The 72,089-nt window shown below is 36.1% G+C and overlaps 1 protein-coding gene across 2 annotated transcripts; it reads right to left on the bottom strand.

Annotated features, from left to right (window-relative positions):
- Nucleotides 1-16,306: 16,306 nt before the first annotated feature.
- Nucleotides 16,307-53,050, bottom strand: CHIC1 (cysteine rich hydrophobic domain 1). 2 transcript variants are annotated; one of them, XM_079911690.1, is made up of 6 exons: nt 52,658-53,050; nt 41,848-41,902; nt 35,941-36,096; nt 19,320-19,376; nt 19,005-19,064; nt 16,307-17,680 (listed from the first exon to the last, which is right to left on the bottom strand). In XM_079911690.1, exons 1-6 carry the CDS (start codon nt 52,942-52,944, stop codon nt 17,630-17,632), a joined length of 666 nt encoding a protein of 221 aa, XP_079767816.1. In that variant the 5' UTR covers nt 52,945-53,050; the 3' UTR covers nt 16,307-17,629. The 2 variants fall into 2 exon arrangements, with proteins under 2 accessions (XP_079767816.1, XP_079767815.1); XM_079911689.1 differs by lacking the exon at nt 16,307-17,680 and having other exon boundaries at nt 18,616-19,064.
- Between the last annotated feature and the right edge of the window lie 19,039 nt (nt 53,051-72,089).

Here is a 72,089-nt window from a genome sequence, read left to right as displayed (position 1 = left end):
TTTGCCACCAGGGAAGCCCCTTGTGTTTGATTTTTGACAGTTTTATCGCCAAGTGTCTTGGAGAAGATCTTCTTGAGTTGTGTTTGTTTGGGGACCTATTAGCTTCTCAAACTTGGGTGTCCAAATTTCTCCCCAAATTTGGGATGTTTTCAGCCATTATTTCTTTAAATAAGCTGTCTGTTCCTTTTCCTTCTGGGACTCCAATAATTTGCTCATTGCTTATTTTCATTATAGTGCATGGTTTACATAGGCTTTCTTTACTTTTTTTTTTCATTTCTTTTTTTTTCTTCTCTGGCTGGGTTATTTGAACAGTCTGTCTGCTACTTCACAGATTTTTTTTCTTCTTGATCCGTTCTGATGTTGATGCTCTCTATTGCATTTTTCATTTTATTCACCATATTTGTCAGCTCCAGAATTTCTGTTTGGTTCTTTCTTTTTTAAATGATTTCTATCTCTTTGTTATATTTCTTATTTTGTTTGTGTGTTATTTTCCTGATTTTGTTGAATTGTCTGTGCTTTCTTGTAGCTCATTGAGTTTCCTTAAAACAGCTATTTTGAATTCTTTATGAGGTAAATTGACTAACTCTATGTCTTTGGGGTTGATTACTGGAAAACTATTGTGATCCTTTAGTGGTGTCATGTTTCCTTGATTTTATGTGTTCCTTGAAGTCTTGCATTGCTATCTTTGCATTTAAAGTAGAAGCCACCTCCTCCAGTCTTTACTAACTGACTTCAGGAGAGAAATACCTTCTGTCGTCTTATTAGAGATTCTAAGGCTTTCTCAGACCTTCTATGAATACAGCTGCTTTGTGCCTCTTGCTCCCTCTTGTGGAAGAATTCTTAAGCTTGTATGCTTTCTCTCAATCCTGCAATGTACCAGTCCAAGTTCTGGCAGCCTCCCTTTTGCTTTCCCAAGGGTGGTACTAAATGCCCAGATTGTGGTCTCTCCCTGGTCTGCAGATTTGGACAGGATTTCTGTACATGCTCACTAGCCAGCTGCGAAAATTCACTCTTGCTGCCACTGGGAGCACTCAGAGGGGGTCAGTCATGAGGCGGAGGGTGATGTGGGTGAAGTATATAAAACACTGGGATAACCTTCAGCTACCTGGGGAGATCTACACAGAAGAAGTCTCAGGGGCTCATTTGAGGGCCTCCCAGTGTAGTCCATGATGTCATTATTAGGATTCTGTTCCTTTGATACTTTCCAAACACTGGCTGCTGTTCTCCCAGCTGCTCACTGCCCCTTAGTTGTCCAGCTCACAACTCAGGACTCTAGATGGAATGAGAGAGAAATGGGTCTCTTTGGCAGTGTTCTGCACAACTGGAGAAGTCACGCACTCACACACTCTCACTTTTCCCTGCAGGAGAAATCATGAGCCAAGGACTCTCTTGGCATTGAACACTGGTAAAGTCAATGTGTTCCTCACCGTCTCCAATGCATATAATCTCTGATTTTTTTCTCCAAAAGTGTGCTGGGACTTCTCCACTGGACTTCCACAAAGGCTCTCTCATTTGTGGGTGATTATCTAAGTGTGTTTGTTCTCCAGGGGCTCTCAGACAATGGCCTAGAGGGGCTGGAGTTGGTTCATGGTGCATTTCAGGGTCCACAGCTGGGACCAAGTACTGTATGTCTATTATCGGACATATGGGTGGGCAATATTCCTCCTGGGCCCTTAGGCATCGGGTGCTGGATCCCACAGCTCCCACAAAGGTACTTTTGTCCATAGATGGATGCCAAATTGCTGTTGCTGAGGGAGGTATACAAGTGAAGGACATGTTTTTTCCTTCCAGTTTTATTGAGATATAATTGACATAAAGCATTGTATAAGGAGTACAGCATAATGATTTGACTTATATATATCATGAAATGATTAACACAATAACTTTAGTAAATATCTATCATCTGATATAGTTGCAAAGTTAAATAAATTTAAAAATTTTTTCTTGTGATGAGAACTCTTAGGATTTACTCTCTTAACAACTTTCATATATAACACACAGCAGTGTTAATTGTATTTATCATGTTGTGTATTACATCTGTAGTACTTATTTATCTTATAACTGGAAGTTTGTACCTTTTGAATGCCTTTATCCAATTCCCCCTCCCTCCACCCCCTCCTTTGGTAACCACAAAGCTGATCTCTTTTTCTATGAGTTAGTTTGTTTTTGAAGTACAATTGACCTACAACACTGTGTTAGTTCCTGTTACACAACATAGTGATTTGGTATTTCTATACATTTCAAAGTGATCACTATGATAAGTCTAGTTATGATATGTCACCATACAAAGATATTACATAGTTATTGACTATATTCCCCACACTGTACATTTCATAGCTGTGAATCATTTATTTTGCAACTGGAAATTTGTACCTCTTAATTTCCCTTACCTATTTCTTTCTTCTCCCCACGCTCCTCCCCTCTGTCTACTACCTGTTTGTTCTCTGTATCTATGGCTCTGTTCCTGTTTTGTTATGTTTTCTTTTGTTTTGTTTAAAGTCCACAAGTGAGATCATACAGTATTTGTCTTCCTCTGTCTGACTTATTTCACTTAGCATAATACCCTCTAGGTCCATCCATGTCATTGCAAATAGCAAGGTTTCATTCTTTTTTATGACAAGTAATAATCCATTGCATATATATATACCACATCTTATTCAGCCATCTCCCTGTCATCACTGCCACTTCTTTCCCTTTAAATTACTTTGATGGACTTTCTCTGGTCCTAGGTTTTTTCTTCATGTCTCTCTTCAAAGTATGACAGTTCCAACTGCTTGGGTTCTTACTAGGCCAAGGAGTTCTTGGTTGTTTTAACATTACCAGCCACAGTGTAAATAAGGAGTAATGAAAGCATTAGTTTATGCCATATCTACACTAGACATCAAGGCAATTGAACTGACCCACTATGGGAATCAAACATTTAGTGCCCATTAGGATCTATGATATCGTCTAATTTAATTTTCACATTTGACTTACAGGAAATAGAAGGGAAAAAGGGGTTCTCTCCCAGACCACTCTGGACTACTAATAGAACTCAGGTCTTCTGTCTCCCAACCCAGTGCTCTTTTAATTATATATTGCTTATAAATATATTTCTTAAATTTATCAAATATATGCATGGCAAGAATCTGACTGCCATTTTGAAAAAGGAAAATCTAGTCTTTGGCATTGCTGTACCCAGGGGCTCTCATTGGGAGATTATCCTATATTCTGGGCTTCCCCCCCATAATTTATTAATATATCTTTACCCTGAGCTCAGTTCTTCAGAGCTCTGTCTGCTGCTTTCCCAGGTGACAGCAGGTGTGTTAATAGCTCACCCTCTATTCCTTGCTATATAATTGACCTTCTGGCAAGACTGCTCTAACCTAGAAGAATGATTAATAGTGTAAACTTTAGACATTGTGGCAGGTAAGCTAGAGGGATGTTTAGGGATGAGGCACCCTGCAATCGTTCTCAAATCATACTATGTGTAGTGATGTCAAGGTTTTTCACATTCAGGGTCGGAACTTATAATATTAGGGGTAAAGCAAAAGGATCTTTGCAGTTGATAGAGACATGTCATTCGCCAACCTTATCAGCCTTTCTCTTTATGGCTGGAGGCATATGAGGAATGAAAAATGATAGACTATTTAGCAGATTTTGGGACACCTCATAGAGGTGTGGAGAAAAGGGAAACTTGGTACACTATTGTGGGAATATAAATTGGTGTAGCCAGTATGGAGCTTCCTTAAAAAACTAAAAATAGAACTATCATATGACCCAGCAATCCCACTCCAGGCCATATACCCAGAGAAAACCATAATTCAAAAAGACACATGCACCCCAGTGTTTATTGCAGCACTATTTACAGTAGTCAGGACACAGAAGCAACCTAAATGTCCATCAACAGAAGGATGGATAAAGAAGATGTGGTATATATATACAATGGAATATTACTCAGCCATAAAAAGGAACGGAATTGGGTCATTTGTAGAGATGTGGATGGACCTAGAGACTGTCATGCAGAGTGAAGTAAGTCAGAAAGAGAAAACCAAATATCGTATATTAATGCATATATGTGGAATTTAGAAAAATGGTACAGATGACCTTATTTGCAAAGCAGAAATAGAGACAAAGATGTAGAGAACAAATGTATGGATACCAAGGGGGAAAGGGGGGTGGGAGGAATTGGGGGATTGGGATTGACATATATACACTATTGATAGTATGTATAAAATAGATAACTAAGGGAGGTACCAGGAGAATTCCCATTCTCCTTTGCTAGCACAGATTTATTTGTTGACTGTTTCTAGTACTTTGAGCAAAAAAAATGTTGAGACAGAGATGAATAAAAGTCAAAGTTGAGACAGAGATAAAAGCAAACAGGAAGATAAATAAAATTAAAGATTTTATAATACAATGTTATAATTTATTACTCATTAAGCTCTTTTACTGATATTAAAAATACCATGGAAATTGGGGCTCAGACTGTAGGTAGGTTTCCCTTCAAATATGGATGTTAAGAGAATCTAGTTGAAAGGTTCATATATTTGAATTTTCCCCTTCAGCCAGAAGAAAATGGGTCACTGAAAATTTCTCCAACACCCAAGATTAACAGCCCTTGTTTGTAATTCATCACTCTTGCTGTCTGGCCCCCATTGTGTACATCCTATCTTAGTTCATTGAAAATTCACTAATCATTGAAAGCATTTCAAGGTTTCCTTTGATCTCCCTCTGCCTATCATTCTGATCATCATCTATGCCACTCTGAACATCTGCATTCCTGCCCACTTTTCATCTGTGAAACCCCTCGCCAAACCATAAGCATTTCCCAGACAAGAGAAATAAAGACTGGATTCCCAGCTATCTCAGAGTTCTGCTTGTTGATTGGCTTCACTCCTGCCCTCTGCCTCCTACCAAGTGACTCAGTTCTAATCCAAACTGCTTAAAACATTAAAAAAAATCACAACAAAAGGAGAATGCAAAGTTGATCTCAGGAATAATGTTTTTGCTATTTAATCTACTTTATTGTGCATATATATAAAATATAGAAATGTGTACATGTGTATACTCATAAGCAGTACATGATGTCAGAATAGCATGGTGATTAAGAACATAGGCTTAAACAAAACAGTGTAGGAAGAATGCTTAATGCTGAACCTGGCACATATTAAATGCTTACTAAATACCGACTGAATAAATGAAAGAATGAAATAACGAAGTGTGCCACCTTAGAAGTTAGCTCCCAGAAGGTAGAGATCACATGCTGTGTAGACATGGCAGGGGCCATGCACATGACAGGTGTACAAAGAATGGCAAAAGAACCTGAGGAGAACCCCTAAGTAAAAAGAACTAAGACCCACTACCTTGGTGGAGTTTTGAATGGTCAACATGTTTAATATAAGCAGTGTAGACAATCCTGATGAAAGAATTGGATTAACATACCGATCAGAAGGCATAGATTGTGAAATTACTCTTCACTAGAAACAAAAATATTGTGATTTGGTATCTTCCCAGCTCTTTCGCATAATTGTTAGTCTTAACAATTATCTTAGGTGTAATTATTCCTGTCACACCAAGGCTAAAAGAGTTAAACTACTTTCCCAAGATTGTCTACATGGAAATGGCAGGCAGGAAGCATAAGGTCAGGTCTACAATAAATATAATATAAATCCAATGCTTCTTTCTCTGAATCATGACAGCCTTCCTACAACTGGTAAAGTGTTAAGAGACAGCAATTTCAAGGGAGTGAGAACGCTATAGGAACACAGAATATGGCAAATAATTTGTGACTAAAGTCTCTTTCATAAAGTCAAATTTAAAAAGCTGTCAAGGGAAGCAGTAGGCAAACATGGCGGTCGAAGCCTGTGGTCGATGTTTGAGAGGGAATTAGGCAGCTTGCTTTCCCATCTGACTGCTGAAAGAAGGGAGTGGAGATAATTCTAGACTGTCACAAATTGTATTTGCTGATGCTTTTCATTGAGCTATCAGAGGTCTGTAAATCATAGAATTTGAGAGCTGGTGACTTCCTTCAAGGGATAAGGCCACTAGCACCTACTTTTATGGACAGCTCTGCAGGGCTGATGGTGTTCCACGTGCCCTCGATTGGAGGAGAAAGGATCCTCTGTTCTATTTGTAGCTGCTGGGGATGCCAGTTTGATCCTTCCAATTTTCGCCAGTACCCCATCTCAATTAGCACCTCTAAGTGTGTGTGTGTATTAATAAGTAGTGTGTCTATATTAATTCCTGCTCTTAATTCTCCCCATCTATCCAGAGGAAGACAGAAATACTCAGATTTCTGTGTGTCATATCTCTCATGCCTCTCCTAAAGCAATTTTGAAATATATACCAAGAGCTATAAAGACTTCAACCCTTTCACCCAATTATCAATTTGTAAAAATATATCCAAAGGAAATGATCAGATTCTGGTAAGGATTTATGTATAAAGATGCTGATGAAGTCATTATTTATAATAGCAAAACACTGAAAACAGACTAAATACCAAAGCAAAATGACTAAATTATGGCATATTCAAACATTGTTCTGTTGTTAGTTTCAAAGATTATGTACTGACATGGGAAAATATGAAAGTGTAAAAGCAGCATACAATATAATTAAAACTGTAAAAATTGCACTATACACACATGTAAAAATGTTATGCAATTTAAAGATATTAAAATGGAAGCATATGGTAAAATTATGGGAGATTTTAATTTTATTCTTCATACTTCTATTTCATATATTTTCTAGTGGAAGCAAGTATTTTTATAATAAAGAAAAAGTTATCTTAATGGCCATACTTTCTATCCATCAGACCCTAATACAGATCCTTATTAAATCATAAACTGACAGTTCTGGTTGCATTATCTAAACATATTGAGCCTAAATTATGTTTGAAATGTCTTTTTCAAAAAAAATTAATATCATTTTGGTTCAACATAGTGTGAGAAAAAAACAATCAGGAGTCCTATCTAAATAACAATACATAGGACAGGTTTTATAGATTCCTACCTAGAGTTCTTAACATGGTGTTATCACCTTGGGCAATATTACTCTTGTGAGATAACAAGGCAGGTGCTGCTTTGGATGGATGACCAAATTTTGTTGAAAGTTATGAAGTAAAGGTCAGTTCTAAAATAACATGTTGGTCCTCCCTGCTTGTGGCTGTTTCACTAGATGGGGTCTTTGATGCCACTATTGTACTTGGAAGTGTGACCAGTTTTATTAACACCAGCAGCTCATCATCATATACAGACCTTAAAAGGCAAATAATTTGAAATATACCAATGTTACAAAATCACCTCATGGACACTCAGAATGTCAGAATTAAATGAGGCTTTACAGATTGTCTAGTTTATGGAATCATTAAATCAAGTGTCCATTATCACCAGGTAACATCAATGAATGCAGTAGGTGTCAATGGAAAAAAAATGCACAACCTAAAAGTTGAGAATTATGTTTTATTTGGTGGACAAAACTGAGGTCTTAAACCCAGAAGACAGCCTCTTAGAGAGCTCTGAGGGACTGATCTGAAGAGGTAAGGGAGGAGCCAGGATATATAGGAGTTTTGCAATAAAAACCAGGTAGTCAGAACATCAAAAGATTACAGTTAATTAAAGAAAGCTGGACATCTCAAGTTAATGAATTTAGCTTTTTTTCTATATGGGTAGACGCAAGAGTCTGGGCTCATTGAAATCATTCTTTTGATAAGCAGTATCCTGCTTTTCTCCATCTTGAATCCCCTCAGGGTGCACAGTTGGGGGTGGCTGCAGTGGTTGCTGGTTTGATGACTGCAACATCCTCTGTTTACTGTTATGGCAGGCAACAGTTTTCAACCGCATAGGTCATTTGTAAGAAAACACTTCCTTTCCACAAAAAAGGCACTCTCTCCATCCCCCATCCCACCAAATATTAAAAAATAATACACGTAGCTATCATAGTCTGTATTTTTCCCATAATTTTGAAAGAGGTATGGGTTCAGGAAATATATTGCTTCCTTTCTAACTATACCATAAGACAAACAAAATAACCTGAGTTTCAGGGAGACAAGAGGGAATAGTAATGATATTGGAAAAACAGAAAATAAATGCTCCAACCTCACACAAGTCAGAATGGCCATCATCAAAAAGAATAGATGCTGGGCTTCCCTGGTGGTGCAGTTGTTGAGAGTCTGCCTGCTGATGCAGGGGACACGGGTTTGTGCCCCGGTCCGGGAAGATCCCACTTGCCGCAGAGCGGCTGGGCCCGTTAGCCATGGCTGCTGAGCCTGCGCGTCCGGAGCCTGTGCTCCGCAATGGGAGAGGCCACAACAGTGAGAGGCCCACATACCGCCAAAAAAAAAAAAAAAAAAAGAACAGATGCTGGAGAGGGTGTGAAAAGGGAACCCTCCTACACTGTTGGCAGGAATGTAAATTGGTGCAGCCACTATGGAAAACAGTATGGAGGTTCCCTAAAAAACTAAAAATAGACTTACCATATGATCCATCAATCCCACTTCTGGGGATATATCCAGAGAAAACTCTAATTCGAAAAGAAACATGCACTCCAGTGTTCATTGCAGCACTATTTACAATAGACAAGACATGGAAGAAATTTAAGTGTCCATCAACAGATGAATGGATAAAGATGTGGTATATATATATATATATATATATATATATATATAGGAATATTAGCCATAAAAAGAATGAAATAATGCCATTTGCAGCAACATGGATGGACCTAGAGATTATCACACTAAGTGAAGTCAAATATATCACTTATATGTGGAATCTAAAAAAAAACGATATAAATGAACTTACTTATAAAACAGAAAGACTCACAGACATAGAAAACAAACTTATGGTTACCGAAGGGGAAAGCGGGAAAGGGATAAATTAGGAGCTTGGGATTAACAGATACACACACAATATATATAAAATAGAAAAACACCAAGGTCCTACTGTATAGCACAGGGAACTATATTCAATATCTTGTAATAACCTATAATGGAAAAGAATCAGAAAAAGAATATATATATAATAAAATAAAAAGAATATATATATATATATATTTATATAAAACGGACTCACTTTGCTTACACCAGAAACTAATACCACATTGTAAATCAACTATACTTTAATTTAAAAAAAAGAAAAAAATAAACCAAAACACAAATTGATAGCATTGCATTGTGTGAATGTACAGAAATTTACTTACCTGGTACCTCTTAATGGCTATATTTTCCAAATGTTCTGTTATTATAATGAGTAATGCTGATGTCAATATTCTTATTACACATGTATTTGCACAAATGTTCTCCACACTCATTTGTTGGCATTGTCTTTGTTGGTGGCATGTGTAAAGATCAATTTTGCTTCAACTCTACGTGGTCAAGTTTATCAATCATTTCCCCCGGCACCCCCCGCTACAAAAAAAGTAAGAAAATGAATGCTCCATCAAAAAGGGGCAGGTTGCTATTCAGCTCTTGCTGATTGTTCACATGTGGAATTTCTCAAGGGAAGCCAGAAATCTGGATTTCTTTTTTTTTTTTTTTTGTGGTACACAGGCCTCTTACTGTTGTGGCCTCTCCCGTTGCGGAGCACAGGCTCCAGACGCGCAGGCTCAGCGGCCATGGCTCACGGGCCTAGCCGCTCTGCGGCATGTGGGATCTTCCTGGACCGGGGCACGAACCCCTGTCCCCTGCATCGGCAGGCGGACTCTCAACCACTGCGCCACCAGGGAAGCCCAGAAATCTTGATTTCTATGTGAAGCCTCTTAAATGCTGGCAACTAATTCAAAATGTGTGAAAAAAAATTCTGCAGGTCAAAAAGACACGTGTGTCTGAGGACTGGTTATAGCTTAGTTTGCAACCTTGATCTAACCCAACCTCTTACCTTGGAGATGATGGATAAAATCAGGCTCACTGAGTGTCCTGATTTTTGCTAGAGGTCACTCAGGTGATAGAACAGTGATTACAACTCAGATTTATGGTAATTACAACTGAAGAATTCTCTATCTCCCAGAGAATTTCCTACATTTAGGTAAGTGAAGCATCCCATAAAGTGGTAAATGTTATTTAATGACAGATTTAAAGGCATGTGGCTTCTGCCCTCAATACTATTAAATGCAATGTAAAAGTATTTCCTACATAGCATATCCTACTCCACATCCAAGAAGTTATCAACGAAAAGTATAGATTTTTATCCATCCACATAGTAAAGTTTCAAAAAAGAATTTTTTTTTTTTTTTTTTTTTTTTTGCGGTACATGGGCCTCTCACTGTTGTGGCCTCTCCTGTTGCGGAGCACGGGCTCCGGACGCGCAGGCTCAGTGGCCATGGCTCACGGGCCCAGCCGTTCCGCGGCATGTGGGATCTTCCCGGACCGGGGCACGAACCCGTGTCCCCTGCATCAGCAGGCGGACTCTCAACCACTGCGCCACCAGGGAAGCCCCAAAAAAGAATTTTAAAACAAAACATGAAACCTCTCTGTAGGTTTAAGTGTGTCATCTCTGCTTTAACATTTTAAAATTTATAGTCTTTTTGAAATATTCAGTACAATTACCAAAGATACTGGGAAACTTCATACAGTTTTTCTTATTATGTTACATTTGCTGTTTTGCTAAATTTGCAAAAGTTTGGGATAAGTTTTTAAAAAATCTAATATTATTGCATGTTAATCACCTTGAGTAATAATAACTCAAGTAGAATGTTAACACTTGAGTGTCTTATATAGTCTGCTAACAAGAGTCAAAACTTTTGCCCCAAGTAGCTTCACATTTCAACATTTCTTGCACTAAAACATTATGCTTGGTAAGGTGGAACTCCACTTGTACTTTTATTATTTTTTTTTTTGGCGGTACGCGGGCCTGTCAGTGTTGCGGCCTCTCCCGTTGCGGAGCACAGGCTACGGACGCGCAGGCTCAGCGGCCATGGCCCACGGGCCTAGCCGCTCCGTGGCATGTGGGATCTTCCCGGACCGGGTCACGAACCCGTGTGCCCTGCATCGGCAGGCGGACTCTCAACCACTGTGCCACCAGGGAAGCCCCGTACTTTTATTTTTATAGTTCACAAGTAGGCATGCAGGGTGAACGCAAAGTTGTTTAGAAACAAATTCCTACTTAGCCAAATGCCAAACGCCGGGCACAACAAAGGCCCCCAAAGCCAACAGATAGCATGAATTACTTACAGGGTTAGACATAACACTAGCAAATGTGGGAAGGGGCAATATGCAAAACAAACATTTTAAAAGGAATCCTTAATTACTTTATAATGATGAAAGCAGGAAATGGAAGGAAGAAAGGAAGATGCACCAAAGAACACACAATTCATTAATACAGATTTGCACTTTATTGTAATTTTGCATCCTGAGATAATAAAATTTAATATCTGACAAGTGAACAACGACAGAAGCAGCAGTGAAAGTTTCAGAGAGGCAGGTATCCTTCATTTTGGCACAGCTGTATATAGGTTGAGTTCTTCCAGGGGAGTCACTCCCGAACTCAAGGGAGAAAAATGATTCATTCCACAGGCTATATAACAATACAAGATGCATGAAAGTTCTCGGCTTAAATGGACATATTCATTTTTATCCTTTTCTGGTAAAACTGTCCCAACAGGAATCCTCTGCCAAAAAGTAGAAATCCTAGGCTTTTCAAACAAATATTTCTATCAATGCCCACCTTCTAGCTACCAGGATTTCCTGTTTTTGTAGCTGAGACTCATATTTGTACGTGGCTAGTTCAAGGATGGCAAACTAGCTTGTAGGTTATATAATTTCAAACATTTGTAACTTGTTTCAAAGTCCAGGTATTAAATCAATTTTACACTATTTGCTTACTATAAAAATTAAAAACTTAAGCAAAGACCAAAGCAAACAAAATAAGCAGGAATAAAAGGAACATTTGAGAAATTATTGCCTTGACTCATCATGTTGACTTTATAAACAGAACTACTTTGAGACTCAGATATTGATATTTACTCCAATGCTAGAACATGACATTATAACACTTTCCACATCTGCGATCCTATATGTGTGTGTATGTATGATTTACACATACACACCCAGATAAATTAGCTCAGTTATATCATCCTGAAACAGAAAAAAAATGAAGACAAATTCTAACCTGAAGTTATATAGCCCAAACTAGCCAAAACACACACATACACTCTAGCATTTCATTATTTAGGGACTAGGTAAGCAACCTGTAGAGGTCAAATAATCTTGGTTCCTTTATAAAAGTGGCTCCCAACATTTTTACCATAAGGATTCCTTTATTATTCCTTCCCCATATTTTCAAGTATTTTATTTATTAAATTGCATGTAACAATAGGCTTTCTCATTTAAAAAATTAATCAAAAGCATAACCACCATTCACAGTTTCTGATCAGTGTATGATAACCAGTGTTAGAATCAAAGAAATATAAGCAAATGTGTGTAATTCAATGTCTTAGTTGGCTTGTGCAGTAGGAATATTTTGGGTAAATGTATGGTTTCTAGTATAACTTTTTGAAATACTGAAAAAGGTTCAAGAACGACCCCACTGCTATTTTCATCTGCCCCAAGTTGAGAACCATTGGTTTATATCCACATGCTTTTCCTCCCTAAATCAAGTATTAATATAACACAGTTACCCATGTTAACATATAAGGGATTAATAACAAAAATTACAAAAAGAATAGATTAACTGCAATACTCATTCTGTAAGGTGTGACTGAGAAAGAAAACATAACAACATAGACTTAAAGGACTCTATTTAGAAATTACCAAATTATGATGTACAATATATCCTTCAGTCAATTTCAAAAGCACATTAATATATGAAAAAATCCTCAATTCCCCTGTGAGGTAGGTCCAGATTATTGTCCCCACTTCCACAATGAGGACATGAGGTACAGAGGAATTAAGCAGCAGAGCTACGAATTAAACCAGAAGTGACTTGGGTTTGACTTCTATACCACTTTCCTTTCCATCTAATATTACCAATTTGTTCCAACAGATGTTTTTGAGGATATGGAACTAAATAAGACACTGAAGCAGATATTGGATAGGATATGAAACTCTTTTTCACATTAATGTCAAAGTGGGTCCTATCATATCTCCATTGTTGTCACAGCCATAATTCTTGCCCAGATACCAACTGCATATAGTCAGATTCCATGTAGGTAAAGCCCATAGATCTCATTCCTCAGTTCCTAGGGAAACTGCAATCATTCATATCACTATGGAGGGGCTGAGGTCTAGCAGGCATCAGGTTGAGTCTGTGTGATATGAACACACATCAGCTAGGAGCCAGTTGGCAAATCAAACATTTACTGTGCGCAGGGCACTGAGAGTTTCCACCAAGGGTAGTAGATTTGTGAAAAATCATTCTGAGATCCTGTAAACATTCCCTAAGGATTCCTAGAATCACAGAATGTCAGGTGACCTCTAATTTTCTGTCCAGCTCTAGGTTCAATCCCATGATTTTACAGATGAAGAGACTGACATGTAATGTAAGTGACTTGCCTGGAGCCCATTAGATCATTTCCTCATATAGTATGAATCTGACAAAGTCCACAGAAAATGGAACATATTCTCAGGCTGCCATCATAAACATGAAAAGGCTGGCTCAGAATCAGGAAAGAGAAACTGGGGGCAAGATATGGAGATGTATACATATACATACATATATATGTATCTCCTTATATTCAGTCCACATATTACATCAACAGGTATTATTAATAAAATCTATTCATTTTTTTGTGGAAAATTTTTCAATAGTTCACCATTTAAAGTAACCCAAACAATTTGACAATTGTTGCAAAATGGATTAAAGCAGAATTTTATGGGCATAAGAGGACCTAATTTCAATGAATTTGAGCATCTTATCAAATTAGCAGAAAGTATTTCCACTATGTGAAATTGCTCCAATTAAATGGGTGTATACAATTTCTATATCCCCTCAGGTCAATATAGTCAATTCTAATAAAATACTAGTTAGAGGCTTTATGTTTAAGTAGTGGGGTTTGATTTTTTAAGTGGCAATTTATATGTAAACAAAATAAAATTCTAATGAGTTTTTTAAAGCTCTCTTACATTAAAAAAAATCCCTATTTGTTTGAAGGCTTACAAATGTCATGGAATTTCACTCAAATTATGAAAAAACAAGAAAAAATTTCATTAAGATGGTAGAGTGCTAAACAGTAACACAGTTTGATTAGCTGATCAGACATTAGTGTTTACAGGTCATAATAATATGAATTGCAAGTGTGTTAAATACTTAAGTAGGTTTTGGTAGAGCTTCAAAGACATTGTTTTTCCTGAACCATGTTAAATTGCATGTTTACTAGCATTAGAATTATACTAGTTATGTAAGTGACTGACAGTCCTGTTCTGTAATATTTTCTCACTAATATATCTCATGATTGGGGGAATCCAAGGAAACAAGCTTTAAATAATAAATAGAAGAAATATAATGTACTACCAAAATATTCTTAACACTTAGCTGAAAAGGATGGCTTTAAATATAATGATTTACCAATTCATTCATTCTGCTTCCTTCAGCATAAAATGTTATCTTTATTCAAAGAAGACAAGGCACTTCTCCATCTACTTCTAACATTTAACTACAATGGTCTCTTTCCTAAATTAACATAGCAGGTAGAAGGGAACAAAAAGTAGCTGAAAAATGTTAAAGCTTATTTCATTTTATACACAATTTATGGAGGTGGAGATGCATAATGGAAAGTCAGAGAAGGAACAGTTTTAACTTGTAACCTCAAAGCTTTGTAAGGTACATGTTATTTTCTCTGGAAACATCTACGTAGGTTTCATAAAGAAATATTATGCAACAAAGAAATTCAAAATTAGCTTCTTCAATCTAAAAACAACGTCACAAAAATACTTTATTAACTTGACATGTTGTATCCTGAGGATGTAAGAAAAAAAGGTCAATGGGGGAGAAGTTAATGTCCACAGTGTACTCTGTCATTTTAGCATTCACTGCTGCCAATACCACTGAAACGAAAACAAATCCCTTAAAGGACTCCAAAATACTCAACTGCTAAACAGTCCCCTCCAAAGGAAAAGAGTTTGAAAAAGCAGTCATAGAAGAAAGAAAAAAAGAAAATTGCGTATTTTCTGAGTAGTTCAAGAAAATGAGTTGACCAGCATAATGAACAGTAAGATAATAAATTTAAGAGCTATTAGAGTAGGTTTTATTTTTTTTAAAGATTTTTTTTGATGTGGACTATTTTTTAAAATCTTTATTGAATTTGTTACAATATTGCTTCTGTTTTATGTTTTAGTTTTTTGGCTGCGAGGCATGTGGGATCTTAGCTCTGCAACCAGGGATCGAACCCACACCCCCTATATTGAAAGGCGAACTCTTAACCACTGGACCACCAGGGAAGTACCCTACAGGAGGTTCTAAAATTAAGTTTACACATGCTGGTAAATGCTTTTTATGATAAATACTACTGTAACTTGAATTATATACTCTGTCACCTCCAGATGCACTCTATTTCTGTCTCATTATTTGTTTTATGGAAACAATTCACTACTTCCCGCTATTCTTTGAGCAAAACAAGTGTGATTTATACATGGCAGAAAAAGTTACTATGACCATCATATGGCCAAATTCTAAGTTTACAGGAAAAAATGAGATTATAAGGGTTGACACTTAAAAGTAATTATTCTATCAGTGATAATTAGAAATTCTGTACTATGCTAGAAATCAATTTTGGTATTAAACTGTCACAGTTTGAAGCATAAACCTGATGATACTAGCTGGAACATAAACCATAGATACAATTTTTCCCTGACCTTATCTAGAAAACAAGACATTTGGTATGCATTTTCAGAGGTTTCCACTTTGTCTATAAAAATACACCTTCAGTTTTGCAGCAGACAGACAAATGATTTTTGCAGGCACACACAATATATTAAAAGTTAGAGATTCTGGGTATGGGGGTAATAATGGGGTCCTACAGAGGGAGGTGGAAAAGTGTTTGCACAAAAAATTACAGTCACATATCAAATAGTATCTTTTTCCCCCCCCTCTTCTTTTACTGGTCTAGGACTGTGGATTTCAAATTAGGCACAAATTTTAAAAGTGGCTTTAAAAGGCTTGACCTTGTATGAAGAAATGATTGTTCTCTTTACTGGGATGAATGTTTGCCTTAAAAAGTTAACTAAAAGCAATTAAGACTAAGATGATAAATAAAATATTCAGTCCCAGATACTTTATTTTTAGCACTAAGAATTACAAATAATGCCTATATACAGGCACAAATTTGAAGTTGAATTAATGCAATGTAAAGCTTTCATTATGTTAAAAATTCAAATCTAGAAGAATTGGAGGGTGGTGCTCTCATAATAATGTGAAGAGAAATAGAGAAATATGCACATACCAATGAAAAGGCAACGTGTGGCTAATTTATAAACTAAAATACTTTTGTCTAAATACTTATCTTTCCTCATTAATAATATCCAAATGTTCACAAAGGATCCTCAAAAAGAGGATTAAGAGTATTTAATCAATTATGAATCAGCCACTTTAGGTACAGCTTTTCAATTAGCTCTCTCTCTTTCTCAAAGTAGATTATCATAACTCCAGAAAGGGGTTAGCAGTGGCTTTCATGGGGGGCGGGTCTAGACACCTCCTAAGATGTCTGAAATCTTGAAACATTCCTTAAAGGTCATAATTGTGTGTATTTCCAAATGAAGGAAAGGATACATAAAGAGAAATAAATGAGGAGACTGAGGCTATGAAATGTGTCAGATGTCAAATGAATTCTTTTGGGGGTGGGAGTAGAGGACAAAATGGGATTTACTGAATTAAATGGAAAAAATAAGGTTCTTGGTTTCAGGTGCAATGCAGATCTCAGACAATGATTTCAATTTTAATCCACTCATTACAAAGGGCAACCCTGCCCACACCTGAAATTTTTAACATACTTATTATGGCTTTGCCATAAAACAGCATGTTAACAGTCTCTACATTCAAAAGGATGCTTGCAAACTTCATTCATATTAAAATCTACGCAGAATCGTTGGCAATACATTAAGAGTTACATTACATTCTGTAAACCATGGCATACCACATTTTACATTACGCAAAGAGACAATATTTACAAGTCTTAAGGAGTTTAAATATTTTATCCACTAACATAAGTGATAATTTAGCAAAGTGCAGGACAAAACCAGTGCTATTAATTACATGTCCTTTAAAAGCAGGTAAGAGTAAAACCATTTCTAGAAGCTACCAAAAGCTTATTTATGTATGTCCAGTAAGGGATTACAGAGCATTAAGTAGCCTAGAAAAATGATGCATATTTAGAAACAGTGAGTATGAAAATTATAAGGCAGCATGCTCAGAACATGTTTTTGTTTTTTAAACACCAGCACTGATGTTTATTTTTAGTGGCAATATATATATATATACATATATGTATGTGTGTGTGTGTATTTATTTAAAAATTGACAGTGCAAAACACAAGCCTCATTTAACAAAAAAGATGTGCAAAATTTCTTCTTAAACCAACACAAATGAAAGTGTGAGGAGAATATTCTACCATTATAAAGAATAAGTTGAACACAGCAAAGGAGACCATCTTCATTCCAAAATCATCTACAAGGCACTAAGGGTAGGAAATGACAGGTAATACAGAAGTGACTGAATAAAATCCCTCAGTCAGGTCGGAATATGGGATATTTTGGTAAGAATTCTATTAGTATTACCTGTAAAATAAAAATAAACAAGAATATATTGACAAAATAATTTTCATTTACTATAAATTATATATAACCCAGAGAGTATATAATCATTTTTCACAGGCCTATATTTTGATCCTGTACTATAAAGCAAGTGAAATATAGAAAACAGTTACAAAAGGAACTTACCACAAATTATCATTAGACTGGCAATTAAACTGGAAAACATAATTACTTACTGTAGCTAACAGCTTTTATCACCTGATTTACAGTAACTGTTTAGGTGCAGAAAAGCAAACCCTATTACATTTTAATGTCTTTCCCATCTTCCCTCAATCCCCCCCTTTCTTTTTTAGCAAAGTCGAAGGGATTAAAATTTTGTTACATGGATTAGAAGAAATACCTTTATATATATTACGTCCCTCTATTTTTTCAATTAAAGCAGCTAATATCGGTTGAGTATTACTATCTTTTAGAAGTTTTTTGTAAAAAATAATAAAGTGTTCAAGTGGATTAAAACATTTTAATTTAAAACAGGTTTGGAAATATAATAATAAAAACTTAAGATGTTTATAAATTTATATAAACTTACAATAGTTTATATAAGATTTTACCTATAGAGAATTTTAGATTTGTGGTCATTTGCACATTTTCCCCAAAACTATTCAAAGTAGAGAAAGATACATAATAATCCTTATTTATGAAATAGAAATGGAATGTTTATTATTAAATATATACTATATGTATATAAAAGCTTGTACATGTAAATACTACATGTATTTAAAGCTTGGATAAATTTCATATTCTTTTGAATGTTAATGATGCTGAATTTGTCACTTTGGTTATACGTGGATTTATGCTTTATGACTAAGATTGCATAGCTTTTAGCAAAAAAAAAAAAATTAGGATCTATAGTTTCTTCACTGAAAGCTAAATATCAGCTAAGAAAAAAAGCCAGGGAAAGGAATCCAGAATTCAGAAGTCAATTCCTATTTTATGTAAGTTTTGACAAGATTACATTTAGAAATATTTTGTTCAGCAGCAGCTGTGCCCATCACCATATGCGATGGTTTGCATGTATGTTAAAAAGAAGATTAAGGTTATGCAGTGTTTTCATCTGAGCATACTAGCTAAGATTTTTCTAAGATCTAAATAATTGTCAGCTTTCAAGATATTTTATGTTGGCTACAAATCTAAAAAAGGTGAAAGGAAACCTCTATGTTCCAAATGACAAAAGTCCAAGCTGAGGAGGAAAAAGGTAGAAAGAAGATTTGACAAATGATAAATATAGTACAACGTAACATTCAGGATGGAATCCAAAAAATATAATTAAAGGTAACTGCATACTTACATACTCCATCATATTGCTAGTTTCACATTTCCTTTTAGTCAACTTCCAGTGCAAAGCAAGCTAAGAAAGTAAAGTTTGTTAAGAATTTTGATAGCAATTTACACTAATTATTACCTACACATTTGAATAAATCGCCGAACAATAATCCAGGAATAAGATACAAAACATTGCATTTAAAAATACTTTGTAAAGGGTATATATTAAAAATTGAGTATTAGTTCTCTAATCCATGCTTTTGTGGCCTGAAAAATTCCCATTTTTTCAATTTATTAATGGAAGTATGAATGGGACACTTACTTGCTTAAACTTTCTTACCTTGTGATATAATCTGTTATTTTCCCACTCTAACAACTTCTGAATTGATCTTCTGGTCTAAGAGAAAGAATCAAGACTTTGTTACAAGATGAATTGAAGAGCTTTGTAAACTATGTGTATCTATATTCTTCTGCTTACTTGTAAGATCCCATTATTCTCTCCTCTTGTTTTTCTTTTCAAAATGAAATATGTACAAATTACTCTGTTGTGAGTCCATTCACTGGACTATTATAAAAACATTACCAGGGGCTTCCCTGGTGGCGCAGTGGTTGAGAGTCCACCTGCCGATCAGGGGACACGGGTTTGTACCCCGGTCTGGGAGGATCCCACATGCTACAGAGCGGCTAGGCCTGTGAGCCATGGCCGCTGAGCCTGTGCATCTGGAGCCTGGGCTCTGCAACGGGAGAGGCCGCGACGGTGAGAGGCCCGTGTACCACAAAAAAAACCCAAAAAACAAAACAAAAAAAACATTACCAGTACTCCTAGTAGTCCATTTATGAACCTAAATCTAGATTTTCATATACCTTTTCACAGGGTTACTTTTTTAATATACATGTAATATGCCAAGCTAATCTGATTACTCATAGAAAATTTTCCTATCAGAGCTCTAAGCACAACACCTGGCAAATAGCAGTCAGTCAATGTCTACAGGTTGAATAAAACAAGCCAACATATATCAGAATTTCCACTGAAAAGAAATATAAAAACAGCCAGTAGGAAAACTTGTATTTAGAGGAAAAACTATAAACAACAGAAGCAGCACTGTAGTAAACAGGAGGACAGAGGACAAGTTTCTCCATCTGGAGTGCATATATTTTGCAAGGAGTAAGAAAAGTTTGCAAAACCTTCAAAAACATTAAAATTAAGGATTGTTAGGCATTTTTGATTTTTAAGAAAGGGGTTATAAGGTTTCTGATAAAAAAGGCTAGTAGGCATTGTTAAATTTTAAAACTACTCGTTAAAATTAAATGATTTACAAACAGACTATATCTGACATGATTTCCAAAGCACCAACAGAAGAAACTATTCTAACTGTTCAACCACATAAGTTAACAATGACAATTGTATTCAGCTCATCTCCAGTGGGCCAGATCAGCAACAATGCCAGTTAAAGTATACTACTGGGCCACTGTACTTGATACAATCTCTCTAAACAAAATCAGATGGGTAACAAATAAGGAAATTGAATGAGTAGTTATAAATCTTTCCACAAAGAAAACCCCAGGCCCGATGGCTTCAATGATGAATTCTACCAAACAGTTAAAGAAGAAATAATACTATGAATATAAATGCAAAATTCTCAACAAAACACTAGCAATCATTATATCATGACCAAGTGGAATTTATCCTAGGAACACAAAAACAAAATGATGTAATACATTATATTAATAGAATAAAGAACAAAACCCACATGATCATCTTCATAAATTTAGAAAAGGCAATGGACAAAATACAGTACTCATTCATGATAAAAATCCTAAAAAAAACCTAGGAATAAAAGGGAACTTCCACAACCTAATAAAGGGCATCTATGAAAAACCTTCCGTTAACATCACACTAAATGGAGAGAGACTAAATATTTTCTTCCTAATATTAGGAACAAGATAAGGATATCTCCTCCCACTACTTTTATTCAACATTGTCCTAGATGTTATAGCCAGGGCAATTAGACAAAATAATAAATAAAAGGCATCCAAATTGGAAAAGGAAAAGTGAAACCATCTCCATTTGCAGACAACATGATCTTATATAGAGAAAATTCTAAGGAATCCACTAAAGCACTACTAGAACTAATAAATAAGTTCAGCAAATTTGCAAGAAACAAGATTGTGGTAGGTAGAATTCTGGCCTCCATGATCTTCACCTCCTGGAATTACACCTGTGAATGTTACATTACATTACAAAAGGGACATTGCTGATATAATTAAAGTTACTAGTCATTTGGCTTTAAAATAGGGAGATTATTTCAGATTATTTTGGCAGACCCAGTGTAATCTCATAAGCCCTTAAAAGCAGAGAATTTTTTTCTGGCTGATGGAAGAATAGTCAGAGGGGTTTGAAACACAAGAAGTACTCAAACCACCATTGTTGGCTTTAAGATGGAAAGGTCACATAGAAAGTCTAAGGAAGAAATGATTTCTGCCAAAACCTGAATGAGCTTGGGAGTAAATTATTTCCCAGAATCTCCAGAAAGGAATGCAGCCCTGCCAGCACCTTGATTTTGGCCTTGTGAGATCCTAATAAGAGAACACAATTGAGCCAGCCACACTGTACCGAGACTTCTGACTGTGAAATAAAAGGGTGTTGTTTTAAGCCATTAAGTTTGTGGAAATTTGTTACGCTAGATAGAAAAGTAATACAAGGTTCAACATATACAAATAAATTTTATTTCTATGTACAAGCAAGGAACAATCTGAAAATGAAAGTAAAAGATCAATTCCATTCACAATAGATTTTTTCTTTTTATATGTTAATCCCATTCTCCTAATTTATTCCTATTCACACAGATTTAAGAATAAAATATTTAAGAATAACTTTAACAAGAGAAGTATAAGATGTGTAGACTGAAAACTAAAAAACACTGCTAAAGGGAATTCTTGGTGGTCCAGTGGTTAGGACTCTGTGCTTCCACTGCCGGGGGTCCAGGCTTGATCCCTGGTCATTGCTAAAATAAATTAAAGAAGAGGTAAATAAATGGAAAATATCCCATATGTATTCATGAATTATAAGACTCATGTAATAGCATTTACAACATATGGTGATGGGAAAATTGGATATCCAAAAGAAAAATGATAAATTGGACTCCTATCTCACACCATACACAAAAACTAACTCAAAATGGATCAAAGACTGAATCATAAGAAATTAAACTTTAAAACAACTAGAAGAAAGCACAGGAGTACACCTCTGTAATCTTGAGTTAGGCAAAGCCCTCTTAGATATGATGTAAGAGGCACAAGCAAGAAAATTTTAAGAGATAAGTTTGACTTAATCAAATTAAAAGTTTTGTGTGTCAAAGATACCATCAAGATAGTAAGAACCCATCCAGAATGCCAATGTGAGGACCTTATGAAAGTCTCTTCCCTGGAGAGACAACTATTAAATTTGTCAGTATTAGTAAGTACAATCATTCAAATGTTCCAGAGATTGATCAAAGGGTTTACAACAGACTGAGAAGTATTCATTCAACAAAATCTATTGAAAATAAGTAAGAACAGTGGGAAGCCTTGGTATTAGAGCTAGGCACTATACTCATATCCACAGCTCTGCCTTGTGGAAGAACTGTTTAAGCAAGCTTGGGAGCTGAGTGTCAGGCAGTTCCCAAATCTCCCAGATACTTAGAGTGGAACGGCTCTTCTGGGTAGTTTTGGCAGATGGTGAAAATAGGCAGATCCCATTTTCCACAGCTCTGTGTTATAGAATGCCTATATCAAGTGGGTGGTGGCAGCAGGGCAGCACCCATTTCCCTACCTACAACTTCTGCAAAATAGGCAGCACAGTTGGTGAAGAATGCAGCCCCCCTTTTTGGCACACATCCATATCGTGGGAGAGCTGTTATAGTTGGTTTGACAACTGAGTGGCAGTTCTTACCTTTCCAGCTTCCTAGGGCAGATATATTCTCGGTTGATTTGACAGATGGGGAATATTAGCAGACCCCACTCTCCCTGGTTTTAGGTTAAAAAAATATCCACAACTAACATCATACTAAATGGTGAAAGACTGTAAGCTTTTTCCTCTAAGACATGCCCATGCTTGCCACTTCTATTCAACATATTACTGGAAATTCTAGACAGAGCAATTAAGCAAGCAAAGAAATAAAAGGCATCCAAATAAAAAGGAAGAATTATCTCTCTTTGCAGGTGACATTATCTTATGTGCAGAAAACCTTAAAGAATCCACAAAAAATCCTGTTAGAGTTGATGAACAAATTCAGGAACATTTCAGGATATGAAATCAACATGCAAAATTCAGTTGCACTTCTATACAAGAACAGCAAACAATTCAAAAGAGAAATTAAGAAAACAATTACATTTCCAATAGTTTCAAAAAGAATAAAATACTTAATAAATTTAAGCAAGGAGGCAAAAGACTTGTACACATAAAGTTACAAAATGATGCTACAAGAAATTAAAGACCTAAATAAATGCAAAGAATCCTGTGTTCATGGACTGGAAGACTTAATATTGTTAAGATGACAATATCATCCAAAATGATCACAGATTCAATGCAATCCTTATCAGAATCCCAGTGACTTTTTCTATAGAAATAGAAAAATCCATCTTAAAATTCATATGGAATCCCAAGAGACTCCTATTAGCCAAAAAAATCTTGAAAATGAGAAACAAATATGAAGGACTCACATTTCCTGATTTCAAAACTTACTAAAAAGCAACAATAACCAAAAAGAATATGGTACTTGCATAAAGACATATAGACCAATGGAATAGCACAGAGAGCCCAGAAATAAACCCTCGAATATCCACAACAGATTTTTTTAAATAAAATATTCTTTTTAAAAAAAATTTACTTTATTTATTTTTGGCTGGGTTGGGTCTTCGTTGCTGCACGCAGGCTTTCTCTAGTTGTGGAGAGCAGGGGCTACTCTTTGTTGCGGTGTGTGGGCTTCTCATTGCTGTGGCTTCTCTTGTTGCAGAGCACAGGCCCTAGGCACACAGGCTTCAGTAGTTGCAGCACGTGGTCTCAGTAGTTGTGGCTCAGGGGCTCTAGAGCACAGGCTCAGTAGTTGTGGCACACAGGCTTAGTTGCTCCGTGGCATGTGGGATCCTCCCAGACCAGGGCTCGAACCCAGGTCACCTGCATTGGCAGGCAGACTCCCAACCACTGCACCACCAGGGAAGTCCTCCACGACAGATTTTTGACCAGAGTACCAACCATTCAATGGGGAAAAAGGACTTTTCAATAAATATTGCAAGGAAAACTGGATATCCATATGCAAAAGAATTAAGTTGGATCCTAAATTTATGCCATATGCAAAAATTAACTCAAAATGGATCAAAGAACTAAACATAGGAGTGACGACCATAAAAGTCTTAGAAGAAAACATAGGAGACAGTCTTCATGACACTGGATTTTGCAGTTATTTCTTACATATGACAATGAAAGTCCAGGCAAAAAGGGGAGAATAGTTTAACTGAACTTCATCAAAATGAACATCTTTTATGCATCAAATGACACTGTCAATAGAGTGTGAAGAAAATCTAGAGGATGGCAGAAAATATTTGCAAATCACATATCTGATAAGGAATTAATAACGAGAATATATATAAAACACCCACAACTCAACAATAAATAAACAAACAAGCTAGTTACAAAATGGGCAAAGTAATATACAAATACCCTAACCTAATATACAAAGGGCCAATAAGCAAATGTAAAAATGCTCAACACCACTAGTCATTAGAGAAATACAAATCAAAACCACAATGAGATATCACTTCATACTCATTAGGGTGGTTATTATCAATAAAATGGAAAATAATGAATGTTGGTGAGGATCTAGAGAAACTGGAAACCTTGTGTACAATTTACTAGAGTAGAAATGCAGGAGAGGAAAACTTTGTGGGAACTAGGACTAGGATAGCAATACCTGAACTTAAACTGATGAACTGTTGGAAGCTCAGTGGGACAAGTTTGAGAGTTCAAAATTCCAAAGGGGCCCAGTCTTGGCAGAGACTCCCACACTTTTATGACTTTTATTACCAGAAGCCCTATCAGGTTCTCACAGTGATTTCAGAAAAATCCCCTCATCTTCTGGCAGGAGAAAGGGAAGAAGAGTCATGTTTAAATATGCCCAGAACATTCTGTTCTTCTTAACAAAGCCTGCTCTCAAGAGAAACTATTGTACCAGAGCCTAACCTACTGGGGTATTACCAGAGCCCAACCAATCTTGGAGAAGGGAAATACACAATTCTAGAACCCTCTAGCTTTCCTGTCCCATGTAAAGGGGAAAACAAAACAAAACAAAATTGAGAAGCACTTGTGTAGAGCACAGCCCAGGAACACAGGCTAAATAAAAACCTTAAGCCTAATCACAATACTATAGAACACTTCTAGTCCCCCAGCACCTTGCCACTACATCAATAAGGCTTCTGTATTATAATATAAGGAATACAACTGAAAGAACTGTGCATCTCAGATGATATCTAAGAAGTCTATAGGGAAATCCAAGGAAAATAGGCCAGACAAAATCAAGGACGCCAAGGAACGTTTAGCCTTCAATTTCCAACAGCTACAGCAAACAGTAAACACAGCCAAATGAAATAAAACCTCACTTTAAAGGCCTATTTACCTCAGTTCCTTTCACTAGTGCATCATGTGTAGTTTTCAAACAAAAATTAGAAGTCATACTAAAAGACAAAAAAAGTTTGAAAAGGCAGAGCAAGAATCAGAACCAGACTCAGAAATGGCAGAGATGTAGAAATGATCAGACTGGGAATACAAATAAACTATGATAAATATACTACTTGCTCTTATGAAAAAAGTGGACAACATGAAAGAATAGATGGATAATGTTAGCAGAGAAATGGAAACTGTAGGAAAAATATCAAAAGGAAATGGTAGAAAGCCAAAATATCATAACAGAAATGAAGAATGCCTTTGATGGGCTCATCAATGACTGGACATGGCTGAGGAAACCATCAATGAAGATTGAAGAAATATCAGTAGAAACTTCCAAAACTAAAAGAAAAAAAAGAAAAAAGAACAGAATATCTAAGAACTATGGGACAATTACAAAAGGGGCAAAAGACCCATAATAGAAATATCAGAAGGTAAAGAGAGAAAGGAGTCGAGGAAATATTTAAAGCAATAATGACAACAGAATCCCCCCAAATTAATGAAAGGCATCAAACTCATAGATTGAAAAAGCTCAGAGAATACAAAACTGGATAAATACCCACAAATCTACACTTAGTTATCTCATATTCAAACTGCAGAAGATCAAGGAAAAATCTTGAAAGAAGCCAGAGGGGAAAAATACCTTACATATAAAGGAGCAAGGATAAGAGTTGTATCAGACATCTCCTTAGAAACTATGCAAGCCAAGAAAAGAATGGAATGAAATATTTAAAATGTTAAAAGAAAAGTACTACCAACCCGGAATTCCATCCGTACCCAGCAAAATTGTCCTTCAAAGATGAAGGAGAAATAAAGACTTTCTTAGATGAAAAATTGAGGGAATTTGTCACCCATAGACCCACCTTGCAAGAAATGTTAAAATAAGTTCTTTAGAAAGAAGTAAAATGCTACAGATAAGAAACCTGGATCTATATAAAGGAAGAGTGTTAGAGAAGGAATAAATGAAGGCAAAATAAAATCTTTTATTTCTTCTATTCTCAACTGATCTAATGGGTAACAGTTTGTTAATAAAAATAATGTATTCCATGATTACGGTTTATGGATAAGTAATATGAATGGCAACAATGTTATAAGGAAGGGATGGGGGTAGGAATTATAAATATTCTGTAATAATGTAATTATTCTACCTGGGAAGTGGTATTGTGTTATTTGAAAGTGGACCTGGATTAGTTGTGTATGTATATATATTGCAAACTCTCTTTAGTGGGCAACTACTAAAAATATTAAAAAGTAGGATTATTGATATACTAAGGGAAGATAAAAAATGGTGTCATATAAAAATACTTAATTAGAACCAGAGAAGACAGAAAAAGACTGTAAGATAAAAATAGGAATAAAGAACAAGAGTAATGAATAGAAAACAGTAACAAACATGGTAAATATTAATAAAATTATATCAATAATTACTTTAAACATCAAAGGTATAAATACATCAATTAAAAAACAGATTGTCAGAATGGATCAAAAAATAAGACAACTACGTGCTGTCTACAAGAAACCTACTTTAAATATAAAGACTAAAAGTAAAAGAATGGAGAAAGATATACCATAGTAACATAGTAACAATAATCAAAGGAAATCACTTTAGTAATTTTATTTTTTTATTTTTTATTTTTTTTTTTGCAGTACGCGGGCCTCTCACTGTTGTGGCCTCTCCCATTGCAGAGCACAGGCTCCAGAAGTGCAGGCTCAGCAGCCATGGCTCACGGGCCCAGCCACTCTGCGGCATGTGGGATCTTCCCAGACCGGGGCACAAACCCATGTCCCCTGCATCGGCAGGTGGACTCTCAACCACTGCACCACCAGGGAAGCCCCACTTTAGTAATTTTAGACAAAGCAGACTTCAGAGTAAGGAAAATTATCAGACATAAAGAGAGGTATTACATAATGATAAAGGGTCAATTTTCCAAGACATAACGATTCTTAATGTATATATGCCTAACAAAAGAGCATCAAACTATGTGAGGCAAAAATTGACAGAACTTCAAGGAGAAATAGAGGAGTTGACTATATAGTTGGCGACCTCAACAGCCCTCTATCAGAAATAGATCAAGTAGGCAGAAAGTTGGTAAAGACACAGATGAACTCAACAGCACCATTGATCTACTGGATATAACTGACATCTACAGATGACTTCATCTTACAACAGCAAATGACAGATTATCCTCAAGTTGATGTGGAACATATACCAAGACAGACCACATTCTGGGTCATAAAACACATCTTAACAAATTTCAAAGAACAGAAATCATACAATGTATGCTCTCAGACCACAATGGAATTAAACCAGAAATCAACAACAGAAAGATAGCTGGAAAATCCCCAAAACACTTGGAGATTAAACAGCACACTTCTATAACACATGACTCAGGAAGAAATCTCAAGAGAAATTTAAAAATATTTTGAACTAAATGTAAATGAAAGCAAAACTTATCAAAATTTGTGGGATACAGTTAAAGCAGTAGCATTGAATGCATAGAGTAGGAAAGAAGAAATACCTTAAATCAATCATATATGCTTGCACTTTAGGTAAAAAAAGAGCAAATTAAATCTAAAGTAAGAAGAAAAGAAATAATAAAAATTAGAGTAGAAATCAATGAAACTGATAATGGGACTTCAATAGAGAAAATCAACAAAATAAATAACTGGTTCTTTGAAAAGTTCAGTAAAATTAATACACCTCTAGTCAGGTTAACTAAGAAAAAAAGAGAGGAGACAAAAATGTTACAAAGTTTCAGAAATGAAATAGGGGTTATCACTACTGATGCTATGGACATTAAAAGGATAATACAGGAATATTATTAACAACTCTATGCCCATGAATTTGATAAGCTAGATGAAAAGGACTGATTATGTGAAAGACACAGTCTACTAAAACCCACACAAGGAGAAATAGACAATCTGGATAGGCCTATATCTATTAAAGAAATTGAGTCAATAATTAATAACCTCCCCAAGTAGAAAGTACCATGACCAGATGGGTTCAAACATTTAAGGAAGATATTATACCAGTTCTCTACAATCTATTCCAGAAAACAGAAGCAGAGGGAGTATTTCCTAATTCATTCTATGAGGCCAGTATTACCCTAATACCAGAACCAGACATAGGTATTATATGAAAAGAAAACTGCAGATCAGTATTTTTCGTGAACATAGATGCAAAAACCTGTATAAAACATTAGCAAAGAAATACAACAATGTGTATACTACAATAAGTAGGGTTTATCTCAGGTATGCAAATCTGGTTCATCATTCAAAAATCAATTAATATGTAAGCCATCACATCAACAGGCTAAAAAAGAAAAATCACATAATCATATCAATAGATGCAGAAAAAACATCTGACAAAATCCAACACTCATTCATGATAAAAACTCTCGGCAAACTAGGATGGGGGAACTTCTTCAAGTTGATAAAGAACATCTTACAAAAAACCTACAGTTAACATCATACTTGATGGTGAGAAACTCAGTTTCCCACTAAGATCAGGAACAAGGCAAGGATATTCCCTCTCACCATTACTTTTCAACATCATTCTGAAAGTCCTAGATAATGCAATAAGACAAGAAAAAGAAAATAAAAGGTGTATATACCGAGAAAGAAGAAACAAAATTATCTTACTTCATAGATGACATGATTGTCTATGTAGAAAATCCTGAAAAATCAAAAGAACTCCTTGAATTAATAAGCAATTATAGAAAGGTTGCAGGATACAAAGTATATTGGTATATATGATGATAGATTGGTATACATGATGGATACATGTCATTATACATTTGCCAAAACCCATAGAATGTACAACATAAAGAGTGAACTCTAATGTAAACTAAGGACTTCAGTTAATAATAATGTGTCAATATTGGCTCATCAGTTTTAACAATTATACTTCGATAGAGCAAGATGTTAATAATAGGGAAAACTGGGGGTTGACTGAGGGAGATATATGGGAACTCTTTTTTTCTCAATTTTTTTCTGTAAACCTAAAATTGTTCAAAAAATAGGCTATTAATTAAAATATTATAAATAAAAAGTAAAGATGAAATGAAGATACTCTTAGATAAAAACTGAGAGGATCCAGTCCCTGCAGACCTACCATATAAGAAATATTATGGGAAGTTCTTCAGGCTGAAACCAAGGTACGTCAGGTATTATTTTGAGTCCACACACAGGAAATGATACACTGAGAAGCTCAATGAACTCCAAGTAGGATAAACTGAAAGAGACCCATACTGAGAGAAACTATATTCAAACCTTTGAAAGCCAAAAACAAGAAGAAAACTCTTGAAAGCCGCAACAGAGAAGCAACTTGTTATGTACAAAGAGATACTCAATAGGATTAACAGCCAATTTCATATCAGCAACCATAAGGTTCAGAAGCAGTGGGATGACATATTTAAAGTGCTAAAAAGAAAAAAAACCCTGTCATCCAAGATTTCTATACTTGGCGAAACTATCCTTTCAAAAAAAGGAGAAATTAAGACATTCCCAGGTAAGCACTGAGGGAGTTCACTGCTATTAGAATTGCCTGTAAGAAATGCTGAAAAGAGTCCTTCAGGCTGAAATGAAAGAACACTGGACAATAACTCAAGCAACATGATAAAGTAAAGAACACTAGTAAAAGTAACTGCATAAATAAATATAAAAGCCAAAATTGTTCTCTTTTTGTTTTGGAACTTCTATTTTCTTCCTATATAATCTAAAAGACAAATGTATAAAATGATAATTATAAATCTATGTTAATGGACACACAATATATAAGATGTAATTTGTGATAAAACATATATGGGGAGGCATGTAGATGCACAGGAGCAGAATCTGTATATTACTGAAGTTAAAGTGGTATTATTAATTCAAACTAGTGTGTTACAAGTTTAAGATATTAATTATAATCCCAAGGGTAGCAACTAAGAAAATAGCTAAAAATATATACAAAAGAAATGAAAAGGCACATGGTGCACTACAAAAATCAATTAAATATAAAATAGGGAAGTAATGGAGTTGTTTTCCAGCTCCATTATCAGAAATGACAAAAGACAAAATGGCAAAAGTCCTCCCTTATCTGTTACAGACTGAATTATGTTCTCCCAAAATTCATATATTCAAGTGTCACAACCACCAGTACCTGAGAATGTGACCTTATTTGGAGATATGGTTTTTAAAGTGGTAATTAAGCTAAAATGAGATGATCAGAGTATGCCCTAATCCAGTATGACTGGTGTCCTAGTAAGAAGAGATTAGGACACAGACATATATAGAGGGAAGGCCAGGTGAAGACCCAGGGAGAAAAATGGCCATCTACAAGCCAATGGGAGAAACCTCAGAAAAAATACATCAACTTTCCCAACACTTTGACCTCAGACTTACAGCCTCTAGGACTGTGAGAAAATACATTTCTCTTGGCTAAACCACCTAGTCTGTAGTACTTAATTAAGGCAGCCCTGGCAAACTAATATATTATCATCAATCATTTTAAAGGCAAATAGATTAAACTCTCAATTAAAAGGGAGAGATTTGCAGAATGGATTTAAAAACACGATCCATTTAAAGACCTAAATGTTAAGACCCGGACACTATAAAACTCTTTAGAGGAAAACATAGGAAGAACACTCTGACATAAATCACAGCAAGACCTTTTCTGACTCACCTCCTACAGTAATGGAAATAAAAACAGAAATAAACAAATGGGACCTAATGAAACTTAAAAGCTTTTGCACAGCAAAGGAAACCATGAACAAGATGAAAAGACAACCCTCAGAATGGGAGAAAATAGTTGCAAACCAATCTATGGACAAAGGATTAATCTCCAAAATATACAAACAGCTCATACAGTTCAATATCAAAAAACAAACAACCCAATCAAAAAATGGGCAGAAGACCTAAATAGACATTTCTCCAAAGAAGACATACAGATGGCCAAGAGGAATATGAAAAGATGCTCAACATCACTAATTATTAGAGACATGCAAATCAAAACTACAATGAGATATCACCTCACACCAGTCAGAATGGGCATCATCAGAAAATCTACAAACAACAAATGCTGGAGAGGGTGTGGAGAAAAGGGAACCCTCTTACACTCTTGACTGGAATGTAAATTGATACAGCCACTATGGAGAACAGTAGGGAGATCCTTAAAAAACTAAACATAGAATTACCATATGACCCAGCAATCCCACTACTGGGCATATACCCAGAGAAAACCATAATTCAAAAAGACACATGCACTGCAATGCTCACTGCAGCACTATTTACAATAGCCAGGTCATGGAAGCAACCTAAATGTCCATCAACAGAGGAATGGGTAAAGAAGATGTGGTACATGTATACAATGGAATATTACTCAGCCATAAAAAGGAATGAAATTGGGTCATTTGTAGAGATGTGGATGGACTTAGACAGTGTCATACAGAGTGAAGTAAGTCAGAAAGAGAAAAATGAATACCGTATGCTAACACATATATGTGGAATCTAGAAAAACAGTACAGATGAACCAGTTTGCAAGGCAGAAATACAGACACAGATGTAGAGAACAAACGTATGGACACCAAGATGGGGAAGGGGGGATGGGATGAATTGGGAGATTGGGATTGACATATTTACACTAATATGTATAAAATAGATAACTAATGAGAACCTGCTGTATAGCACAGAGAACTCTGTCTACTTCACTTTGCTATACAGTAGAAACTAACACAACGTTGTAAAACAACTACATCCCAATAAAAAAAGAAAAAATATCTTAACATAACATGGTAACACAAAAACAAAAAAACAAACAAACAAAAAAATATGATCCATGAGTCTACATGAGACTCAGTTTAGATTCAAAGACACAAGTAGGTTGAAAGTGAGAGGACAGAAAAAGATTTTCCATGTAAATAGTAACCAGAAAAAGAGCTGGGATAGATGATATCAGACAAAATAGATTTTAAGTAAGAAAAAATGTTACAAGAGAAAAAGATGGACACTATATGTCTTAATATGCTCAGGCTACTATGACAAAAGACCATATTCTAGGTGGCTTCAACAACAGTTCCGGAGTATCGAAGTCTTAGATCAGTGTGTCAGCATGGTTTGTTGGGTTCTGGTGGAAGCCCTTTTCCTCATAGAAGAACAACTTATAGTTGTCTATAAGTTCCTTATAGACAACTTCCTTGTTGCTCACACAGTAGAGAGATAGAGAGCAAGCTCTCTATTTTTTTCTTATAAGGGCACTAATTCCACCATGAGGACCCCACCCTCATGACTTCATCTAAACCTAAGTACCTCCCAAAGGCCAAAATACCAACCACCCCCAAATACCATCATATTAGAGGGGAGGGCTGCAACATATGACTTTTGAGGGAACACAAACATTAATTCCCTAACAATATATATTGATGAAAATATAAATCTTTCAAGAAGAAATGACAATGATAAATATATACACAACTAGCAACAGACCTGCAAAATACATGAAGCAGAAACTGACAAATCTGAAGGGAGAAATAGATATTTCTACAATAATAGGACTTTAATACTCCACTTTCAATAATGGATAGAACAACTTTGCAGAGCAGTAAAGAAAGGCAGGACTTGAACAACACTGTCAACCAACTAGATCTAACAGACATATACAGAACCCTCCACCCCACAACAATATAATACAAATTTATTCTTAAGTATACATGGAGTATTCTCCAGGATAGGCCATATGTTATGCCACTAAACAAGCCTCAATAAATAAAAAAAGATTAAAACCATACAAAGTATCTTCTCCAATAACAATGGAATGAAATTAGAAATCATAAGGAAAACAACATTATGTTCATGTTGTAAGACTGAGATAACAGTCCCTTCCCTCTGAACATCCCTCTCAGTTTAGCAAATGTTATAGCAAAAAAGGTAAATGTTAAAAGTAATATCAAATTTAAGGATGGTGGCAGGATTAGGCCTGAAAATTGACTATAATAACACAGTGGTAAATGTAAGAATGGGTAAACAAAGACCTTCATTTCATATGTCATGTAAGCTTAGAATCCTACCAGAGCCAAGAGAGACTAAGAGCAGCTCAGGGCATTCTGGTCTGTATTTCTTTTCTTTCAACTAATTTGCTGGAAAAAAATGTCCATGACGTATACTGGCCAAAAAAAAAAAAAAAAAAAAAAAAGTTCACAAGGCAGACTGTTTACAAAGAAGTTCTTTTCTTGGAAACATTTTACAATCATTCATTTATACAGCAACCTTGTGACACAGGGCAGATTAATCATATTATTTCCATTTTATTTTGTGGATAAACACAGACGTGACTTCTATGAAGCTAGATACCCCGTTAGAAATGGCTAGAGCCATTTTTAAATTGTTGTATTTTATTTTTTATTTCTCCATGTAGACCAAAAAAAGCAGTGATGGGCCTTAAATCTCTTCATCATCACAACCACCATAAAAGTAACTAATATTATCTGGATTTTATAGGTGAGGAAATTGAGGCTCCAGAAAGGACAGTGCTTGTACAAGGTTACCAGCATGTGCTTGGTGCTTCATTGTCTAGTGTGTTAACATAGTATGTACAAAATCAACGGCCATAACTATAAAGTGTACAGAGCAAGGCAGATAATGTAAATGCTGCGTAGTTCTATGGTGAACCAGAGACCACGTGTCCTATTTAAAGGAAGGAGCCACCACTCAGCAAGGGCTAATTGCCGAAAGATAGGCATGTGGGTCCAATACTGTCAGAGCTTTAGATTTTACAAGAGACGCTGGCTGTTTCAAATTTTACTTTAAATATTCTAATTTTTAAATGCTGGCAACTGATTTAAATGTTTAAAAAACAGAGTGGGCTGGATTTAGCCCACAGGACAACTGTTTGCATATCTGTACTAAATAAACTTTTTAAAACTGACAGATTAGTGATCTAAGAATACACTGATGCCTCAATTTCAATATGAATTCCTAACCAAAGTAGTGGGAGATGGGAAGAAATCACAGCATCAGTATTAATTTCATATCAGTAGTGATCATAGTAAAATACATGACTGAATAAATTGTTTCTATTTCAGGCCTTGTGGCGGAGGTATTAATAAAGAGGCAAATACGTAAACAGGTCATCAGAAAAAAAGATCCTGGATAATATTAAAACCAAAAACTCTTCTTAAGTAATTGAAATTGGCTACATTTGTGTGATGAAAAAATCCCATAATTAATTCACATTGAGGCTTTAAAAATAATGAGGATGGGTAGGAGTTATTGATTTGTAACTTTTAAAAGATATGACAATTAAAGAAAGAAATTTATGCTGTCATTTTTTTTAACTTACAGAAAGCCATTTGAGAACATTGTTCAAGCTTTGACAAACAATAAACTAAGCTCTATTTAAAATAAAGCACTGATCTACTGGTAGTGACCAAGAGAATTAATAAAATGTCTAATTTTCCATTCAAAAAGTTATAGGGGTGACAGTATTTTATTATTTGTTTTTTTGAAGTAGACATTAAGGAGGGCAAGAGAAAGATGGAGGGGAAAATGTAATGAGTACTTGTTGGGAATCTTTTTGGTTTATGAAACAACTGCATCACTAATTATACCCCCACAAGGTGCTGTGATGTTGAATATGGTTCAGTAGGCTAATTATTATTTAGAAGTTTAAATGAAATCATCAATGTGGTACAGGGAAAATAACTGTAGGTAAAATGAATTAATTTTCCTCATTGGCTTCAATTAAAAAGTTTAAAAATATCTTCCCACTGGGGGAAAATCATTCTAAAGATCAAAATAAAATTTTAAAGAAGACGAGATAAATGTAGTAGTCTTAAATCCATGACATAACTGGTAATGTCATGTCAGAATGTTATTTTGACATGTTCAAAATCAACAAGGATTTCCCCTACCAACTTTGTAGATTACTCTCACTTCTGCCTTTCTTCAGATCAGAAGAAACTCTCCCATATACCTGTGGCTTGGAAATACTTTAAATCATAGCTTCAGGTTTTGTAAAAAGAATAAGTAGCCCAGTCACATTTATATTTACTTAAGTACTCCACTTACTTTGCACTTATTTAAAATAATGATTGAACCCATATTAAGTGATAAAGCGTTGATAAAGGTTGGACAAATGACTTAATCTCTCTGACCCCGAGTTTCTTTATATCTAGAATGAGGACAGCATTGTTATGAGAATTTAATAAATTCTGTAAAGTACTTGGCACACAGCAAGTGTTCAATAAACGTTAGCTCATTATTATTACACAATAAAATGGTTACTCACTCTTTTGTTGAGACAAATAACGGGCCACAGGCTGCAACCCAGTGTGCAACAGCAGCAGAGACAACCACACAGCAGCCATTTCACATTGACTGGGAGAGCCTTTTTCAAACATGCATTCACACGGCCAATGCTGGTCTTAAATTCTTCTGGGGCCACCTACAACAAGGGTGCAATCTTTAACAATCTGTGGGCAGCTTTCTACTATTTGTCTCTAAATCTAAAGAAAATGTTTGTCTTATTACAAGTACTTTAAGGAATTACACGTCTAAATATATTTCCTCCCTATCTTTCCCTCGGTGCTTTGTGACCGCCTGGAGGGGTGGGATAGGGAGGGTGGGAGGGAGGGAGACGCAAGAGGGAAGAGATATGGGAACATATGTATATGTATAACTGATTCACTTTGTTATAAAGCAGAAACTAACACACCACTGTAAAGCAATTATACTCCAATAAAGATGTTAAAAAAATAAAATACCAAAAAAATATGTATTACATACTCCTGGATGACATTAGAAAGCAAAACAATATAATTTCATGTTTACAGAACTTATTCTCATGTTCGAAAACAGTCTTTTGAAATTATCAACAATAAAATGACAACAGTAACATTGGTGGTAAAGGATACCTGTTAAGCAGTTTTCTTACAAATATTCTCATTATTAAAGCAATATTATTTATAGTCTCCAGTCACTCAGACTAAAGGTTGAGTAAGACTAGAAGCATAATACAACAATAAAACCTAAATACTACCAGAGTAAATAGAATTAAATTTAGACCTCAGCAATATTTCTGGATTATCTTTAAAAAGGCAACTCTCAAACCTTTTCTCCCTGGCAAATTTGCAAGATAACAATTTTAACACTTGCCATTGTTTGTAGGGAAAAGCTACACTAACAAAAGACAGTGAGGAGTGATCACATTCAAAACACAGTCTTAATATTAGTATAAAATGGACTCATAGCTGCTATAAATTTTAGAAGTTCAGAGATCCTTAAATATACAAATTTAATATTTTTAATTACTACCTCCATTCCTGGAAGTGGCTGCTTGTGCCTCTCTGTAAACAATGACAAAGTCAGTTCAAAGGCAAGAGCATGACAGGCATAATTAGATTTATACAAAAAACTCTGCTTGAAGGTTATACAATTCAAAGGTATACTAAAAATAGTTTGCTTTCAGTGAAATCACATTTCTGGATCACAAAAATGATTCCCTTTCATTTAGAAAGCTGTCACACTGTAAAATCTATGGGAAAAAAATTCTGCCATCTGGTTGTGCAAGCAAAAATTATGAAATTACTAGGAAAAATAAGCTGCTGTAAAATAAAAACCCCACTAGCATGTTTGGTATCAAAAATACAGAGCTTTATAACTCTTCCAAGTAAAAACTGTATTACAGGAATCAATTTATTACATTTTTGTCTTTTAATAAACATGTCTTAGAATCAATACTACAATACATACCTATTAGCAGACGTTAGAAAGATACATGACCACAGAATTCAGTACCATCATGATTTAAACATTAAATAATTATACTAGCTTTATTAGAATTGTTCATGCCACCCAATAATGTTAATCGCTTAACCTATAAATCAGATTTTCTTCCTAATATGTTAACAAGTTGTGAAATTGTAAGGCTCAAAACTGTATTTACAGGAGGAAACTAAACTGATTTCATTCTCCAATATGACCTAAAGACAATCACTGAGTGAAAAGAATTCCAAATAAATGACTAAATATCTGGAGTAAATATGAAAGTAAATTCAGAGAACCATGGCTTATAATTGAAAATAGAAAACACCAACAGGCTAAGCACATTAAGACAACAAGTCAAGATCTAGATTCTAGTCTCTTATTAGTTATAAAAAATCCTAGGTAAGTTCATTTAATTTTTGTGAGTTTTAGTCTCCCATCTATAAAATGAAATAAATAATTTTTCTATTACATACCTCACAGGGAATGGAAATTATACCTTAGAAAGGACCTCCTAACTAGAATGCTTTGAGAAAGGAAGTCAGCGAATCGTATTTGACTAGATGTGGAGAAAGAAAAGCAAAGCTCTTTTTTGCATCGAGTATCACCTGAAGGTTTGTATCAGGTAACTTAATACTCCACAGCTTTGCTACACAGTCTATTATAAACAAAAGGATAAACTGCTACATTTTGAATGCAAATTTAATGCTTTTCAATTCTTAAGAGAAAAGATGTTCTTTGTAAAATCAAGGTACTAAGTTGCTATCTTAAAATTTACCTCTCAAAGAGTGATATTCAACTTCTTTTTTCCTAGTGAGCCACTGAGCAAGCAAATGGAAGTTAAAATAAGGAAAATATATTTATATATTTAGCTGTAATCTGTAATATAACATTATTATCAATTTTCTTTAAACTGTGTATCCAGAAACACTAATACATTTTTTAAATATGGCAAATTTTGATATAAACTCATAAAATTATTAAATCTGTCCATTAACAAATTTAAGTGCTTGTAAGTAGAATTTAAATTTATGTTTAAAAAGTAAAATTTTTATTTAAAACTTTTATTTAAAAGCGTGTAAGCACAGACGAGAAAAAGTAAAGAATGAGGCTAAAGTCAGAAATGAATCAATCCAAAATGTAAAATTTGATTTTTGTTTAAAACACTGTGAATGAAGTAAATTATATGCCAAGGTATATAAAATTTGTTATAAGATTTATCTTTCATTACATGCTTCTGGAAATGAATTAACAAAAGCATTTCTAAAATGTGGCAATTTTCCTTCTTCTCCACCAATACTTTCCACTTTTAACATATAATATTCACAGTTTGTACTCTCTTACTATGGACAAATTAAAAACTAAAACATTCAAGTTACTAAAAGTGAGAATTCAAATTTTTTGAAGTAATAACAGAAACATATTGAAAAGAAAACTTTTACTAGAATTTCAAAGAATAAACTGAAATCTTCATTTTGACTTTAAAAGGAAGCCAGAATTGTCTTTGAAAAAAAAATCTGTATTTGAATAACAGTAAAAGTCATAAAACAGAGATAAAGGCATAGGAAATGAGAATTGGTTAACTCCCGATTTTAAACAATGTGAAAGAAATGTTTAGTTAACTGTGTGGAATCAGAGTTAATAACATTTTACTCATTTACTTCCATATAATTGAGTATTTCTAGTAATGAAGGTTAGATGGAAGCCCTTTACTTTGTAGCTGAATGGCAGGTTGTAAAGAAACATTTAATTCCTTTTGACTTTCTTAGAAAGAAAAAAGAAAGCCACATCATAAAGGTGGGGGAAAGGGTCATAATATTTTATAACAGGATGCAAGAGACTTTGCAAACAGACAAAAATCTAAGCAAAACCCAGCAGGACTGATTTGCCTCCTTCAATCATGGGGAACACAACCCAATCAATCACTTGTCATACTGGATCGCAATAGTAAAGGTGGATTTTATGGTTTATGGTTCCCAACACTGCACACTAATCTCCCTGTAACACCATTTAATTGTTTCAAGCTGAGGGCCGGAAGCTTTTATTTCTTTTCTGAAGTTTTGTGGTTCTTTCATTTTCTGGTCACCAGAATCTGTATGTATACACCTGTTTGATATGTCCTATCACGACAGGAGGACTTATCTTCAGTGAAAGGAGGAAACAATCTTTCCTTAACTTAATATAAAAGATTATCTTTTTATTTATATTAAAAGCATTAATACATAAGAAGCACAAAATTAATACTGAGTCACAGAGCTTAACAAAATGGCTTTTGAGGTTTTCAGAATTCACTCCACAATTTTGCTTAGTTTAGGCATAAATGCTATATAGAATTCCACTCATGCTGGAATACTGGTTTTGTAAAATGCAGATTTATTTTTCTATTTTACCTACTGCATTTATTCATTTTGAAATATACTTACACTGCTGCTAAGTCTGGAATTCAAACCTTTTTTTTCTTTTAGATTTTTTCTGAAACATGCAAATTCTTTTTTGCCTCTCAAGACCCCACAGTTATCAGAGATGCATTTTGATAATCCAAAATAACCTATACAAATGAAATAGTGCCTACCGGAGAAAAATAATCTCATTAAAGAGAAAATAAAGTTATCATGTGACTTTGAAAAAAAATCAGACTTTCAGAATTCCTTTTAGTTTTTTTCATCACCAAACACTAAACTAGGAAAAACATCACTGTATCATTTATGCCTCATTCAATTTATGAGAAATTTTGTGCATTTAAATAATGCACACTAGAATAAATATCCAATCATTATGTGTTACGAAAACGGTCACCTGAAAAGAATGGATATCTTTAAGAACAGTTCATATCCAGATCATTTAGGTTGTGTGAATGCATACCAAAGGCAGCTTAATATTCCTACTTCCCTAGTTTAAAAAATGACTATCTTTTATGCTGGTGGAATTTCTAGTTTTAGAAGGCTTGGAAAGAAATGAAGAGGTGTGAAGAAATATTCTGAAGATTCCTCGAGCACATAAAAGTGGCCAATTTCAAAGATGGATAATTCTTACACCTGGGAACTCTATTCTCTGACATATTTTTTGATTATTCATTTTCTAGAGTTACTTGTATTTATAATTCAAACTTTTTTTAACTAAACCAATAATAAAGCTGGATGTAACTGCCCAGACAACACATGCAGCAGCATCAAGGGAAACATAAAGAACAAGTTTTCCACTGGAGATGCTTTAATTCACATTCTCTTTAATATTGAATTTGCCATCTTTCCACAGGCAAATTACTATTCAAGAGATTTTTTCCCATAGCTATTTTTTCCCTTGGAAAAAACATTTATGATTAATTCATATACACAAATCTAAATCTGAACTGCTGCTTAAACTGGTGAATAATTCTAAATGATCAGGATAGGAAGGTAGAACATACTAGAGAGTGAGGCCAAAATCTCAAACCAAAGGGCTCTTTGTATCCTAAAAAGATAAATGGCCACATATTTTCTAATGTTCACTTACCTAGGGACTATCACCACTTGTTTAGTACTATATGGAATGATTTGACATTATATATCAGGAGAGACAGAAAAGGTCAACAATCAAAGAGAACAAATTATCGATGGGACCAAGAACAAACAATTACTCAGATGAAGAAGGTTAAAGTAGCAAAAGCAATTAAAATTGAAAGCTGGTGAGTAGAGAAAAGTGGAAAAACAATCAGGGTGAAACTGGGATATACTGATGAAGAATTATCAATAACAACCACAAACTTACATTGTGAAGCTAATAAGTACCTGACAATACGCTAGGAGTTTTATATATTCTTTTTGCCTTAGTCAGAGCTTTTTCCTTTGGGTTTAGAAGTTAACATTACTGTTGTAAGAGGATTTTCCAAACAGTTTTGAATCCTAGGAAGTCTTTGAATATTGAGCCTCGATGCTAGAAGATACTACTGGGTGTAGAGGAACCAGGAAACAAAAAGGTAATAACAATTTATTGCAGTGAATCCAATTGTAGAAGCTCAAGCTATCTAAATGACAGAAAAATGTCCAACCAAAAATTTGATTTTTTGATGTATAACAAATCACATCACAGGACACTAAAATTCATAGAGTGATACAAATTTGAACACTGATAACTTCGTTAACTCTAAAATCATTGGAAATTACTGACCTAAATGAAAACAATTACAGCTACCAGTGCTGAGAAAAAAGGCAAAACTGGAAAAACTGAACAGATAAGTAAGTAATGGCTGGCATTAATGGACATGAACAAAATAACTGGTCATATGCTAGTAGTCATGGAGACAGCTTTCAGTCACTAACGACATAGCCTCCAATTACCCTGACCTCTTATTATCAGACTTCATTACAGTGAGTCAAAGCACTTGTCATAACACTAAATAAGTCATAAAACAATGCTTTTAGAATTGAAAAGTTCAATGCAAACTCTCACTTACCTTCCCTGTTAGAACTGAGGGAAATTCAGTATCAAACTTGTTGCTCAAGCCAAACCTTAAAAACAAAGACAGAACAAAATATATTCTACCCAGCATATTTAACTCTTGCCCTTAAAAAAAGTTACAAAGCCATGCATTTTTCTTTTGATGTTGTGACCTAAAAGCACGTCCTAAAAATAATTTGATATTTATAGAAAATACACCTTTGACTATTAATCCAAATTAACAGTAAAAGAAACTTAAGGAGCCAATGTTAAAGTAGGATTCTAACTAGAACCATGATATGAGATTAAAAAATAATAGAGAAACACTGACATACAGCTGGAAATATCACAACTTTTGATTGAAACATCTCTGTTAAAACCCATTTTAATTGATAACTGTTGGAACTGGCTGATGGGTTATATATGGGAGTGGATTATACTATTCTTTCTACTTCTGTGGATATATGAAAATTCCTAATAAAAACTAATGTAACCTTTGGAACTATAGAGCTTGACAACTTATGATCAGTTACTATTCAGATACTCAAAGGTTGATCCTTATGAATGGCTTTTATGTATATGTTCAACCAATTTTGAGAAAACAGATCCCAGCCTCAAAAGCTCTGACTTTTTTCAAGTACACTCACTGAAATCTGTACTAAGTCAAAATGATTTTTTATAAGCCTTCCTTCACCTACTTGGTGATTGATTTTGGTAGGAATAACAAAGGTCACTTCCTGCATGTTAGATGATATATCAGAGTGACTACAATTTTATGTTAGTGTAAGCAAAAAACACTAACATTTAATAAGAACTCCTTTTGAGGTAGACAATAATAGTAACAGTTACCAGTAACTATCTACTTACCATGGGTTAGACACTGTGTTAGGTAAATACATTACCTCTAAAATTCACAACCCTTCAAGAGGGGTATTGTTATCTCTGTTTTACAGAGAAGGAAGCTGACACTCAGAAAAAATTTTTTCAAAAAGTAATCAAATGACTTGCCCAAAGTCACATAGTAAGAGGAGGCAACCAAAATTCAAATGCTAATCCCTAAATTCTTTCTGTCCTATATTAAGCTCCTTGAGAACAGAAACTATGGCTTATTTACTTTGCTATCTTCCACTATGCTTCCACTAGCACAATGGAATCTAGTAGGTGCTTAATAAAAGTTTGTTGAATAATAAGCTACTGTATGTCCTGTTTGATTCTACTGATTTATTGCACTTTGGTCTTAGGGTCACTTTAAAGACATCTTAAGAATCCAACGTCCTATTAAAACTCTCTGTGAGAATCACAGTCTCCTTGTATCATTTACGTTAACAGCTCCTCTTCAAGGACACAAGCCAATCCTTGTGCTCTTTTTGTGCAAAAGACTATATTTAGCAGCTAGCAGCAAGGTACATATCTGTACATAAATATATTTTACCTTGCATGTTTAAAATGTATTTTAAAACAACAAATTCTATACTTTAAAAGAGTTGAGAAAATTAATTAGGAATTATAAAAAGAACTTCACTTCATTAAAAAACTTCATTACTTCTCTAGGTGTCAGTACAACACACAACGAGAGCATAACATTTTTATAATAACATTCTCATAACATTCCCCTTAAATCTATACATAGAGGAGTATAACCAAACTTAAAAATAAAATGGTACTCTTGTACATGAATTTTTATGGCAACTTTCATGTGCTGTTTGAGAAACTGATACTCTAGTATTAAATATATATTTGTAATTATGTACTAACTAAGCAATCAGTAACATGACAAATATTTAATAGAGCAAGAAACATATTTCATTCAAATCATATTTAGGTAAATAGTTACCTTATCACTAGTCAAGAAGATGTAATTGAATTCATTATTCCACAGTTAATTCTTATTGCGTAACAAAGAAATATATACAGGTTTCATTTATAGAAAGTAGACATGATACATTTGAAAGCAGAGCTCTATTTCCATTCGTACAGCTTGTCTTCTATTTTTTAAAATTAGGGCTTCCCTGGTGGCACAGTGGTTGGGAGTCCGCCTGCCGATGCAGGAGACACGGGTTCGTGCCCCGGTCCGGGAAGATCCCACATGCCGCAGAGCGGCGGGGCCCGTGAGCCGTGGCCGCTGAGCCTGTGCGTCCAGAGCCTGTGCTCCGCAACGGGAGAGGCCACAACAGTGAGAAGCTCGCGTACCGCAAAAAAAAAAAAAAAAAAAAAAATCCAATTTATTTATTTATTTATTTTTGGCCGTGCAGTGCAGCATGTGGGGTTTTAGTTCCCTGACCAGGGATCAAACCTGTGTCCCCTTCAGTGGAAGCACTGAGTCCTAACCACTGGACCACCAAGGAATTCCCCTTTTGCCTTTTAGATACAACGTTAATAATATGTTCCTACCTCCATTAGAGACTGCTGCCATTATAGCTTTTCCCAGTTGCCATTCTTTTACTACATATCAAATACATAGAGAATATAGACAGATGTATTCCTCAAAATGCATGGAATATTTCTATTATTTAAAAAATTTTTAGCTTTGCTATTCTCTTTGCATTTATCACCAGACAAATGAACTTTCGTTGCCACTGTTTCCATTTCCTTAATATTACCCCTTCCTTTCTTAACCTTTTGAATGAACATGCTGGCTTTTTTTTTTTTTTGGCTGTGCCGTGTGGTATGTGGGATCTTAGTTCCCCCACCAGGGATGGAACCCGTGCCCCTGTGTTGGGAGCGTGGCGTCTTAACCACTGGACCACGAGGGAAGTCCCTAACCTTCTGAAATTTCTCTTTTGATGCTGTTACTATACTGAAAATAATCCCTTATTTGGTAAATTTATTTAGAAAGACAAGTTCATCTTATTTAGTGCCAAATTCAATGTCCTCTTCTCAGAACTTTCCCCCCGACTTTGCAGCCTATGATGCTGTTCACCACTCCTTCCTAACGTTCTCCGATTCATTCACTCTCTCCTAACACTCTTGTCTTTTCCCAAAGTTTAGCTGTTAGTCATCTGCTCCTCTTTCTAAAGGAATTACAACAGTTCATCTATTTTTAATAGCCTTGACAATCACTTCTATGCCAAATCTATATCTCTAGTTCTATATTTCCCAACATGCTCTAGTCCCTCATCTCTAATTGCATACTAAAAATTTCCATTTGGAAATAATGCCATTTGTAGCAACATGGATGGCCCTAGAGATTATTATACAAAGTGAAGTAAGTCAGAAAGAGAAAGAGAAATGCCATATGATATCACTTATATGTGGAATCTAAAATATGACACAAATGAATTTATCTATGAAACAGAAACAGAATCACAGACATAGAGAACAGACTTGTGGCTGCCAAGGGGGAGGGTGGGTGAGGGAGGGATGGAGTGGGAGTTTGGGGTTAGCAGATGTAAACTAGCATATATAGAATGGATTAACAACAAGGTCTTACTGTATAGCACAGGGAATTATATTCAATATCCTGTGATAAACCATAATGGAAAAGAATATGGAAAAGAATATGGAAAAGAATATATACATATATATAAATGAATCACTTTGCTGTACAGCAGAAATTAACACAACATTGTAAATAACTATACTTCAATAAAATAAATTAAAAAAAACAACAAAAATAACTATTTCCATTTGGATATCGTGCTACAAAATAATACACCTCAAGTGAACACGTCTAAAATTAAAAGTTACCTTTTATTGGAAACTGGCTCCCCCCTTCCAAATTCCTCATCTCTATCAATGGCACATTGACTCTCTTTAACCTAGACCCTGGTATTTTTTGGACCTTCCCTCTCCTATTTTTTGCACCTTGCTTATATCCAGGTGGTCCCAAGTCCTGTTATTTGTTCCTTTGAAATCATTCTCATATCATTTCCTTCCTTTCCACTGCCACTGCTGTGTTGGCTCGTCTTTGCTCATGTGGTTTCTCTTGCTTCCTCTCCCTAGTTTCAATCCAATGCAGTCCTCAAAACTCAAGTCAACCCCTGCTGCAAGCCTTCATGGATTTCCCTTTCTCTGAACACTCATAGCCAACTTTAATCTGTACTACACAATTCAAAATTTAATAAAATATTTTCTTTTATTCTTCGCTGATCCACACCAATTCCTTAAAGGAGATTTTCCTGTTAGCTTTGTAAACCAAGACCTGTACTTTCTTTTTTCTGTATTCTTCATAGTGCTTAGCCCAGTGCTCAGGTTCTCAAAAACTGCTTGCTAAATTCACATTACAAATTTTCTTCTCTAATATAAAAATGGATTGTATTTTCTAAAATATAAAAAGTATATTAGAAATGGTAAGGAGGGAATACCCTGGCAGTCTAGTGGTTAGCACTCTCTGCTCTCACTGCCAAGGGCCCAAGTTCAATCCCTGGTCGGGGAATGAAGATCCTACAAGCTATGCAGTGTGGACAAAAATTAAAAAAAAAAAAAGAAATGCTAAGGAAAGTGTCATTTTACTTCTTAAAACACTCCATTATGGCCTACATTTATCTACTTCAAAAGGTATAAAGATAGGCAAACTAGGCCCAATATATTCTCATAATTTGGGCTAAAAGGTAGTAGCAATTCTGTTCTTGCCTACCAGGGATTTCTTTCTTTAACTTCTCCATTAGATATTCAGCACCTAAAATGAGTACTTAAATAATCTTAGGCACAACATTTTACTTAGTAGCTACTAGGAAAATGTTGAAATGGCTCCTGCTAAATGAACACCTCAGCTTTGTTTCATAAGTAAACCATTAAGTTAAGAACTATGAGTCCACAGAGGTTAGACAAGCTCATCTACCCATTACTGATCAGTGACAGACATGAGTCAAGATGTGGGGTTCTTCAGCATTAGACAAAGGCACTTGGGAACTGCTCACACTGTCATTTTATCGGCTTCATTAAATATAGAGCCTATTATGTGTTTGAAGCTGACACAGCTGGTGGTTCTTAATGATTGTATTTTATTTGTTAAGTGTCTCCAATGCCCCAAATTTTAATTTCTTGGACAATTCTTTGGAGTAAAGGAAACTGAGGTAAAGAAGGATGGGTCCTCTAGTTGCTCTTCCCTCTTTTCTCCCTCCCTATACCCCTTACTGTTTTTAATTCTTTTGAAAATGACTATACATCAGCCTTTGAAAACCTTGCTCAAATTTAAGTTTATGTGTTCAGGTTATTTAAGAAAACACATCAAAGTGTAGTAAAATTCTGCCAACAAAAACCATTTCACTAGAAAACTATGCACTTATAGTAACACTGATTCTGAAGAACCTGCACTGATCTCTATTTACTATAACAAGAAAAAGGAAAGTCTATGCCCTTCAATTAAAAGAGATTTTAAAAAATTAAATTTCTTTTATCTTCCATATGGAAATAATCATGTCTTGCTGCCCTGTAAAATGACAAGTTACCATAGCTTCAGTATTCTCAAAGCCTAAAATCTTATAAAATACTTACCTTATACAAACACAAATTAACAATGCTTCACTGTAATTCCTCAAAGACAGCTGTTTACAGAAAAGGCATTCCATTCACTGATTAGAGAAGTATCAATATTTGTAGTGCTCTCTAACTTTCTGCAGAAATGCACTGTTTGGCAAATTTGGGCATCTTTTTTCAATTCTGTATATAATCACTTCAGCTCTTTTAGATTAATTTTAATGAGAATTTTATATATTTCTGAGAATTGGTAACCTCTTATCTCTACTAACTTCTGTATTATCAAGGGTAAATATCTATATATTTTAAGTAATATAAAGAGTGTGGTAATACCTATAAATAAGAAAAAAAATCTCATGAGATGTAAGATCCAAATATTCATCCTAAAAATATCAAGATGAAAAATGATAGACACTAAGCTACATCACTCAAATGTATAGTATTTCTGAAACAATACTTACAAGAGACATTTCATTATTTCTGTTTCTAAAACCTCAAATCTGTGGGAGTTAATTTAGCCATTTATATATATATTAAAGGCATTCTTGTATCTTTTAATAAAATATTTTAGGTGTGTTATACAATATTTAAATGGTAGTGCCCATCATACTGGCATACTGACACACAGAAGATGGCAGTTACTGTTCTTTGTGCTGGGTATATATACAGCAATGAGTAACACATCAAATATATCTGCCTTAATGACACTTTAAAAAATTTTTAATTTGAAAAAAGATACCCAAATATCCATTTATGATCATCATCATCTCAGATTTGGAATTACAATTATTCTGGTTAGGTCATTCGACTTCTCAAAAAATTATAATTGATTGATAAGACATTAAATGATATCTTGATAAGTAACGAGAAAACCAATGTGTAAAGATGATATAAGCACACAGGGGTATTCTGACACATAAAATCTTGCTCAACAAACCTTTCAGAGGTAAGGACATGCCATAACCCCCACCCCAAATCTGGTAGTATTGTATCTATGCTCAGAAACACAAATACTCTCCAGAGGATGATTCAACTAACTAGCATTTGTTGAGGGCCTATAATACAGCACACACTATGGTGGGCATATTTTTACTAAAGTGAACCAGTATTTATTCAACTCACTTTTACTGAGTGTCTACTTCAGGGCAGGCACTGTGTTAAGCACTGAGAATTCAGAGGGAACCAGTGATTGTCCTGCCATTTCTGCTTCCAATTTATTCAGGGCAGAGAAGACTTGCAGGAGGTGGTGACTTAGAGGTAAGGGTGGTAGGTACTGGGATTCTAGATGAAGGCCCCAGCTTGAGCAGAGGCAAAGAGATAAACAGCATGCTGTGAATAAGAAAATACAAGCAGTAAAGGGAAATGTCAAAAGATTAGGCTGATAGATAGGCAGGGTCCAGTTCTATATTCCATGTTATAGAGCTTAGACTCGATCCTATGGATGAAGGGGAAACCACAGAAGTCTTAAACAGGAAAGTGGTGTCTCCATTGAGCAGCAGGCTGAGGAATAGATTTGGAGGTGACAAGGATGAAGGCAAGATAACTAGTAGGGTGGTGAAAGGGGCTTGAATCAGGGAAGTGGTGGTAGGGAGGAAAAGAAGAAATTTTTAGGTCATACATTACTAATACCCACTGATTGCTTAGCTGTGAGAAAACTGAGTGGGAAAGAGGAACCACTGATGAATAATGGGATAGGAGGAGGTCCATTTAACTGAGTTGGAGAACTCAGAAATAGGAGGAATTTTTTGAGGGGTTGGGATGGGGGTGTGAGGGGATGCGAGAGGGGGAGGATGAGTTTTGTTTTGAGTACGTTGAATTTAAGATGTTAGTGAGCCATTAGGTGAGGAAGTCCAGGTAAGAGTCAGAACAGAGTCTGGTATAGAGATACTGATACATATTTGGGAGACATCAGATAATTGAAACCATGAGAGTCAAGATGAGACCATCTAGATAGAGCAGGGAATGAGAATAGTGGGCTGAGAACAAAACCCTGGAGATCACTAGTATTTAAGGAGCAAGAAAGGAAAAGAAACCCATGAATGAGGCAGTTAAGGAATAACCAGAAAAATATAAGGAGAACCAGGAAGAGTGAAATGGCCAAGGAATTCCTAGATTTGTTTGGCTGGCAAAATGTTTTTTTTTAAATCAGAATTTGAATACCTTTAGGCAAAACATATACCTTCCAGTTCAACTAAGGCCCCATCATTACTCATGCTGCACTATTTTCTGTAACCTGTCTCGCCTCTGAAGGCCAGTGTGTTTATGACCCCTGGAGTAAAAGCCTCTGAGAAAGAGGGAGTCATTATATGCAGCAGAGAGGACCAGAAAGATAGGAAATTGAAGATGCCCACTAATTTAGCAACAGGAGGGTCATGGTGATCTTAATGATACCAGTTTGTCTGTGGTCATGGTGGCAGAATCCAGATTACAGAAGGGTGAAGAGGAAATAGATATGGTGAATGTAGCTACTCTTAAGAAATTTGGAGAAAGAAGGAAGAGAGATTAGACAATAGCTAATGGGGAATGTAGGTCTAGGAAGGCTTTTATTTTTAAAGAATTAGAGAGACTGAATATGTTTACAGGCTGAGCCAACAGAGAGGCTGAGTGAGGTAATATATAGAGAGGTGCTGCCTGGGAGGAGGCTGGAAGAGAAGGATATGGAAAGCATAAATGGAGGGGTGAGTTTTGAACAAGCAGAGGGACTCCATGATCTCTGAGGGTGGAGGAAGAGAGCACAGGAATTCAAACCTAATTAAGATACAGTGCAGGTGTTTCAGCAGGAAAGTGACATGATTAAACCGTGTTTTACGAAAATTAGTTTGGCACAAGCATGCAGATGGATTGGGGTGAGGAGAGGTGGCAGACTGTGGCCGCAATTCAAGCAGGAGATGATGGCAACCCAAACTAGAGAGGTGCCAGTAGAAATGGAGAAAATGAATGATCTAATAGACCTTTTAAAAGGCATGATGACATAATTCTGGGACAGACTGGCAAAGGGCAATTCAAGGAGAAGGAAGAGTTAAAAATGACTCAAGGACTTGAAATATTACCCTGGAAGATTGGAATGGCAGTATCAGGGTCAGAAATGGGGAAACTGGAATGCACAGACAATCTGGGGAGGGAAAATAAATTGGGTTTAAGATATACTGAATTTGAGGTGATGGTTCTCAAATTTTAAACTTTGAAAAGAAACAACATCCTCTAAAGAACAGATGACTGCACGAAGAATGAAAAAAATAAGAATGGGAGAGAATAAGAAATATTTCATTCAGATAGGGCAACTAACACTCCCATGCCAGAAAAAAATTAAAGAGGCTGATATTTTAGACGTCTCAGAATTAGATTAACTATTTCCTAAGGATCTTACTTTACCTGTTGTAAGGAAGGTTTTCCTATCATAGAAAGACCAGTTTCTCATTTAACATCAAACACGCTTTCTAGGTCAGAGAATGTGTACAATACAACTAAGTAATTTTCCAAACTATGTACGCTGGTTAGCAATTCAAGTACTGGTTTGCTGCTTTTCAGGTTTTGGCTTCAATTAATACCAGCAGTTACTATGAGCACCATTATTTCACACTCCTTATTCCAGAATTTTTAAGCTGAGAAGGTCATTACACCTATCATAAGGGCCTGGGCATTGCAAGTGTCAGTGCTTTGCTTTTAATTGAAAATAGGTTGTTAAGTACTTCACCATGGTTGTGTGAGGAGTAGAATGGAACCACAAATAAGTTTCAGGGAACCTAAACTCTGTTTTCTTCCCTGTTCCTTGTTTTCTGAATTTTAGGAAAAAAATGAAGGGGAGGAATGCTGGAATATAAAATTATAGACTGGAATAAAAAGCCTTTTTCTGTTTGATCATATGAAATAATCTGCATGAAAGTAACCTTTGGTACCAGAATCATAATTAATTTGAGTAATAAATTGTTTCCCTAGTGATGAAAGGAATGGAAATAAAACAGCGCAGTAAGCTGGCATCTGAACATTGTAGGCTATCTGCAAAATTCTTGGACCAAGAAAAATTGTGTTAAAATTGCCTAACCAAAAGGCAGGTCTAAAAATCTCCCCACACTCTTCCACAATTTCGAAATCTTCCTTAATACTTTTCATGCAAAGATCACAAAAGTATATTACAATTAAAATACTCAGCATGTTAAAATTAAAAGCTAACATGACGGGGGGAGGTGGTGCATAATATATGATTTCAGATAATATGAACTCAACTGAAAGAGGGGTAGGTGAGCCATTATCAAAATTACAGGCAGCATGACTTGATAGGAAAAAATAGTCCTATTTTGAAAACTCAGTAAATGATAGCATAATTAAGAGGATGAACATGACACAATATTCAAACTTCCAAGTATTTACTGTCCAAGCACATAAAAACGAGAAAGCACTCTTCAAAGACCAGAGAACCATTAAATTTTTCTTGTGCTTTGACAACTACTACTCTATGAGGTCCCTCCCCCTTTTTATTTTCTCAAATATGATCCAAGATGTCAATTTAAAAAAAAACTCCGTATGAGTTTTCAAAAAATCATTCTCAGCTCCTAGGGGACTAATTTCCATATATATTTAATGTTTGCATATTTAATACTTGGGAATACAAAATCTCCTGCAGGTATGTTAAATTATTTCAGAGCTGAAAGGCTTTAAAAACCATCTACTCCAAACCCCTCATTTTACCAATGGAGAAATCAAGGCCCAGAAATGGGAAGTAACCTGACCAAGGTCACAGGGTCAGTAAGAAGCAGGGCTGGGACTAACATACAAGAGCCCTCACTCTCAATCCATTGCTCTTTCTACGTTTCATAGCTACTTCTCAACCTGAACCTCTAATTGTGTGATATTTAAGAAACGTCAGAATGAGGAGTGATCAAGACACGGAAAGGATTATTGAATTCATTTACAAAGGGATTAGATAGGAAGAAAGGATGGATGAATACATGGATGGGTGGATATTCTATAATGTTATTCACAAAATATATTATGTTTCTGTTTTGAAGAGTCCAAGCCTAGGTCTCGTCACTTGTTACAGCTGTCACCGTGTTCCACCAGACATCAATCTTGGCGGCAAAGAGTCCGCTGGTACATCCTGCAGTTTAAAGACTGTTCATCGCCAGCATACACAGAAGCAAGGAGACTCACCCCTACTCCAATCCCTCTGGCTCCCAACCCCCTAACTTCCCTGTCCTATACTCACTTTTTACCCGGTGTTGGTGCATCACATTTGCTTTCTCCTCACTTCCTTTACACTTGTCTCCCTCAGTTTCCCCATTTAGACCAGGTGTCCTTTCCTAACTATATGCCTCAGTCAGCCCTCCCCCACTCCACAGGCCCCTCGATTGCCTTATTCCTCTGTCGCCAAATCTCAGCCTTTTCAAACCCCATGGCTCCCTCTCGCTTACACAGTGATGTGGCCGGCGCCCCGCACCAATACAGGGTCGGGGGCATATCTCCGCAGATGCTCTTCGCTCACTACCCGAGGCGGGGGCGGCGTATCCTCCACCTGCTCCTCTTCTTCTTCCTCCTCCTCCTCTTCTTCCTCCTCCTCCTCATCTTCCTCGTCATCGTCGGGCCCCGATACCGACGACGACGACGACGGCGACGACGACGACGTTGCCGCTTCTTCTTCCTCCTCCTCCAGTTCCGAGATCGTGTCGAACTCCGCCATGTTGGGCAGCAGGATGCTCATCACGTGACCTTTCGATCACCGCCACCCTCACGCAGAAGAGTTTGAACCTGCTGAGGTGCTGGAAGAGGAGGGGGAACGAAATGCAGAGAAAGATGAGGGGGGTAGGGACAGGATTTAAGGAGATGCGCCTGCGTGGTGGGGTAGACCGGGGGGTGGGGTGGGGGGGGCGGAGGGTGTTGGAGGCGGGGGCATGAGGGAGAGAGGAGCAAAATCAGTGTACGCTTGCGCGGCTCCAAGGGAAGGGGGGCGTTAGAGGTGAACTACTGGGAATTGTCGAGGTACGGTATGCGGGTGCTGCTCTTAATACTGCTGTTTGGGCTTCTGCTGCTTGTTTCCCGCGGACGTATCTTCTGGTTTTATTTCCTATTAATTAATAATGGGTATTATTACCCCCTTCCCTCCAGTGCAGGGAAGGGATATTCTATAAAAGTGAGGTTAGAACTTTGCCCCATATATCTTAAGGTATACACCAATCCCTTACGTTTGTTCAGCATTACAGTTTAAAAGACTTTTACAGCAGAACTTTGCCACACCCTGGGAGGCATTTTTATTAACATTTTACTGAAGAGGAAACTTTCTACTACTTCTACTATGCAATACTTATGGAGGACTTACTAAGTGTCAGGGACTGTGCTAAGTGCTCTATGTGCATATCTCATTTAATACTTCACAACCCTATGAGATATGTACCATGATGATCTCATTTTACCGGTGGGAAATCTAGATGCAGAAAGGGTAAATAACTTGCCCAAGGTCATGAAGTTACTAAATGGCAGACCTGGTTTTAAACTTGGGTGGTCTTTTCTAATTCCAGAAGCCCAGCACTCTTAACCAAAGGGCTATACTGCCTGAAGTTGTTTGGAAGGGCTTCGTAGAGTGGTGCCTTTTGGGCATCTTGAAAGATGTTTGAATTTTGGAGTTTTCGGGGGCGGGGGAGGAGGGAAGTGGAGGGAGGACTCCAACCCTAGGAAACATTAATTAACATCATCCATTTTCCAGACACTGGGCTAGACTCTTTCACATACAATATCTCAGTTAACCCTTAAACAATCCTGTGAGGTAAGCATCATCATTATCTATTTTATAGATAGCAAAGCAGTCTCGGGAAGTTTAAGTAATTTATTAAGGTCTCTGGTGACCTTTTGTCCAAGATTTTCTATTTCAAATATTCTATCTTCCCCACACCCACTAAAATGTTACAGAGATCACATATTTTGAGTTTCCAACCCATGTCTCAAACTATTTCATACTTGGCAGCAGCACAAAAATCCATGCCATAATTCAGGGATCATTAAGACAATAAATTCACACAGCTGCTAAGTAATAAAACAAATACTGTAATCCAGGTATTCTAATGTTAGCTTCACTGCTCTTTCTGCTACACTAGCTGCATCACAGTTAGTTGATGAGACAGGAAACAGATATAGCCACACTTGAATTTAGGGTGAGCATTTTATTAACAGTATAGCAGTAAAAGCAAAGCATTTAGGATGTATGAGGGAGGAAGAAATTAGATCTGTGAAAGGCACTGATCAAACCATCATCATTATCAAGGAGGTTGCATTATTAAAATGGAAAAAAATTTGTTGTACTCAAAAGCTTGATTATTTAGGAACTTTAAAAGTAAGTTGCAGCACTATCAGTGAGCAACAAAATCTAGTACTTTATAGCAGAGAGAACTTTATCTACTAGCCAGAAATTATAATTAAAGATAGAACCTTAAAGTATTTTATAATAGCCTTCTTGTATGTCTTTTCTTGGGCATTAATAAATAATGTCATGTCATTTATCAGAGCAAAATACCTTAGACTTAAGATCAAATCAATATTCTGCATCAGTTCTTCTCTTTCAAAAAGCAAAAAAGCCATAGGCAATACTAAAAATGTTTCAAATATCTTATATTATCTGTAAAGTTCCACTAAGTCAATCTCTAGAGGGAAGTATTGTGCTATTACTGCTTAAGTGGTAGTTCACTACTCAGGATTAGCCTAGGTAGGGATATTTGAAGGGAGAGTATAAGGAGTGGACTTGTGTTAAGTGTAAATGAGATATTGGAACTATGGTAAAAGTGAAGAAATGATGGTTGTAGGAGATGGGAGGGAAGGAGAGGGAGGGTGAAATTCCATAATCAAAATGGAAAGAGACCCCTGACACTTAGATATCAAAAGGATGAAAGAGTTAAGAGAAGTGCTATGCTTGGAGAAACTCACGAGTATAGTCAAATCTGCTTATCTGTTCTCCTGCATATACAGTGGACTAAAAAGGTATATATGATTCCAAAGGTAATTTGTTTTGCTAAACTATAGGAGAATTTGGAATTGGAAAAGCTGAGAAAAACATAATTTGTCAGCAACGCAAGAGACAACATGATTTTTAAATGATACTTTAGCAACCATCAAGGATAGTAAAGCTAGGAGTGAATGAAACAGAAAGCACACCATGTAACTTTCCGTCTGATGTGCTAAGCAGGGAATGGAGGTAATTCTCCCATATGAGGCAAAAGGTCACAGGTTTAACCATTTGAGGCGGGAAATTTCAACATAAAACAGCCGAAAAGAATTGCAACTTTTTTATTGGAGTATAATAGCTTTACAATGGTGTGTTAGTTTCTGCTTCATAACAAAGTGAATCAGTTATACATATACATATGTTCCCATATCTCTTCCTTCTTGCGTCTCCCTCCCTCCCACCCTCCCTATGCCACCCCTCTAGGTGGTCACAAAGCACCGAGCTGATCTCCCTGTGCTATGCGGCTGCTTCCCACTAGCTATCTATTTTACGTTTGGTAGTGTATATATGTCCATGCCACTCTCTCACTTTGTCACAGCTTACCCTTCCCCCTCCCCATATCCTCAAGTCCATTCTCTAGTAGGTCTGCGTCTTTATTCCCGTCTTACCCCTAGGTTCTTCATGACATTTTTTTCTTAGATTCCATATACATGTGTTAGCATATGGTATTTGTCTTTCTCTTCCTGACTTACTTCACTCTGTATGACAGACTCTAGGTCCATCCACCTCACTACAAATAACTCAATTTCGTTTCTTTTTTGGCTGAGTAATATTCCATTGTATATATGTGCCATATCTTCTTTATCCATTCATCTGATGATGGACACTTAGGTTGCTTCCATCTCCTGGCTATTGTAAATAGAGCTGCAATGAACATTTTGGTAAACAACTCTTTTTGAATTATGGTTTTCTCAGGGTATATGCCCAGTAGTGGGATTGCTGGATCATATGGTAGTTCTATTTGTAGTCTTTTAAGGAACCTCCATACTGTCCTCCATAGTGGCTGTACCAATTCACATTCCCACAAGCAGTGCAAGAGTGTTCCCTTTTCTCCACACCCTTTCCAGCATTTACTGTTTCTAGATTTTTTGATGATGGCCATTCTGACTGGTGTGAGATGATATCTCATTGTAGCTTTGATTTGCATTTCTCTAATGATTAATGATGTTGAGCATTCTTTCATGTGTTTGTTGGCAATCTGTATATCTTCTTTGGAGAAATGTCTACTTAGGTCTTCTGCCCATTTTTGGATTGGGTTGTTTGTTTATTTGTTATTGAGCTGCATGAGCTGCTTATAAATTTTGGAGATTAATCCTTTGTCAGTTGCTTCATTTGCAAATATTTTCTCCCATTCTGAGGGTTGTCTTTTGGTCTTGTTCATGGTTTCCTTTGCTTTGCAAAAGCTTTGAAGTTTCATTAGGACCCATTTGTTTGTTTTTATTTCCATTTCTTGAGGAGGTGGGTCAAAAAGGATCTTGCTGTGATTTATGTCATAGAGTGTTCTGCCTATGCTTTCCTCTAAGAGTTTGATAGTTTCTGGCCTTACAATCAGGTCTTTAATCCATTTTGAGCTTATTTTTGTGTATGGTGTTAGGGAGTGTTCTAATCTCATACTTTTACATGTACCTGTCCAGTTTTCCCAGCACCACATATTGAAGAGGCTGTCCTTTCTCCACTGTACATTCCTGCCTCCTTTATCAAAGATAAGGTGACCTTATGTGGGTGGGTTTATCTCTGGGCTTTCTATCCTGTTCCATTGATCTATCTTTCTGTTTTTGTGCCAGTACCATACTGTCTTGATTACTGTAGCTTTGTAGTATAGTCTGAAGTCAGGGAGCCTGATTCCTCCAGCTCCGTTTTTCGTTCTCAAGATTGCTTTGGCTATTCGGGGTCTTTTGTGTTTCCATACAAATTGCGAAATTTTTTGTTCTAGTTCTGTGAAAAATGCCAGTGGTAGTTTGATAGGGATTGCATTGAATCTATAGATTGCTTTGGGTAGTAGAGTCATTTTCACAATGTTGATTCTTCCAATCCAAGAACATGGTATATTTCTCCATCTATTTGTATCATCTTTAATTTCTTTCATCAGTTTCTTATAATTTTCTGCATACAGGTCTTTTGTCTCCTTAGGTAGGTTTATTCCTAGATATTTTATTCTTTTTGTTGCAATGGTAAATGGGAGTGTTTTCTTGATTTCACTTTCAGATTTTTCATCATTAGTATATAGGAATGCCAGAGATTTCTGTGCATTAATTTTGTATCCTGCTACTTTACCAAATTCATTGATTACCTCTAGTAGTTTTCTGGTAGCATCTTTAGTATTCTCTATGTATAGTATCATGTCATCTGCAAACAGTGACAGCTTTACTTCTTCTTTTCCGATTTGGATTCCTTTTATTTCCTTTTCTTCTCTGTTTGCTGTGGCTAAAACTTCCAAAACTATGTTGAATAAGAGTGGTGAGAGTGGGCAACCTTGTCTTGTTCCTGATTTAGTGGAAATGCTTTCAGTTTTTCACCACTGAGGGTGATGTTGGCTGTGGGTTTGTCATATATGGCCTTTATTATGTTGAGGAAAGTTGCCTCTATGCCTACTTTCTGCAGGGTTTTTAACATAAATGTGTGTTGCATTTTGTCGAAGGCTTTCTCTGCATCTATTGAGATGATCATATGGTTTCTCTCCTTCAATTTGTTAATATGGTGTATCATGTTGATTGATTTGCGTATATTGAAGAATCCTTGCATTCCTGGAATAGACCCCACTTGATCATGGTGTATGATCCTTTTATTGTGCTGTTGGACTCTGTTTGCTAGTATTTTGTTGAGGATTTCTGCATCTATGTTCATCAGTGATGTTGACCTGTAGTTTTCTTTCTTTGTGACGTCCTTGTCTGGTTTTGGTATCAGGGCGATGGTGGCCTCGTAGAATGAGTTTGGGAGTGTTCCTCCCTCTGCTATAATTTGGAAGAGTTTGAGAAGGATAGGTGTTAGCTCTTGTCTAAATGTTTGATAGAATTCGCCTGTGAAGCTATCTGGTCCTGGGCTTTTGTTTGTTGGAGGATTTTTAATCAGAGTTTCAATTTCAGTGCTTGTGATTGGTCTGTTCATATTATCTCTTTCTTCCTGGTTCAGTCTTGGCAGGTTGTGCATTTCTAAGAAATTGTTCATTTCTTCCAGGTTGTCCATTTTATTGGCATAGTGTTGCTTGTAGTAATCTCTCATGATCTTTTTATTTCTGCAGTGTCAGGTGTTACTTCTCCTTTTTCATTTCTAATTATATTGATTTGAGTCTTATCCCTTCTTTTCTTGATGAGTTTGGCTAATGGTTTATCAATTTTGGGTCCTTCTTTGTCTCTTCTAATAGTCTTTATATTAACGTCTATTTTGTGTTATGGGAATTGCCACTCCAGCTTTCTTTTGTTTTCCATTTTCATGGAATATCTTTTTCCATCCCCTTACTCTCGGTCTGTATGTGTCCCTAGGTCTGAAGTGGGTCTCTTGTAGACAGCATATATAAGGGTCTTGTTTTTTTGTCCATTCAGCCAGTCTGTGTCTTTTGGTGGGAGCATTCAATCCATTTACATTTAAGGTAATTATCGATATGTATGTTCGTATTCCCATTTTCTTAATTGTTTTGGGTTTGTTATTCTAGGTCTTTTCCTTCTCTTGTGTTTCTTGTCTAGAGAAGATTATTTAGCATTTGTTGTAAAACTGGTTTGGTGGTGCTGAACTCTCTCAGCTTTTGCTTGTCTGTAAAGGTTTTAATTTCTCCATCAAATCTGAATGAGATCCTTGCTGGGTAGAGTAATCTTGGTTGCAGGTTTTTCTCCTTCATCACTTTAAATATGTCCTGCCAGTCCCTTCTGGCTTGCAGAGTTCTGCTGAAAGTTCAGCTGTTAACCTTATGGGGATTCCCTTGTGTGTTATTTGTTGTTTTTCCCTTGCTGCTTTTAATATGTTTTCTTTGTTTTTAATTTTTGACAGTTCGATTAATATGTGTCTTGGCGTGTTTCTCCTTGGATTTATCCTGTATGCGACTCTCTGTGCTTCCTGGACTTGGTTATCTATTTCCTTTCCCATATTAGGGATGTTTTCACCTGTAATCTCTTCAAATATTTTCTTAGTCCCTTTCTTTTTCTCTTCCTCTTCTGGGACTCCTAAGAATTGCAATTTTTAAAAGACAGCTTCCTTCCTCCCTCCTCCCTCCCTCCCTCCTTCCTTCTTTTCTCCCTCCCTTCCTTCCTTCCTTCCTTCCTTCCTTCCTTGCTTGCTTGCTTGCTTTCTCTCTATTTAGATATCTATTTATTTAAACATATGATTCAGTGATTATAGTGAATTTACAGTGTTGTGCAGCTATCACCACAAACTAATTTTGGAACATTTCTGTCACATTCAGAAGAAATCACGCTCCCATTTTCAGTTATTCACCACTCTTTACCCATAGCCCTAGGAAATAATTAATCTACTTTCTGCCTCTAAGTTTTCTTTTCCGGACCTTTCAAATAAATTAGATTGTACAACATGTGTGCTTTTGTGTCTAGCTTCTTTTGCTTACCATAGTGTTTTTGAGGTTCAGCCAGGTTGTGTCTTGTATGAGTACTTCGTTCCTTTTAATTGATGAATAGCATGCCATTGTAAGGATATATCATATTTTGTTTATCCATTCACCAAATGATGACATTTTGGTTGTTTCTACTTTTTAGATATTATGAAAATGCTGCTATGAAAATTCACATACAAGTCCTTGTGTGAACATATATTTTAATTTCTCTAGGTTAGGTACCTATTAGTGGGATTGCTGAGACATGTGGTAAGACTGTGTTGAATTTAAGAGAACTGCCAAACTGTTTTCCAAAGTTTCTCAATCAGTTTACATTCCCACCAGCAATGTATGAGGAGTCCATTTTCTCCACATCCTCTCCAGCATTTGTTATTGTCTATCTTTTTGATTATAGCTATTCTTGTGGGTATGAAGTGCTATTACATTGTAGTTTTACTTTGCATTTCCCTAATGACTAATGATGTTGAGCATCTTTTCATGTGCTTGTTGTCCATGTGCTTGTATACCTTCTTTGATAAAATGTCTATTCAAATCTTTTGCTCCATTTAAAAAATTAAGCTTTATTTTAAGATAATTGGAGATTCATATATAGTTGTAAAAAATAATACAGAGAAGTCCCATTTAGCCCTTTACTCGGTATCCCTGAATGATAACATCTTCCATAACTATAGTACACTATCACAACCATGAAACTGACATTGATACAATCCACCCATCTTAGGTTTCCAGTCATACATGTACTCATTTGTGTATGTGTATTTATTTCTATACAGTTTTATCACAGATGTAGGTTGGTAATAACCACCATAGTCAAGATGGAGAAGAGTTACATCACCACAAGGATCCCTCTTGTTATCCTTTCATTACCACCACCCCCTCCTCACAACCATTAAATTTTCTACCAGCTATAATTGTGATAATTTCAAGAATATTATGTAAATTTTATCATACAGTATGTAACCTTTGGGGTTTGGCCTTTTTCACTCAGTATACTTCCGAGAATCATCTAGGTTATTGGTTGTATCAATGGTTCATTCCTTTTTATCGCTGTATAATATTCCACAGTACAGATGTACCACAGTTTGTTTAGCTATTCACCTACTGAAAGACATCTGGATTTTGCCCCAGATTTTAACTGTTATAAGTAAAATTGCTATGAACGTTTGTGTATGGCTTTTTGCCCTTTTAAGAATTTGGTTATTTGTTTACTTATTATTGAGTTATAAGTTACCTTTTCTATATTCCAGATAAAAGTTATTTATCAGATATATGGCGTACACATATTTTCTCCCAGTCTGTGGCTTGCCTTTTCATGTTGTTAATGGTGTCTTCTGTTAGTTTTATTTTTAACATCTTTATTGGGGTATAATTGCTTTACAATGGTGTGTTAGTTTCTGCTTTATAACAAAGTGAATCAGTTATACATATACATATGTTCCCATATGTCTTGCGTCTCCCTCCCTCCCACCCTCCCTATCCCACCCCTCCAGGCTGTCACAAAGCACCAAGCCAATATCCCTGTGCTATGCGGCTGCTTCCCACTAGCTATCTACCTTACTACGTTTGTAAGTGTGTATATGTCCATGACTCTCTCTCACCCTGTCACAGCTCACCCTTCCCCCTCCCCATATCCTCAAGTCCGTTCTCCAGTAGGTCTGCGTCTTTATTCCTGTCTTACCCCTAGGTTCTTCATGACATTTTTTTCTTAAATTCCATATATATGTGTTAGCATACGGTATTTGTCTTTTTCTTTCTGACTTACTTCACTCTGTATGACAGACTCTAAGTCTATCCATCTCATTACAAATAGCTCAATTTCGTTTCTTTTTAAGGCTGAGTAATATTCCATTGTATATATGTGCCACGTCTTCTTTATCCATTCATCCGATGATGGGCACTTAGGTTGTTTCCATCTCCGGGCTATTGTAAATAGAGCTGCAATGAACATTTTGGCACATGACTCTTTTTGAATTTTGGTTTTCTCAGGGTATATGCCCAGTAGTGGGATTGCTGGGTCATATGGTAGTTCTATTTGTAGTTTTTTAAGGAACCTCCATACTGTTCTCCATAGTGGCTGAACGAATTCACATTCCCACCAGCAGTGCAAGAGTGTTCCCTTTTCTCCACACCCTCTCCAGCATTTATTGTTTCTAGATTTTTTGATGATGGCCATTCTGACTGGTGTGAGATGATATCTCATTGTAGTTTTGATTTGCATTTCTCTAATGATTAATGATGTTGAGCATTCTTCCTTGTGTTTGTTGGCAATCTGTATATCTTCTTTGGAGAAACGTCTATTTAGGTCTTCTGCCCATTTTTGGATTGGGTTGTTTGTTTTTTTGTTATTGAGCTGCATGAGCTGCTTGTAAATTTTGGAGATTAATCCTTTGTCAGTTGCTTCATTTGCAAATATTTTCTCCCATTCTGAGGGTTGTCTTTTGGTCTTGTTTATGGTTTCCTTTGCTGTGCAAAGGCTTTGAAGTTTCATTAGGTCCCATTTGTTTATTTTTGTTTTTATTTCCATTACTCTAGGAGGTGGGTCAGAAAGGATCTTGCTGTGATTTATGTCATAGAGTGTTCTACCTATGTTTTCCTCGAAGAGTTTGATAGTTTCTGGCCTTACAATCAGGTCTTTAATCCATTTTGAGCTTATTTTTGTGTATGGTGTTAGGGAGTGATCTAATCTCATACTTTTACATGTACCTGTCCAGTTTTCCCAGCACCATTTATTGAAGAGGCTGTCCTTTCTCCACTGTACATTCCTGCCACCTTTATCAAAGATAAGGTGTCCATATGTGCGTGGGTTTATCTCTGGGCTTTCTATCCTGTTCCTTTGATCTATCTTTCTGTTTTTGTGCCAGTACAATACTCTCTTGATTACTGTAGCTTTGTAGTATAGTCTGAAGTCAGGGAGCCTGATTCCTCCAGCTCCGTTTTTCGTTCTCAAGATTGCTTTGGCTATTCGGGGTCTTTTGTGTTTCCATACAAATTGCGAAATTTTTTGTTCTAGTTCTGTGAAAAATGCCAGTGGTAGTTTGATAGGGATTGCATTGAATCTATAGATTGCTTTGGGTAGTAGAGTCATTTTCACAATGTTGATTCTTCCAATCCAAGAACATGGTATATTTCTCCATCTATTTGTATCATCTTTAATTTCTTTCATCAGTTTCTTATAATTTTCTGCATACAGGTCTTTTGTCTCCTTAGGTAGGTTTATTCCTAGATATTTTATTCTTTTTGTTGCAATGGTAAATGGGAGTGTTTTCTTGATTTCACTTTCAGATTTTTCATCATTAGTATATAGGAATGCCAGAGATTTCTGTGCATTAATTTTGTATCCTGCTACTTTACCAAATTCATTGATTACCTCTAGTAGTTTTCTGGTAGCATCTTTAGTATTCTCTATGTATAGTATCATGTCATCTGCAAACAGTGACAGCTTTACTTCTTTTCCGATTTGGATTCTTTTTATTTACTTTTCTTCTCTGTTTGCTGTGGCTAAAACTTCCAAAACTATGTTGAATAAGAGTGGTGAGAGTGGGCAACCTTGTCTTGTTCCTGATCTTAGTGGAAATGCTTTCAGTTTTTCAACATTGAGGATGATGTTTGCTGTGGGCTTGTCATATATGGCCTTTATTATGTTGAGGAAAGTTGCCTCTATGCCTACTTTCTGCAGGGTTTTTATCATAAATGTGTGTTGCATTTTGTCGAAGGCTTTCTCTGCATCTATTGAGATGATCATGTGGTTTTTCTCCTTCAATTTGTTAATATGGTTTTTCACATTGATAGATTTGTGTATATTGAAGAATCCTTGCATTCCTGGAATGAACCCCACTTGATCATGGTGTATGATCCTTTTATTGTGCTGTTGGATTCTGTTTGCTAGTATTTTGTTGAGGATTGTTGCATCTGTGTTCATCAGTGATATTGGCCTGTAGTTTTCTTTCTTTGTGACATCCTTGTCTGGTTTTGGTATCAAGGTGATGGTGGCCTCATAGAAGGAATTTGGGAGTGTTCCTCCCTCTGCTATATTTTGGAAGAGTTTGAGCAGGATAGGTGTTAGCTCTTCTCTAAATGTTTGATAGAATTCGCCTGTGAAGCCATCTGGTCCTGGGCTTTTGTTTGTTGGAAGATTTTTAATCAGAGTTTCAATTTCAGTGCTTGTGATTGATCTGTTCATATTTTCTATTTCTTCCTGATTCAGTCTTGGCAGGTTGTGCATTTCTAAGAATTTGTCCATTTCTTCCAGATTGTCCATTTTATTGGCATGGAGTTGCTTGTAGTAATCTCTCCTGATCTTTTGTATTTCTGCAGTGTCAGTTGTTACTTCTCCTTTTTCATTCCTAATTCTATTGATTTGAGTCTTCTCCCTTTTTTTCTTGATGAGTCTGGCTAGTGGTTTATCAATTTTGTTTATCTTCTCAAAGAACCAGCTTTTAGTTTTATTGATCTTTGCTATCGTTTCCTTCATTTCTTTTTCATTTATTTCTGATCTGATTTTTATGATTTCTTTCCTTCTGCTAGCTTTGGGTTTTTTTTGTTCTTCTTTCTCTGATTGCTTGAGGTGCAAGGTTAGGTTGTTTATTTGAGACGTTTCCTGCTTCTTAAGGTGGGCTTGTATTGCTATAAACTTCGCCTTTAGAATTGCTTTTGCTGCATCCCATAGGTTTTGGGTCGTTGTGTCTCCATTGTCATTTGTTTCTAGGTATTTTTTAATTTTCTCTTTGATTTATTCAGTGATCACATTATTAAGTAGTGTATTGTTTAGCCTCCATGTGTTTGTATTTTTTACAGATCTTTTCCTGTAATTGATATCTAGTCTCATGGCGTTGTGGTCAGAAAAGATACTTGATACAATTTGAATTTTCTTAAATTTACTAAGGCTTGATTTGTGACCCAAGATATGATCTATCCTGGAGAGTGTTCCATGAGCACTTGAGAAAAATGTGTATTCTGTTGTTTTTGGATGGAGTGTCCTATAAATATCAATTAAGTCCTTCTTGTTTAATGTATCATTTAAAGCTTGTGTTTTCTTATTTATTTTCATTTTGGATGATCTCTCCACGGGTGAAAGTGGGGTGTTAAAGTCCCCTACTATGAATGTGTTACTGTCAATTTCCCCTTTTATGGCTGTTAGTATTTGCCTTATGTATTGAGGTGCTTCTATGTTGGGTGCATAAATATTTACAATTGTTATATCTTCTTCTTGGATCAATCCCTTGATCATTATGTAGTGTCCTTCTTTGTCTCTTTTAATAGTCCTTATTTTAAAGTCTATTTTGTGTGATATGAGAATTGCTACTCCAGCTTTCTTTTGGTTTCAATTTGCATGGAATATCTTTTTCCTTTCCCTTACTTTCAGTCTGTATGTGTCTCTAGGTCTGTAGTGGGTCACTTGTAGACAGCATATATAAGGGTCTTGTTTTTGTATCCATTCAGCCAATCTGTGTGTTTTGGTGGGAGCATTCAATCCATTTACATTTAAGGTAATTATCAATATGTATGTTCCTATTCCCATTTTCTAAATTGTTTTGGGTTTGTTATTCTAGGTCTTTTCCTTCTCTTGTGTTTCTTGTCTAGAGGAGTTCCTTTAGCATTTGTTGTAAAGCTGGTTTGGTGGTGCTGAACTCTCTAAGCTTTTGCTTGTCTGTAAAGGTTTTAATTTCTCCATCAAATCTGAATGAGATCCTTGCTGAGTAGAGTAGTCTTGGCTGCAGGTTTTTGTCCTTCATCACTTTCAGTATGTCCTGCCACTCCCTTCTGGCTTGTAGGGTTTCTGCTGAGAGATCAGTTGTTAACCTTATGGGGATTCCCTTGTGTTTTATTTGTTGTTTTTCCCTTGTTGCTTTTAATATGCTTTCTTAGTATTTAATTTTTGACAGTTTGATTAATATGTGTCTTGGCATATTTCTCCTTGTATTTATCCTGTATGGGACTCTCTGTGCTTCCTGGACTTGATTAACTACTTCCTTTCCCATATTAGGGAAGTTTTCAACTATAATCTCTTCAAATATTTTCTCAGTCCCTTTCTTTTTCTCTTCTTCTTCTGGAACCCCTATAATTCGAATGTTGGTGCATTTAATGTTTTCCCAGAGGTCTCTGAGACTGTCCTCAGTTCTTTTCATTCTTTTTTCTTTATTCTGCTCTGCAGTAGTTATTTCCACTATTTTATCTTCCAGGTCACTTATCCGTTCTTCTGCCTCAGTTATTCTGCTATTGATCCCTCCTAGAGTACTTTTAATTTCAATTTTTGTGTTGTTCATCGTTGCTTGTTTCATCTTCATTTCTTCTAGGTCCTTGTTAACTGTTTCTTGCATTTTGTCCATTCTATTTCCAAGATTTCGGATCATCCTTACTATCATTTTTCTGAATTCTTTTTCAGGTAGACTGCCTATTTCCTCTTCATTTGTTAGGTCTGATGCATTTTTATCTTGCTCCTTTATCTGCTGTGTGTTTTTCTGTCTTCTTATTTTGTTTATCTTACTATGTTTGGGGTCTCCTTTTTGCAGGCTGCAGGTTCGTAGTTCCCGCTGTTTTTGATGTCTGTCTCCAGTGGCTAAGGTTGGTTCAGTGGGTTGTGTAGGCTTCCTGGTGGAGGGGACTAGTGCCTGTGTTGTGGTGGATGAGGATGGATCTTGTCTCTCTAGTGGGCAGGTTCACGTGTGGTGGTGTGTTTTGGGGTGTCTGTGGCCTTATTATGATTTTAGGCAGCCTCTCTGCTAATGGGTGGGGTTGTGTTCCTGTTTTGCTAGTTGTTTGGCATAGGTTGTCCAGCACTGTGGCTTGCTGGTCGTTGAATGAAGCTGGGTGCTGGTGTTAAGATGGAGGTCTCTGGGAGATTTTCGCCATTCAATATTATGTGGAGCTGGGAGGTCTCTTGTTGACCAGTGTCCTGAAGTTGGCTCTCCTACCTCAGGGGCAGAGCCCTGACTCCTGGTTGGAGCACCAAGAGCCTTTCATCCACACGGCTGAGAATAAAAGGGAGAAAAAGTAGAGAGAATTAGTAGAAATATGAGGAAAGAAAGAAGGAAAGGAGCGAAGGAAGGAAGGAAGAAGCAAAGAAAGAAAGAAGGCAAGAAGGAAAGAAAGGAGGGAGGGAGGGAGGGAGGAAGGAAGGAAGAAAGGAGGGAAAGAAGGAAAAAAGACAGAAAGAAAGAAGATACAGTAAAAATAAAATAAAGTATAATAAAGTTATTGAATTAAAAAATACTTATTTAGAGAAAAAAAAAGGGACGGATAGAACCTTAGGACAAATGTTGGAAGTGAAGCTATACAGAGAAAATCTTACACAGAACCATACACATACACCCTCACAAAAAGAGGTAAAGGGGGAAAAATCATAAATCTTGCTCTCAGAGACCACCTCCTCAATTTGGGGTGATTCATTGTCTAAAGGAGGGAAGGAAGGAAGGAAAGAAAGAAAGAAAGAAAGAAAGAAAGAAAGAAAGAAAGAAAGAAAGAAAGAAAAAGAAAGAACAAAGGTAAAGTATAATAAAGTTATTACAATTAAAATTATTAAGAAAAAAATTTTTAAAAAAAATCATGGACGGATAGAACCCTAGGACAAATGGTGGAAGCAGGACTATACAGACAAGATCTCACACAGAAGCATACACATACACATTCACAAAAAGAGGAAAAGGGAAAAAAATCATAGATCTCGCTCCTAAAGTCCACCTCCTCAATTTGGGATCATTCCTTATCTATTCAGGTATTCCACAGATGCAGGGTATATCAAGTTGATTGTGGAGCTTTAATCCGCTGCTTCTGAGGCTGCTGGGAGAGATTTCCGTTTCTCTTCTTTGTTCTCACAGCTCACAGGAGCTCAGCTTTGGATTTGGCCCTGCCTCTGCGTGTAGGTCGCTGGAGGGCGTCTGTTTTTTGCTCAGACAGGACGGGGTTAAAGGAACCGCTGATTCGGGGGCTCTGGCGCACTCAGGCCGGGGCGGGGGGCACGGAGTGCGGGGCGGGCCTGCGGCGGCAGAGGCCGGCGTGACGTTGCTCCAGCCTGAGGCCCACCGTGCGTTCTCCCGGGGAAGTTGTCCCTGGATCCCGGGAACCTGGCAGTGGCAGGCTGCACAGGCTCCGCGGAAGAGGGGTGTGGAGAGTGACCTGTGCTCGCACACAGGCCCCTTGGTGGCGGCAGCAGCCGCCTTAGCGTCTCCCGCCCGTCTCTGGGGTCCGTGCTTTTAGCTGCGGCTCGCGCCCGTCTCTGGGGTCCGCGCTTTTAGCCACGGCTTGCGCCCGTCTCTGTGGTTCGCGCTTTTAGCCACGGCTCGTGCCCGTCTCTGGAGTTCCTTTAAGCAGCGCTCTTAAACCCCTCTCCTCGCGCACCAGGAAACAAAGAGGGAAGAAAAAGTCTCTTGCCTCTTCGGCAGGTGCAGACTTTTCCCCCCGGACTCCCTCCCGGCTAGCCGTGGTGCACTAACCCCTTCAGGCTATGTTCAAGCCACCAACCCCAGTCCTCTCCCTGCGCTCCGTCTGAAACCGAAACCTGAGCCTCAGCTCGCAGCCCCGCCCGCCCCGGCGGGTGAGCAGACACGCGTCTCGGTCTGGTGAGTGCTGGTCGGCACCGATCCTCTGTGCGGGAATCTCCCCGCTTTGCCCTCCGCCGTTAATGGTGTCTTTTGAACTGAAAAAGTTTTCAATCTGGATGAACTACAGTTAATCAATTTTTCTTTTGTCACTTGTGCCTTTGATGATATATCTAAGAAATTTTTGTCTAACATAATGTCAAAAATTGCTTTTTGTTTACTTCTAAAAGTTTTTTTTAATGTCTGTTATCCATTTTGAGTTCATTTTTGTGTATGGTATGTAGTAAGGGTTTAAATTCATATTTTTGCATGTGGCTATTGAATTGTCCCAGAACCATTTGCTGAAGACTATCTTTTTTCTGTTGAATTACCTTGGTACCTTTGTTGAAAATGAATTAGCGATAAATGTATGGGTTTATTCCTGGACCCTTAATTCTATTCAGTTGATCTGTATGTCTGTCTTTATGCCAGTACCACACCATCTTGACTACTATAGTTTTGTAGTAAGTTTTAAAATTGGAGCATGTAAGTCCACCAAATTTGCTCTTTTTCAATACTATTTTGCCCCCCCACCCCCGGAGTCGTTCACATTTCCAGAAAAATTTTAGGATCGTCTCATCAATTTCTTCTAGAAAAACCAGCTGGAATTTTGATAGGAGTCACATTGAATCTGTATATGAATTTGGGAATATTGCCAACTTAACAATATTGACTCTTTTGATCCATGAACACACCTCTTCATTTATTTAGATCCTTAATTTCCTTCAATAATGTTTTGTAGCTTTCAGTGTAAAAAAATTGTAATTCTTTTGTTAAATTTATTGCTAAATGATTTTGTTCTTTTTGATACTATTGTGAATGGAATTTAGTTGATTAGTTTATGGTAATACAGTTTATTTTTGTATATTGATGTGTAGCCTGTGACCTTACTGAACACATTCACTAGTTCTAATAGATGTGTGTGTGTATCTGTGTGTGTGTGAAAACCTTAGGATTTCTACATATAAATTCATGTAATCTGTAAATAAGCATAGTTTTACCTGTTCCTTTTCTTTTCCTTCCCTTTCTTTCTTCTCTCCTTCTTCTTCTCTTCCTCCTCCTCCTCCTCCTCCTCCTTCTCTCTCTCCTCCCTCCCTTCCTTCCTCCCTCCCTCCCTCCCTCCCTTTCCTGCCTGATTACATGGCCTTGAATTTACAGTACAATATTGAACAGAAGGGTTGAGAGCAGAATTCCTTGACTTGTTCCCAATCTCAGAAAAAAAAATGATTCAGTCTTTCACCATTAAGTATGATGTTAGCTGTAGTTTTATTCTTTTGTAAATGTCCTTATTTAGGTTGAGCAATTTTCCTTCTATTCCTAGATTGTTGAGTTTTGTTTTTTTTTTGATCAGGAATGGGTCTTTGGTTTTTGTCAAATGCCATGTCAATTGAAATGATCATGGAGTTTTTGTTCATTATTCTCTTATATGTTTTATTACATAATATGATTTTCAGTTCAGTTCAGTTTTTTTTTTTTTTTTGCCATGTCTTGTATCATGTGGAATCTTAGTTCCCTGACCAGGGATTGAACCCATGCTCCCTGCAGTGGAAGTGCAGAGTCCTAACCACTGGACCAACAGGGAATTCCCTGATTTTCAGTTCTTAAACCAACCTTTCATTCCTGGGATAATTCTCCTTGGTCTTAGTGTATAATCACTTATATATGTGGGTGGATTCAGTTTCTTAATGTTTAAGTTTTTGCATTTATATTCATGAGGGATATTGGTCTCTATTTCTTTCCTTGTGATATCGGTTTGGATTTGGTATTATGGTAATGATAGCCTCTTAGAATCATTTGGAGATTTTTCCCTTTTCCTCTATTTTCTGGGAGAATTTGTGAAGAATTTTTATTTTTCTTCTTTAAATGTTTGAAGGAATTCAGCAGGCCTAGGCTTTTTTTTATGGGTAGTTTTTAATTACTAATTCAATCTCTTTGTTACAGATCTATTCAGATTTTATATTTCTGCTTAAGTCAGTTTCAGTACGTTTTGTCTTTCTAGGAATTTATCCATTTCATATAAGTTGTCTACTTTGTTGGCCTAAAATTTTCCAGAACATTCTATCGTAATCCTTTTAATTTCTGTAAGATTAGTAGTGATATCTCCTCATTCATTATGGCTTTAGTAATTTATATGTTCGCTCTCATTTTTCTTGGTCAGTCTAGCTACAGGTTTTTCAATTTTGTTTATCTTTTCACAGAACCAACTGTTGATTTCACTGATTTTAAACTACTTTTTTCTATTATCCATTCCATTGATTTGTGTAGTAATTTTTATTATTTCCTTCTGATTTCTTTGGGTTTAATTTGCTCTTTTATTCTAATTTATTAAGACAGAAACATAGGTGATTGATTTGAGATCCTTCATGTACATTATAGATATTAACTCCTACAAATTTCCTTCTAGGGACTGCTTTAGCTGTATCTGAGAAATTTTTCTGTGTTGTGTTTTTGTTTGCATCCAGCTCAAAATATTTTCTACTTTCCCTGGTGATTTTTATTTGACCCATTTGTTATTATGAAGTGTGTTGTTTCAATTCCATATATTTGAGGATTTCCAAAATTTTTGTCTGTTGTTGATTTCTTTTTTTGTTGTTGTTGATTTCTAATTTAATTCCACTGTTGTTTGAGAACACAAATTGTGTGATATCAGTCCTTTTAAATTTACTGAGACTTGTTTCATGGCTTATCATATCATTTATTTTTGAGAAAGTTCCATGTATATTATGCTCTTGTTGATTGGATTGTTCTAAAAGTGTCAGTTAGGTCTACATTATAGTGCTGTTCATGTCTTCTATATCCTCCTTGATTTTCTGTCTCATTTTGCTGTTCATTACTTAGAGGTGGGTCACTGAAGTCTCCAAATATTATTGTTAAATTTTCCACTTCTTATTCATTTTTGTTAGGTTTTGCTTCATGTACTATGGGGCTCCTCTGTTAGGTGTAACTATGTTTACATACTCTATTTTAAATTGATCCTTAATAATTATATAATATCCCTTTATATCTCAAGTAAAAATGTTAGTTTATTTTTTGTATTGATATAGAAACTCCAACTCTCTTATTGTTACTGTTTGCATCATACTATGTGCATCATATTGCACATTCTTTTATTTTTCTAATTAACATTTTAATTGAAATATCATTGACATAAAACATCGTGTAAGTTTAAGGTGTACAACATATTGACTTCATAAATTTATATTGCAATAATATTGCCATTGTAACATTAGGTAACACCTCTGTTGTGCCACATAATTATCATTTCTTCTAGGGGGTGGGAACAATTAAGATGTACTCTCTTAGTAAGTTTAATGTTTATAATACAGTTTTGTTGTTTGTAATCACTGTACTGTATATTAGATCGCCAAGATTTACTTATTTACTACTTTCAAGTATGTACACTTAAACAACATCTCTCCAATTCTGACTCTCCAGCCCCTGGTAATCATTATTCCACTCTCTATTCTTTTGAGTTCAGTTTTTTTTTTTTAAGATTCCACATTTAAGAGATATCATACAGTATTTGTTTTTCTCTGTTTGACTGATCTCAGGAAAATGTATTCAAGGTCCATCCATGTTGTTGCAAAAGGCAGAATTTCCTTTTTTCTCAAAGCTGAATAGTATTTGTATATGTACACCAAACCTTTATCCATTCAATCACTGATGGACACTTAGGTTGTTTTCATGTCTTTGCTATTTCGAATAATGCTACAAAAAACCTGGGA

The sequence above is a fragment of the Stenella coeruleoalba genome, assembly GCF_951394435.1.
Source record: "Stenella coeruleoalba genome assembly, chromosome: X".
NCBI lineage: Eukaryota > Metazoa > Chordata > Mammalia > Artiodactyla > Delphinidae > Stenella > Stenella coeruleoalba.
This window is presented reverse-complemented; position numbering and strand designations above follow the sequence as displayed.

Excerpts from the sequence above, each read along its gene's own strand:
- CHIC1 (XM_079911689.1), bottom strand. The coding sequence starts at position 52,944 with ATGAGCATCCTGCTGCCCAACATGGCGGAGTTCGACACGATCTCGGAA. Across the intron at positions 41,903-52,657 it reads GGCGCCGGCCACATCACTGT|GTTTGGCTTGAGCAACAAGT; the intron begins GTAAGCGAGAGG and ends TTTGTTTTTAAG. Across the intron at positions 36,097-41,847 it reads CCTCAGTTCTAACAGGGAAG|GTGGCCCCAGAAGAATTTAA; the intron begins GTAAGTGAGAGT and ends CCCTTGTTGTAG.